At 40.6% G+C, this 72,089-nt stretch overlaps 3 protein-coding genes across 6 annotated transcripts in view; all 3 read right to left on the reverse strand.

Moving 5' to 3' along the window:
* Positions 1 to 3,312: 3,312 nt before the first annotated feature.
* ANKRD46 (ankyrin repeat domain 46) lies at positions 3,313 to 25,961 on the reverse strand. 3 transcript variants are annotated; one of them, XM_082499377.1, is made up of 4 exons: positions 25,913 to 25,961; positions 11,414 to 11,756; positions 9,948 to 10,106; positions 3,313 to 5,385 (listed from the first exon to the last, which is right to left on the reverse strand). In XM_082499377.1, the coding sequence occupies exons 2-4, from the start codon at positions 11,722 to 11,724 to the stop codon at positions 5,169 to 5,171; spliced, it is 687 nt and encodes a 228-aa protein (XP_082355503.1). In that variant the 5' UTR covers positions 11,725 to 11,756; positions 25,913 to 25,961; the 3' UTR covers positions 3,313 to 5,168. The 3 variants fall into 3 exon arrangements, with proteins under 3 accessions (XP_082355503.1, XP_082355505.1, XP_082355504.1); XM_082499379.1 differs by lacking the exon at positions 25,913 to 25,961 and adding an exon at positions 24,760 to 24,961; XM_082499378.1 differs by lacking the exon at positions 25,913 to 25,961 and adding an exon at positions 12,439 to 12,585.
* A 952-nt stretch (positions 25,962 to 26,913) lies between these two features.
* On the reverse strand, positions 26,914 to 58,484 carry SNX31 (sorting nexin 31; the record flags this gene model as incomplete). Its single annotated transcript, XM_082499247.1, has 13 exons — positions 26,914 to 27,070; positions 29,067 to 29,126; positions 30,166 to 30,243; positions 32,139 to 32,234; positions 32,726 to 32,929; positions 33,555 to 33,647; positions 34,221 to 34,290; positions 36,169 to 36,256; positions 37,901 to 37,991; positions 41,321 to 41,431; positions 50,268 to 50,332; positions 51,461 to 51,575; positions 58,257 to 58,484. The coding sequence occupies 13 exons, from the start codon at positions 58,482 to 58,484 to the stop codon at positions 26,975 to 26,977; spliced, it is 1,395 nt and encodes a 464-aa protein (XP_082355373.1). The 3' UTR covers positions 26,914 to 26,974.
* A 6,913-nt stretch (positions 58,485 to 65,397) lies between these two features.
* PABPC1 (poly(A) binding protein cytoplasmic 1) overlaps positions 65,398 to 72,089 on the reverse strand; it is a 19,074-nt gene continuing 12,382 nt past the window's right edge. For both annotated transcript variants that reach the window (XM_082498910.1, XM_082498909.1), the window contains exons 6-15: positions 70,859 to 70,996; positions 70,668 to 70,763; positions 69,940 to 70,212; positions 69,659 to 69,752; positions 69,360 to 69,470; positions 68,345 to 68,499; positions 67,814 to 67,898; positions 67,502 to 67,632; positions 67,097 to 67,192; positions 65,398 to 65,839 (exon numbers count right to left, since the gene is read on the reverse strand). In XM_082498910.1, coding sequence (XP_082355036.1) covers positions 67,100 to 67,192; positions 67,502 to 67,632; positions 67,814 to 67,898; positions 68,345 to 68,499; positions 69,360 to 69,470; positions 69,659 to 69,752; positions 69,940 to 70,212; positions 70,668 to 70,763; positions 70,859 to 70,996 — 1,176 coding nt within the window. In that variant the 3' untranslated portion in view covers positions 65,398 to 65,839; positions 67,097 to 67,099. The remainder of the gene's footprint in view (positions 65,840 to 67,096; positions 67,193 to 67,501; positions 67,633 to 67,813; positions 67,899 to 68,344; positions 68,500 to 69,359; positions 69,471 to 69,658; positions 69,753 to 69,939; positions 70,213 to 70,667; positions 70,764 to 70,858; positions 70,997 to 72,089) is intronic.

The raw sequence follows: 72,089 nt of genomic DNA on the forward strand, positions 1-72,089 counted from the left end.
ATAAACATAATTTAATACACCAGAAATATTTAATGTTTTACAAAGAGCTTCTGTTCACATTGGGCAAAACTTCTTTTGCTAACCTATGTGCAGATGGATTCTTGTATAAGAGGAACCAGTTCAGCTTCCACATGAGCAGCTGTTAATATAGGCACACATTCAAGCACGCAGTTGTCTGAAATAGCAGCACTCTAGACGTTGAAAGTCAAGAAGGGCCAGCTCAGGTTGCAGGCCACCCCTGTGAGATGGTGTAATCACAACCCAGTGAAATCCTTCTCCTGCTAGGAGGCTATTACTGGTCACTCCTCGCACTTCTTACAAGCATTGGGATTGGCCTTTAAGCAGTGATTCATGAAGGTATCACACTGCTCTGCCTCCCTCACTGCTGTCTTGGCTCACTGCATTCGTTTCCCTCCTATTTTCTGCTAACCATACACACCACACAACAAATTCTGTTCCAAATGCCTCCTTGCTTTTCCTTATCCAGAAGGTAGTTTAAAATCACAAGCGAAAATAATGTGTCACTAGAAGCCATGGTTGTGACTTGTTCACACCTTGACCTCAAAAGAAATTCTGATTTGTTGCTTTTTCGTTATGGCAATTTCCAGTAGATTTCCAATTCCCTTGGCAGTAATGAAGAACAGTAGTTTTGTCTCATCATAGTCATTAGGAAATATTGGTTGCTTAATGCTTAGTTACAACAATGATTTACAAACTAAATGTCTACAGCAGAGTCACATTTTTCTGGGTTCTGCACACAGACTGCTTCAGCTGCAACATCAGAGCGTTAGTTCTGCTTTCCATAAGAGCACAGACTACACCAGATCACCATCAGTTGGAGACTCCTAGTTTTCATCTCAGATTTCTCTGGCAGCATGACCCTGGGAACACTTCGCTTCCTGGCAAAAGAGCAAAGACCTACCAATTAGTTGCATTTGTTTCCTTATACTGTATATTTTAAAAGTGATCCTCCTTTGAAGCATTTGTAAGAGCAGTACAAAAGATGCCAGGCAACACAAAATTCAGCTGAAGTAATCAAATATGTTTAAGGTAAGAGGTGCATCATAGTACCCTGAAAGTGCAGGTACAGAATTATTTCTACTGTCACCAGAAATAAATTTCATAATATTAACAGAGATTTGAGATTTGTGGTTCAACAGTATTTCAGCATTTACAAAGTTTACAGAGAACTGCAGGTCATGAAACTGTGCAAATGACGTTTGAGTTCTAGAAAGCCCCAACACCAGGGATGAGAAATGTTGTAACAATTGGCAACAACAATTTCTGTAACATTTTGGATCACTTAGGAAATTTTCCACAGTGTAGCCCAAGTAACCGATCTACAAGGATTAATGTTGAAATGTAAGAAAAGAACACTGAACGAAGGAAAAGCATTCTGACCTAATTCTCACATAATTTAAGACTTATTTTAATTACCAAATCAAATATGAATGAAATGACAATTTAACAAAGAGCTGGCTTCAGAAATGGGAACAACTTCAGGAACAACTGGCTTCAGAAACAAGGTAATGTGTGTCAGCTGAGGAAGAAATCAGTTCTATTAAAAGTCAACTTCAGGTAACGTTTAAATATATACCAGACTTGAAAATTCTGGATATGACAACAGCCAATATTAACCTTTTTTTTTTTTTAGTTTGCAGGAGAGTTTTCACTTGCAATTTGTACTTTCTAGTACTACTTTAAAATGATGTTATTGAATTTCTGAATAAAGTACTTAATTTGCATTTCTCTAACACATTACCACCAAACATATCTTGATTAGAAAAGGAGCTACCTAGCCAACTGGTCCGTCTACAACACAATGGTGAGTTGATTATTTTTACTTACTTAAGTTATTAAAAACAGCCAGAGAGATTAGTTGACTCATGCTAACATCAAACTCCAGATCAGCTGCAGATCCAGAAACTGCCTAGATCTTCTGTCTCAATACTTTTACGTGAAACCATGTTCTTTCTCACATAGGAGCTTTCCATGATGATCCACCTCACAGTGCCAGATCAGATCCAGTAATGAAATACCTGTTGTATTGTGGCAACCAGAAACAATACCTACCCATGACAGTCGCACAACAGATCATCCCCTTCTACAAAGCAAACTACCAAAAAACAGAGTGAGAACAAACGCCCTTGAAGATAAAACGATATGGTACATGAACAAGTTACTATGAGGTGAGACAGGTGTGATCTTGCCATGGAACAAATGTGAGCAGAGGGACAGCCCGCTGCAGAGTAGCCTGTGCGCACCCATTTTACACTCCAGTTTACCTTGCACTATTTTGTCCACCGAGTCGTTTTACTACACCGGAAAAAATCACGTCATCCCTCCATGATTGTTTTCTCTCTCAATTCCTTATTCCATTTTAGCTCATTAGTCTGGGAACAGCTTGAGATAACAATCTGTCTTGGATTTGAAGAGTGTCTAGCAAAATAGAGTCCCTGGATCAAGGTATCTAGACACCCTTGCAATAATAAATAAATCTTATTGACCTACAGATAATCTAAACTGATCTATGTCATTATGCTGAAACAGTGAAACTCCCTATGACAACAGCTTCAAGAGGAAGTAGGTTAAAGTCCTCTTTCTGTTCCTGTAAGGCAGATTGTATTCCTTGAAATCTACCATACAGGAGGTAAACTCATTCGTTAGAATCAGCCTTTGAAAAGGAAGTCGTTAATGTTTATAGATATATCGAAAGACACAGCTGTTATTTTTCAATAACAGGTATATACAGAACAAAATCCTCTTTTAGTCAGACATTTATCACATCCTTATTTCAAAAGTAATAGTCATTACAAAGTAAAGTTCAAAGAGTGCTTTGGGTTTCAGAAGTGACATACGTTAATTTGGAATGCACACATGATTTTTCAAACCTTTTAAATGCGCAGTTCTGAAACTGCTTATGCATACAGCATAAGCAAAGTACAGCAAAGTAGGAAAGGCTACTTAAGGCTCATGCTTGGTTTTCTTGGTTATATTTTGTATCCCCTCACAGGTAATCTTAAAACTTGAGCGACCTCTAGATCACATGTTTGATACCTGAAATCTTAGATAACGGAGAGACAGACAGCAGCTTCAATTCACTGACAATACTGAAAATAAAACAGGCAAATCTAAAGAAATCATGCTCTAAACCCTCATATGCCAACAGCATGGTTTCCTTTTCTCAGGGAGGGAACCTTCCCACTTCTGAAATGCTCATTATCAATGCACAACAAACAAACTCAGTAAAATGGGGTAGCATCATTACAGCTGCACTAATGTAATAATAAACCAAAACATATTTACTACATATATTTATTTGTGGTATTCACCCATACTGAGAATACAATTACAAATTATGCAGACAATACACACTGAAAGACAACATGATTATTCAAGATACAGAGTATTATTAACAGAAATGTACTTATTTAGAGAAGTAAATGTAATTTAGGTATACTATGAGTTTGTATTTCTCTGTTCATGAACAGATGTACAATAATTGAAATATTCAGAAGAGGAGTATGCTCTGTTATTTTGTTTTGTTTTAGTTTTTTTTAAGAGGCTTTCCTTTCTGCAGCATTGTGGATGCTAGAAAAGTATCGTTTCATTAACCTCTAACTTAAGAAATGAGATCAGGAATTACTCAGATGCAATTCAGAATGGGGCCCAGCTCAGTGAAGCCCATGTCACACATCAAAACAAAGACAACAACCCTCTTCACTCAAATCCATAAACAAGAAAGAAAAATATACATGATAGCAGAACAGTATGTAGTTACTTCTATCAATACTTACTGTAATTTATAATTTTATAAATGTTTGACGTTATTTAACAACAATTTAGGAATGGCTAAGTTAAAAAAAAAAGACTCATTAGGTTTGCAGAATTCATTTTGTTTGTGATTTTCAAGGCAATGGCAACTAAGGGACTTAGATGTCTAATCAGCATAGAAGGAGAGAATCCACTTTCTTTGAAAACCTCCAACTTACTATGTAGTACCTTTCTAGCCTTCATTAAAGATTATTTTAACTGATTCATATACCTAGGTTATTTACAAACAAAGGATTTCACAGCTAAGTACTGAATGGGTCAAGGTTTCATTTAATTTGATTTCATTTCATTAACATTTTAAATACTTTTATTCTGCATACCCAGAAAATAATTCATAAGTCTCTAAGTGCTGTCTGAAAACAACTGAAATGGAAAACAATTCTAGAAAGGAATTCTATTCAATCAAGTCCTCTCCACAAACATGAAAACAATACAATTATATGGGTCAGTCTGGCCCTTGTGGGAGGAAGGAAAAGTTACCCTTCATGACATATTTCATAAAGACAATGGCCTTACAGAACAGTTATATACAGAGCAGAACACCTAAATCACTTTTTAACCACCCTTACAAAGAAAGGTTTGCTTAGTAACATTTCAACAAAAAGACAAAATTTTCAGCCTAAGGCTGAAACAAATTTACTTCCAAAGCACAACAAACAGCTTTGTTCTACAAAATTTACTTCAGGCAGGTATTAACACCACCAAATTCATCTCGGGAAGAAACACGACATTAACCTAATAAATAAAGGAGTGATCTGTACATTAAAGACACAGTAAAACTTGAACTACTTCTCATTCTTTTTATAAACTAGCAGATATGAAACTACGGGGAGGCACTAAAAGAACTATGAAGTTGCAGCTTATTACTTTCTATATATCAGAATGTGTTATTATATTATTCAGATTTCTTGAGTAGGACTTCTAAAATAATGTTTTTCTTTCAACTGAAGCACACACAGAAATGCAACAATAGATCTACCTCTCTTCATAGGGAAAATAAATCAAATTTGGTTCTGTACTAGGATATATTTTTCATGCCCAGGAATTTAATATTCATTATGAAAGGCCTTTTCTAATCATAGTATTTTATCAACAGAGAGGTTTATCTTCACATCTTGCTTGCAAGTCAAGATAAGTCAGAGGTAGCTTAGGAATGCTTTAGAATTTAGTGTTTTACTTGAAATGAATTAATCCCTCTTTCAAAGGGGTTAATAATAAGTACAAAAGGCAAACAGTATATACAGCTGCCACTGACTGCACCAAGAAAATAATTCCAAGAAGCTCAAAATAAAATTAAAACAGAGAAAAGCACAGTGCGCTTCTTTGCATTTGCTTCAGTGCACCAGTTCAGGCTGGTTTTCTACAAAAGGAAGCACCCCACTAACATAGTATGCTATTCCAAGTGACAGAAGAGCAATGACAATGATGAGGAGCAGCACCCTCCAGAAGCCCAGGTCTTCCACAAACTCTTGCCATGTTGTGCGGAAACTGGAAAGAACTCCTTCACCTTGCTGTAGGTTTGGATTAAGGAGGGAATGGCTTTCCATCGCACTACAAAGGATTAAAGTTAAAAATACATCAGAGCAAAAGAATGCACCTTTAAGTATGACAGTAATCCTACTAAGCGCAACTGAAACATTCTAAATTAAAAACTAAACCCACCTGCAGATTTATAGCATTGCCTTCACTAAATCAAGACAAAGCAAGTCAGGCAAAGACTCCTAACTCTAACCTTAAGTTAGTTGAAAAGATGTTTTATTAACCTGTGTAAAGAGAACAGTATTTGTATCTGTACAACTGCACTGAGTTTGCAGGCTTGCCACCTAGAAGCCTTGAAAAGTCAGTCCCCATAATTTCTACTAAATATGGCTTAGTAAAATTTAATGAAGCATAAGCTGAAACCTCAAGGGGCACAGCTCTTGTTAATAAAACAAAAAATATGATTTAAAAATAAACTCTGATGAATAATAAGGAAACTTTAACCGATATAATTTAGATTCTGAACTCTGGAGTGATCTTTACTACTCTCCTGCGTGTCTTTGTTAGAGAGGCCTCTTCCCTAGCAGAAAAATATCACAGAAAACAATAAATTTGGATAACAAGAAGTTCAGAAACTTTCTGATCTTCAAGACAAGTTAGCATTGCTGTGTTTTCTGCCATATGGTGTTCAGCAGCTGCTTTGATGTTTTAACGTTCCACTACCAATCCATTAGCCCCCCTTAAATTGTCAGACTGTAAGTTAGGGACTAGAACTCTCACTTTTAAATGAGAAACAAATATAAAGTCAGAATCATAGAGTCATCTTGTCAATGTATTGCCTTTAGAAAAAATATAAGTTGTTTCAAATACTGCATGGCTTCTTGCATCATTCTCCCAATTTTGCTGGTTTCAAAACTGGTTTATAACGGGAAACTTTCTCTGTTGCTGTATGAAAAAACTCATGAAGAATAGGAAAACTTTCTCATCACTTGATTTCACTTACATAACATTTTAGCCATCTGCACAGTCCTACTACTTCTCACTCGAGTGTAATTACATACACAGGTGTTTACAGGATCAGGCTCGGACAAGCATGAACCAGCTACATACACAATGATGTCAATAGCAGAAGGTAAGCAGAGAAAAAACAATTTCTTTCCTTCCTTCTAATTGCTTTCAGTTACCATATTCCTAGTTCTCTCTTATAGAAATAATAAAAGAAAACATTTCAGGGAAAAGCAATTTCCAAGTCAAAACTAATTGTAGAAATGATATTGTTCTTGGTGACAATAATAAATTGACAAATGATTATCAGAAAAAAAGTCTCATTTATGAATCCCTCTTTTAAGATTATACCACAGAAACCTTCACGCTATTCATATGGTATTTTTTTTCGGAAGTACAGCCATTGAAGAATAATTAGCCTAAACTCCCATAGCTTGCTGAAGTATTGCAGTGTCACATAGGGAAGATTTCAGAAATTGCCTATTAAACAGCTTGTCTTTTTTGTTTTTTAAATATTTATCTTGCTGTAAAGCTATTTTTGCTTGCCCATAGCTGCAGGATTTAGTCATCTTCCTTGCTTATTATGGTTTTCCAAGCAAAACAAAGGGTTTAATAAAAGACAGCCACTGGTGTAGAACAGAACTACTCACTAAGTACTAACTAGTTAATACATAACCACAGAGAGGTTAAATAGAGGTGCGATGCAATTTAAGTGAAAAGATCACACACTTGCTCATTAAATAGAAAAGGGTACTTAGAAAAGACTTTTGCTGTTTTATATTACAACCCAATTAAACTCAATGTTATCCAACATATTTTTTCTCATTACGAATTACATCTGCCTAGGAAATGGTAAGGCAGCAGTGCATCCTACAGAAGAGTTTGTGCCACATAGCCCAGACAGAGGTTCTCTTCTCTTTCCAACACAACGTGGAAGTTCACATTTGGATGCATATGTGGGCATAGCCACAGGTCACGCTGGGCTGTGTAGCTGGACAGAGTGTCTGCGCTGAAAGACGGATAGAGCGAGCTCTGCCTCCTGACAGCACAGTGCCACTCCTCACTTGTAGGAGTGCAAAGCAAGAGAAAATAAATTTGACTCGGGAACCTAGCTTTGGCCTCTGCTTCCAGAGCAGCAGCAACTGTATGTAACACGGAGCAGAAAACTTAAGTCAGAGACTGTTTGTAGAAAGAGTGATCATTATTTCTCCATAGGTTCATACATAATGTAAGAGAGTTGGGGGTGGGGGAAGAGGACAGAAGACATTCATCTAAGTGTCTGTAAAATGTGAAAATAATACTACGAGGAAGGAGTGAAACTGTGGAGGTCTGAAAAGCCAACTGTTACAGACATTATTTATTTACAAAGCAAACAGAATACAAGCTCACTTGCTTTTGCTGCTGTAGGCATCTGTTATTTATTATTTTAAAAATAATGTATTTCAGACATTTAAACACATTCACAAACAAGCTGGGTAACGCACTGTTTATGTCTCTGTGCCTCTCCCCAAGGAGAGTTGCTGACTTCCTTGCCAAAGCAAACAATATAACATTTATGAAGGTCAAATAACAGAAAGGAAGCTATGTTCATTAAAGGGACACTAACAAATCAAAAATCGGAATTTAAATGGGGCTGAGCTGTTGGTCCATATGTTTAAACAAAACCCACATAAATGCATTTCTGTGTGACAAGCAACTGTCAATAAAATTTAGTTAAGTCAGAAAGGTAATATGCACAAATTCTAGTAATTTATACCCATGTGATTTTGAGAATAATATTAAATTTTCTATTCCAGGGCTTAAAACAGTCTCTCTGATGAGTAGGGTCACCTAATGTATGAGACAGAACTTCCAATCTGCTCACTGGGAGTATCTTGCATGATTTCTGTAATTTTGCTGGTTTCATCTTTTCTGTTTACTCAACTTCAATAACAGTTCCATCCACGCAGTTTAATTTTCACTTAGAGTGAAGGCTGTGTACATTTTGACACAAACTCAACAACAGCTATGTGACAAAACTCAATGTTCCAGCAGTCATAGCTCATGATCATTATTAGACAATATAAAAAATTACAAATTTGAATAAATTCAGTATAAGAGCAAGTATTCCAAACAACATTGATGTCCTGTTTCCAATATAAATTAACAAAAGAAAACAAAACAGTACTGGAAAGGTCTCTTGCATTATTAATCTCAGTCCCATGTTCTGTCACATTTACTGGCAATTCAATGGTTTCTGCAAGAGAACTAGCCTCCTTTGAAACCTGCAAAGCTTCTTGCCTCATCTAAATCCTACAAGAAGGCTGTCTTCGAAGCTCATTGTAAAAAAAAACTCCCAATTCTCAATCAAAAAAGTATCTGTGGTTTATCTGTATCCTTTGGCTCTTGCACTATCATCAGCTTTTGTCTTAAACAGTTATTTCACATTGTTCAAAACCAGTATTTCTTGTCAGCAACCACACACCTCAGCCTTCACTGACAGGCTAAAATGAGCTCTAGTTGCCACCTTTTGCAAAAAGACACTTTGTTCCCTTGAGTGGCGACATAATGCTTCTCCACACTTCTTAAAAGATAAATTAAACTTCTTTGAATGTGGCTAAGCAGCATTATAAAATTTACTACACAGCAGAAGTTACCATAGCTTTTTACAACGGCACTGGCAGTTTCCTTTATGTAGTGGAAATAACTCGTTTTGCACGTTCTAGGACTTTTTCAGGGTAGCATAAACTCCTGGAACTGACTAATACATCAACTGTTTCCTCCTATACCCTTGTTTTCCACTGAGGAACTTCCATTTTACAGCATACAGCTTTATGTAAATGAAGTTGCATTTTGAGCTACTGAATCATAATTTATACCTATTAATTTCCTCTCCCTTGTCATCCCGGATTTTTGTCTATCCCATCCAAATTTTCCTCTGGTTTGCCTATATCTCACTTCTTAGTATAACTAACATGCTACTACTTTCTATGCCAGTATCGTTTATGAAAATTATAAGTAAGGACAGTTCCAGAACCAGACCTTTAGGAATTCATTAGTAACTTCTCGCTAATCCAATAATTCTCCTGAAATTGTCAGCAATTTTCCTGAAATCTTCTATTCTCCTTTAACTATCTCTTTGGCCACCACGAAATTCTTACTTTATTCTCCATGTTTTCCAGGACTGCTACCGACAGCAATTTCATATATGGCACCGTATCAAATCCTTTATTCAGGTTCAGATAGATGGAAAGTCTGCTGTCCCTTCTGTGCGTAGACAATCCATCTTATTGAAAGGACGTTAGATTAGCCTGTGATTCTGGCATTTTGCATTTCACCCTGTTTTCCCTTTGGCTTTGTGATAAGTGGTAGAATATTTATTTTTGGGAGTCTGTAATGGAAAATTAGTAATTATTTTTAAAAATTTCCACCATAAAATGAAAATCTCAATAAAAAAAGTTCTTTTTTTCTTACATTTGATCTGCTTAAAGAGATTTTTCCAAAATGTAAAATTCGATTTTGATTTGGTCTGACAATACCAGGCCAAATGTGATATTATCTGTCCTGAGAACAAACAATCAAGTCAATCGCAAAAATCTAAAAGTAATAAACATTATTTCTCCTAGTGATATTTTTTGTTTTGTAAATACCTTTCGCTTTCAGCAGTTTGCATCGTCTCCAGCTTTGAGTGAGCTCCTCTGTTAAATCCTTTCACCTCTTGCTCCTCTAAAGATTCCAGCAGTCTAATCACATCTTTATTCACACCCCTTCGTTTTGCAAGAACAAGCGGTGTTGCACCTTGGTGATTGCTGAAATTACCCAACAAAAGGACATGAGAAGAAAACAAACTTTTAATATGGAAATTTTGTAACAAGACACTCAGCATAACACATTACAATTTAGTAAGTCCTTAGAACTATTTTCTGTCATATCAGAAAGTAAGAAATTCTTGTCTATACAAGTTATAGCATAACTCACTATTAAAGAAAATCAGTGTATTTAGGTTTGAAATTGCACATCTCTCTTTCCTCTAAATAAAATCAAAATTCCTAGTATTCTAATCTAATTGGAATCTCTGGGTGTCATAACAAAAAATAAACGGTAAATTTATGGCAATGTTCAAGATTAAGCTTAATTTCAAGACAGAATTGTGCAATCTGGTTCCTCATAGTTCCTTTTTCCATGCGGGTATTAGGACGTCAGGCAAAAATGAAATAAAACACAGATGGTCCCTCTGCTAAGATTAAAATAATATTGAATAGGAGCAGAGCTGCCTTCAGACTGGGGATTTTCAACAGAGTCATTTGAAATGAGAGAAAAAAAAGAACAACGACTCACATCCCATAAAGAATCTGGTCTGCCTATAACTAGTTTTGCTGAGTTGAAAACATTAACGAGGGACAGGTGAAAAAGGGACAGATTTAAAAACTCTAAGGTTTTGAAGTTACTACTGTTTTTTGCATGTGTTGTGAATATGCAGAAAGTTCCACAAACAAAATAATTCAGTTACTGGAATGAAACAGCTAGTTATTTTTCAGCTTGAGAGCCTGCATCTGAGCACTGGCATCTGACAGCTGCTGGAAGCCAGAAGGAAAGAATATACAATATTTAAAAGAAGGGCTGAGTCACAGCCTTTGAGGGAGGGGGAAAACACTGAAAGGAAGCATTGTTACCAAAGGAGTATGGGAATGAACTGACACACGCATATACTGTATTTTCTTTGTCTTATACAGTACAACAATTAAAACAATAGAACTGTGGAGAAAATTCTTTTAAAGCAGTCAATGTGATTTTTTCTTTGGTGCCAACCACCCACACCTGGCTGTCTGGCCAAACCAGGAGAGCAATGTCATCAGTGAAGCAGAATTGGATACAGCAGCCCATACCAGCAGCTGCTATTTTTATTTGCTTTGCTTGTTGCACAGACTAGCAGAAGTGGCCTCCTATTGTTTTCCTGCCTTCTTATTTCATGTTTTTATTAAGTGATATCTTAAAAAAGGTGAATTGCACCAAATATAGCATTTCAGCAACAGCAGGTTTATATGCAAGGCTCCGGCAACAGAAGGCTAATATATTATAAAATATGTGCTGTAAAAAAAAAAAAAAAGTGACTTACCAAATATCAATTTTAAGTCCGTTAGAAACCAGGAACTGGATGGTATCCACATGCCCACAGAGATGAAGAGCTGTGTTACCTTGGTAATCAGTGGCTAGCAGGTCAGCACCAAATTTATGCAAGAGTTGACAGATGTCTACATTTCCTCTGGCTGCAGCAAGGTGAAGGCCAGTTCGGCCTCGGCTGTCACGAATATTTGGGTCGAAACCGCTCTCTAACAGTCGTTTGGAATAGTTAAAATCTCCATCAATGCAAGCCTGCAGCAGCGGCACATTTGTCTGGGAAGAGTCGTTTACAAAAACATAGGACATTGTTCTGATTCTCTCTGGAGTAGGTGACTAACCTGCAAGTAAAAGTGGGAAGAAATGATGGTGAAACCAGGCAAATAGACACAATACAAATATGCTGTAGACTGCTCAGGTTCCCAAACAAGAATGGAAACTAGCTTATGAACCAACTCTGAAATCTTCCTGTCCTATACATTAACTTTGTGTGCTGCATTCCCTTCTGGTAATATGGAAATAGATCCTTTTAGTCTTACACCTCTGGAAACAGCAGCAAATCTTTGTTATTACAGAAAAATGATAAGATCAATGCCACAAATGCAAGACAGGTGATTAGCTTTCACTGAGCAAGAGATCACATATAGTAGTATTAATATTAAAGGACAAAACACTGTGGATCAGAACTGAAAAGGAGGAGAACCACCTTTCATAATCGGGAAACTATAAACAATTCAGTTAACAGATATAGTGACACTAACTGCAATTCTTACTAGCTATAAGCAAAGCTACGCCAGTGGGATATCCACTGTCTGAATTTGAAGTTTGATGCACAAAGTACAACCAGTTGCTGAAAATCCTTGATTACTATAAATACTAATTCCTTTATTCTGCAAGAAATATATTTTTCAATACCTTTTGCAGAACATTATTTTTATTGTGCTACGGATACACAAACTACTGAAAAACAAGCATAGCAATACAGACCATAGAAAACTGTGTGTATTATGTGAAATTGCCAACCTGAAAGTGAAAACTGGAAGGTCCAAGGATGACAATGGTAACTGGTCCAAGGACGACAACCGTAAAATCAAGTATGGAGCTAATGTGGGTTCAGCTAGAACCCTAATACAGAGAAGCACAAATGTAGTTTCCCTGGCTTAATACTAAATAGTCCTTTCCTATATCAGGACCTAAAAGAGGAAGATAAATGTTGTTTCACCATGGATTTCTTGATACAGAACATTTAATGAACTATGATTTAAGTTTTGCAGAAGAATATTTTAAGGATGAGTCAAATAATGAGTGTATCATGACACTGTGTGCTTACGGGACTCAGAAAAGATGACTTAAAAACAATAAGGAAAAAAGACAATGGCCATGCAAGAGGATGGTAAAATGTGCATGAGGCAATGGTAAGAAGAAATGAAAACATCTAGGAGACTGGACAACAAAGCTTTGCACTGCCTCAGAAAGGAGGCAAAAAAGAAAAAAAAATCATATAAACAAGTAAAAATCCTTAGAAGAAATCTCAATACAGACATGACACAGTTCAAGTGACAGGAAGGAAAAGTGATTTTACTAGATAAGCTTTGAATGGAAACTAAACTGAAACTTCACTTGAAACAGTATATTTCACGTGCCCAGGGTTTGTATTTTGGGTTCATGATGTAGCAGTGTTCTGATTAACTATCTGAACCTGTTATTAAGACAGCTATACACAGATTTAAATTTTCTCATCTATATAAGGTATCCTTCCACACCAGTGCACTTATTCAGCCGAGAGAATGGAAACATGGCCAGGAGCCAAAGAATTCGATTTAAAACCTCTCCTTTTTTTGAGAGAGTTTATAATGTCTATATTTTATAGCTCTTCCCCCATGTTTTAGATCAAATTCAAGATCAAAGTACCTACAGAAATAATTTCAAAATGTTTACATACTGGTCTGATTAACAGCTGTAGCATTTGGAGCTGTTGAGTTTAATAAATCATATTCAAACTTCACTAGTTTGTATTTCCTATCTGGACAAATTCTGCTACATGTATCAACACTGCCTAGTTTCCCAGTGCAGGAATGCACAACTTTTTTCTCTCTTGGATGCAAAAGAGAAAGAGATAGGAATAACTTCTGTGTCCTGGTATCTGTACAAGGAATGATTGTAAGCAGAGTACATTCCCTGAGGCTGCAAGTATGTTTTTAAGCACATGATGGTGTACCACTGGCTCAAACAGCCTTTTCCACAATCATATCCAATAGCAAAAGGACAGTCCACTGATGTACCATAAAACACTTCATGCAAGGCCAGTGTCATTTAGGGCACTAACAACTTTCTTACAACCCTACACAAAAAGAAAGGACAATGTGCTTATGCGTATTTCCAACAAGTATGTTACAAAACCCCTGGATGTTGCAAAGCTAGGATTCCCAGCTGACTGCAATTTCAGTTTTCTTGCCCCTTTCCCACCCAAATCATAAATGATACTAGCATTCAACTCTGCTAGTCCAATCTTTGCTGAGAAAAATATCGGGACCAGTTTCTGTACGATGTGATTGTGACCTTTACGTTCTGCACGAAATCTTCCCTAAAGCAAGATCATAAATCATTTAAAAACCTCCAATTATCAGCCATAGTAACAGCACATCAACAGCACAAAACCCTACTTGTACGTGATAAAAAGATTGTGGTTCACTTGTAAAATAATATTTGAGAGTTTAAACCTCTTTAATAAAAGAAGGCCTAACAAAAATCAACAGCAGAATATCATACTGGAAGAGACATGCTATTTGCGAAACAGTATGGCATGCTCTGTTGAATGTAAGCTAATGTTTGTATTTTCATTCCAGACGTGTATATCTGGCAAGGCCTTACAGAATTCCACGTCACTTCACATACAACTCTGATGAAACATTAGCTAATAATACCAGAAAAAATCCCCGTCACCGCCTTATCTTCTCAGGAAAGGAAGCACAAAGATTAGCAGTTATCAGAAAGTGTAACTGGAAGTAATTCTGATTCAGAATTTATTATCACTGGAATCCTTTAGAATTGATCGCTGAAGTGTAAAAGACTAAGGTGAAACCTTACTATTTCACAGTAAGAAAGGAAAAAAACTCAACAAATCCTTTTTCCCAACGCTTGAAGATTGTGGACTAAGCAAATGCATTCACACACACAAAAAAATCTGGACCATCTGGTTTGATTTATCTTTGTGATTAAAAAGATTTTTTCTACAAACACAATTCTACTTCACATATGGCTACCTAACCTAGGCCAGATATGAGCTGCATACGTAGTTGAACTATACCCCATCTTTAAAATGCCAGTCCCCTAATGATATGTTCTTGCCTCAAATTCAACCCAATTTAGCATTATTTCCTGAGTAACAAAGCTCAGAATAAAAATTACAATAGTCAACTTAATTAGACATTTTTGAATAAAAACCCCTATGGTTACATTTCTGTCCACAGTATGTATCAAAAAGCTTACTGCTGTAATGAGTATCTAATGCAGTGGATTTAGAAACAAAATTCCAAAGCGTTAGCCATCCTCTTTAAATTGCTTCTGAAAGGTGAATCAGATAACAACTCTGAATCTGCCGAAAAGCTGGTACACCTACCATTAAGCACTAATGTCACAGGCACAAATTAGGACAAATGGACTTGCATTAGTAACAAGACACAAAAGTATTGCAAAATGAGAGTTCTGAATATCCCTATAAATTACTACTACTGGAGTTAAATAAATCTAATTTGGTTCAGTAAGTAAGTGCTTCTAAAAATGCAACACCATGTACTGAAAATGTATCTCTTAAATTATACTTTTGTTAAAAAAAAAGTTTTGCTGTTAATTACTTGGGACTTTGACAGAAAATTAGTTTTGTGAAAAAAGTAAATTCAAAGACATCCTCCCAAGCAAATATGATTCCCATTAGAAAGGCATAATGTAAGAATACATTTTCCCTAAATTTATACAACATAGATATAGCCTGAGCACAATGTACTTTTATTAATAATTTTAGAAATTATGGTGTAAGCCCCTTCTTTAATGACACATGTGGGCCAGTACAGGAAAAGAAAATCTAATTGAACTGTTCTGTTTTCAAAAGGAATGCTTATATTAAGTGATTCTGTAAGAAGAATTTACATTTATTTATTAGAAGACAGTTTTCTCTCACTGTACTGTGTACAATGGTAACTCAGTGTCACATGTTGATCTGTTGTATAACATCTTCACACCTGCAGAAGCCAGGAACGATCTTGAATAATTCAAACCATAGAGCTAGAGGCCAGTTCTGTCGCTTCTTAAATGAGACCTAAATTTGCACTAACCATGGACAGTTTTATTTTACAGGAAATATATGCTGCTGTCTCTGCCTTCTCAGAGACAAATACCAATAGATACCAATACCAAATAGCTCCAGAAAAAGGAGAGAACACCAAGACTGTGAGACAGAATCACTAACAGGACCCATCTCTCCACTACAAAAATATTTATGAACCTGACAAGCTGTAATTACTCACTCAGTCACTGCTACCTAGGATATACCAGTTCTGCAAAACTGCAGTATTTCCAAGAATGTTCAGAAAAACTGAAGCAATGGTCCCTATTTTAGAACAACACATCAGGACAATGGAACAATATCAGATTGCTCAGCACTTGAGATTTCTCAATACTAATACACACTTTGACATTTACGACCTAACCATCAGTAAGACTACCACTAGAGAAACTGCCACCACCCAGAAATGGAAACTAAAACAAAACCAAGAAAAAGTAACATCCCCCACCCTGCACCAGCAAAAGACACAACATGCATTACTTGCAAAATCTACATTTGCCAACTCCCTCATGGCAAACAGCTTCCTCTTTCAGCAATACACTTTGAGTGGCAGTGGCTTACGGAGCTCTTCCTCTTCAGACTTTAAATGAGTGGAAAACATTCCAGTACTCTGCTTAAACTGTAAGCCCATGATCTCTGAAGGTAAGATTTCCTGGTCAAATGGGAATGTTCCCTTAAAAACACTATGCTCTCTTTGGATATACAAGAAAAAAAATTTAAAAGGTGTAATTTAATAATTAAAAAAGGAAAACCAAACTACATTACCTCACTTGTGTATCCTCTGAACGCTATCAGATGTTGAAATGTAAACCCAGCAATATTACTCTCTTTCCCTTTCTAGGTAGGCTGAGGGAGAAATTCCTCGGTAAGTTTTCATGCACGCTTGTATATACGTGTGAGTTACTAAGAAGTCATTTAACTGAATAGATGTATTTAGTAAACAATTATACAATCAATTGTCGTTTCCGTTTAGGAAAGAACCCCACTATCTACATCAATTTCCAATGAGAGCTCTGTATCTTCTATTAAAAACCTTTATCTATTCAGTCCAACTGGAAGAGAGTTTTACTACTCCACTAACAAGAATCTGCTGCTAAAAGCACCATCTCAGATCCAGTACAGCATGATGTCTGTTTTACACACAGCCACATTTTGCAGCATTTTCCCACCCTAACTTTAGTTATTTTTTCAACAGTTCCTGGATTCAGGGTATCACAGCAGGTTCCTAAGACCTATCTCTCCTTTCATGTCTCTAGCCAGACACATGGGTAAGTGGTAATACCAGAACATCGTTTATGCCATTCGTTTTCAGTCATTCCCATTCCCTCCTGCAGACATGAGACATACAGGTATATTCTTTTGATGTCAGGACCATCCTGTAAGTAGAGACTTTGGTGCACTGCATACGCATAGTGCTTTGTACATACAGGCTACAAAGTGCTTTATGAAAAAAATTCAAAAAATTATTGCTGCTTTTTTGTGGATCAGCAGACCATGGCATTGAACAACAGGGAGCTTTGCTCATCATTGTACAGTATGTCAACATTACAAGATAAAAAATAAAAAATATATCAAATGCCAATACAGGGCTGCAGAATGCTTCCCCAGATAATACAGCACATCCATTGTGTATTTATGTACACAAAATAAGGTAATCATAGGAAAGAAATCATTATTTTAAAATACCTTTGTTGACAAGCAGACTCATGAACATTTTACCCTTACTAAACTTAACTGGTAATTCAGTTGCATTACATGTTTCAGTGCACTTAACTTCCATCAAATATACATTGAAGTATTTTTGAAACTTGCTCGTTTTTCATCTTCTGCAAAAGAACTATTTAGGGAGAAATCCGATTTACAGATTTCTTTAAATCATCCATAATTTTAATTCCCCACAGCTGGCTCGGGTAAATTAGTGAATAACTGCAGTATTTCACTGATCATTGTGGTAAATTTGAATACATCTGCTTTTATAGAAAGTTACCGAATCGCTTACATTGTTCATAATTATCAACTTCTTCACAAACCTTTATTCAAATTCCTTCTTTGTTTCTCCTAGTAACACGTTATGTTGGTCAAGAAACTATTAAAGGTCATCACAGACTGTTTTGTTGTTGGTTTATTTGTGTGTTTTTTAACAAACTAGAGAGAATTCCTTCCACTCCTAGTGAAGTGTTTGTGTTTACATTTGCTGCAGACCTTGAAACAGTCTTCTGGAAAAGGAGACAAAAGTACCTGAGGAACAAGGGTTGGTTGATAGCTGGCCGGCCGTCAGCTGCCACAGCAGGTACCACACTGGTGTCTGGAGGCACACTGCCACCGCGTGGAACAACAAACCCCTGTCCGGCTGAAGGAAAGGGGCGGTGTGGTGGGTAACCCTGGACTCACACATACCACTTTTTCTACATTTTCTGGTGTTTTCTGTTTTCCTGGGAAGGAAATGATGGAAGGCCTGAATATAAGATTTTATAAAACTTGGTAAAAAATAATTCTGAAATCCAAACTCCTATTCCCTTGTGGTATAAACAGCAATCTCGTTTAAGCTCTGATCCGGTATTAGTGAAATGAGGACTTTGGTATGTGGTTGGAGTTCTCAAGACAAAGGTATTTCCTTTAAAAAACTAAAAAAGTAATGTCTTTAAAACAGGCATTTATGCCTGTTTCTTAAAAAAACCCTGAAAACTAAAACAAAAAAAACCTCCACAACCACACCCAAAAAGCCCAGTCCTTACCTAGACAACCAAGAAGCCTGAGACGACAACTTTACTAAAATGGGAAAAACTTTCTGCATCCAGCAGGAATCATCAGAAGTCAGAGCCTAGTCAGCTTTATTCCAGTAATAAAGCAAACATAAAAGTAGCCACAGCAGATGACAGCAAAGGCCCATTTAAGCCTTGTATCATTTTTCAAATGGTGGCCAAAAGCAAAGGCCAGGAAAAAAAGTAGAATAGGGCAAGCATACGTAATACTGTTTTTTCCATTCAAAATCTCTCTCTGCTGGATGTGGTTCCTAGGTATTTAGCATCCCTCAGTGCCACCCCCCTGTGAATCTGCCCATTCTCCTATTCAACACACATACTTTTAATATTCACAACACACTCTGGCAAGTGCTTCAACTCAATTACCTGTGAAGAACCACATCTTTTGATTGTGCCGAACTGGGGCCTTGTCAGCTTCACTTGCAGACCCCTGGAAGAACGGACAGTCGACCCCTGCCCATTCTTTTCGTGCCACTCATGATTCTACAGGACTTCCTCATATCCTCCTCAGACATCCCTTTCCAGGATGAATTTTGGGTCCCAGCTTTCCTGGTCATTCCTCATATGGAAGGGGGTCTGTGTCTTTGACCATTCTTGTTTTGCTTCTCTGAATCTCACTCATTTTTACTACATGCTTTCTGAGCTGGGGGATGGAGCAGGGGAACACAGAGGGTGTTCGAGGTGAACCATGGATTAACACAGTGGCATGACAAGATTCTTTGGTTTGTTCTTTACTTGTTTCCCAGTAATATTTACTATCTGATTTACCTTTTTGACTGCTGCTGAACATTGTGGTTAGATTTTCATGGAACCATTTATCATAACTACAAAATGCTGCTCATTACAGAGAGCCCAGTATTTCATATCCGAATCACTCTACCTACAGTGAATTCATGTGCCTTTACATTATATTATTCACTTACTCAGTCTTACAGAGTCCTTCTACAGCTTTTCATTATTGACATTACCATTGGACTCGATGATCCTTATGGGTCCCTTCTAACTTGCGATATTCTATGATTCTCTGTCATTGGCAAACACTATCACCTTGTTGCTCACTGCCTTTTCCACGCTGTGCACAGAAATGCCAATAGTTCAGAATCCAGAACCGAACCCTGCAGTACTAAAATTATTTCACCGAAAAGACTGATCTTAAGTTCACAGAAACTGCTGTCCCTGATCAGATTGATACAGGTCCCCCAGCACTCTGCTTTCAACAGTGGCAACCAGAGATCCTTCTCCAGCAAAGCACACAAGCCTGGCTGCTTTCTGCAGCCCACTACCCAAACACACCCCAGCAGCCACTGCTGCTACATTGGGAGCCTCCCTGACCAAGCATTTTAGCAGCCCTTCAACAGACTTCCTGTCCATGAGTTTTTCTAATCCCTTCCTGAACCTGCCCACACTCTCTGCCTCCACAGCTCCCTCTGTCACCCCGCTGAAGTCCTTCCCTATATCCATCTGAAACCGCCCTTCCATGAGCCCCAGCAAGCAACCCCGGTTCTAGTGCTGCAAGATCGGACGAGGAACTCCCACCTTATCCACTGCCTTAATTTCATAAGTCTTGATCACGTCCCAGCCACTTCCTCTCTCATGTGAACAACCCTGGCTTTCCAGTCATGAAGAAGCTGATTCCCTGGTCCTTTCGGTTTGCCTTTTTCTAACCACTTGTATCCTTCTTCAGATGCAGAGACCAGAACCACACACGCTGCTCCAGATGTGGGTGCACCAAGCTGGGGCAGCAAAATGGTGCCCTCTGTCTTCTTCTCAGTAGACTCCCTGAGGACAGTCACCATTTTCCAGGCTTTCTGGCTGCCATGGCACACTGAACTGAGGTTTTCAGGGAACTGTCAATGGTGACTCCAAGAGCTTTTCCTTGAGTGGCAGCTGCCAGTTCGGAGTTCAGCACTATGTAAACATGGTTCTGATTATTCTACTCAAGACATCATCTTATCTTTGTGTACACTGAACTCATGTGCCACCCTTCTCCCCGCTTCCTTTTTTATTGCAATTTATTTTTGCCCTCTTTTTAATTTTTCAACTCAACTATTTCTACGTTTAAGAAATCTCTTTTATACTATAAGCACCCAGTCTCCTCAAAAGCCTCTGGTAGGGTAGGTTTTTTTTAATGCTTCCTGAAAATCCAAGTAGACTGTATAAATCACATCACCTGCATCTACAATCCTACTCAGTAAACTTTAGTAAAAGCTGATGAGCCTTAGATGTAGCAAACCTCTAAAAATTTATACAAACTCAGGCAGAAATAGTCCCTAACATACTAACACAGAGCAAGGACTGGCATATGCTTCTCTGCACAAAAACACGTTGAGGTACTACACCATCCATGGGAAACCCACACACCAGAAGCTTTCCCTGAAATTTCCCTTTCTCTGTCACCACCCATTATGCTGATGTGACACTGCAAGAGATCTTAAGCATGCTGGAAAATATAACCCCATCAATGAACTTTAAAAGATTTGTTCTTTTAAATTTATGTTACAAAATACAGCTGATGTAGCTGCATTACTTGGACACGAGAAATTTGCTAATTGACAAAACTGGTGTTTAAGCAGCTCTGTTCCACTTAGTCAACTGAAATTTTATCGATAGTGTAAAAGAAAGAAATGCCACTTGGAAAAGTGGTGTTGATACATGAATTAAAGACAGAATCTAAGTTCTGTAAGTATAGATATGGTTTCAGTGAGGTACTGCACAAGATAAAACTTTTTTCCACATATTTAGTAAGTATCATCTTTAAATAGTAAACTACAGCAAGTCTGAACTTTTCAGTATTTGTGCTCTTGACCTAGGTGACAGCAGAACCTCAGTAAACAGCAACAATGGAAATTTGGTGGAACAGGCCCAGGCACTCAAGACAGGCCCGTCAGCCTGTTATCTACACTAACAGCATGCTACATATGGTCTCTATAGAAAGCTGAATGCATCAGGGATAGTGTATTTCACATAATGTGTATAAACAAATGTCCTCTGAAATATTTTATGTGATTATTAACTGACTCATCTGGAAGTGGAGCATCCACAATTGAAATTATGTGGGAGGCAATCAATTGACAGACTGATGAAAAGAAAAGAGAAACAGCCCTCAAAATTCCAGCATACCCAAATCCCTAGAAGAGCCATCCAAGGAGTAGTTTACTCCTTGGGTGACCAGGTACCTCAGGTCCTGGGCTGCAGATGAGGACTTCAAGGCCACATGTATTTAGAAATTAGCTGTACAAGAATATGAGGTAGGATAATACAGTAAACTCAAAGCACCACTTGGAATCCCTTGCTCTTGCCGATGAGGCAACTCTAAATGAAGGATACCAAAACCTGCTGAGAGGAAACCTGTCATTAAGTACAGATCAGAACTGATTTTTATAGTCCCCTCTTGCAGAGGCAAACTAACATTCCTCTGGTAAGAAGACAGCAGAGGCACATACCGCACTCCAGCCTTTGACTCATCTCACCTTACTCTCTAATACCTTCTCTTCAACTCAAAAAGAGAGCAATTAGCCAGCGTCATTTTCTGACTGTCAACAATCCTACTATTCAGACTGAAACCATGATTATGTTGGTTTGGTTTGGTGTTTTGTTTTGTTTTGTTTTTTTTTTTTTCCAAAAAAAAATGCATTTAACAAGTTCTTGTTAATAATCTATTTTACAAACAAAAAAGAAAAACAGACCTAAAGTCTATGGATAACACTAAGTTTAGTTGTCCCCTGCTGCAGCAAACAAAAGCATTACTTTTACAAACTGGTCACATTCCATCTCAAAAGTTATCAGGTTTTTGCTCCTCCTTGACCTTTCCAAATGCTGCTCCTGAACATCAGTGCTTTCTGATGGTTAGAAATTTTCATATATTATTAATCTTAAAATCTATGTTAAATTATTCATTTATCAACATCATTCTTTAGCTCAATTTATTCAATTTATTCCCTTCACAGTGTTTACCTTGGTGGGTCAATAGAAAGCAAAAAAAGCCTTTATTCCACAAAACTAAAAAAGCCAAAAGCTTCTTTCGACACTCTTAATTTCCCTACCTTTCCTAGGAGCATCTTCCTGCATCTTTACCTTTTTACGTGAGATGATTAATGTTATATAAAGTATTATAGAATTTTGTTCATGGATAATAGTCACTTCTTTTTCTGGATCATCATAGGTTGGCATTCACTTTTTCACAATTACATATCTTGTAATGACCTAACACATATTTTGGTTTTGTGTTGCTATCAACTGGTAAAAATTTCTTCTGTAAATTGTGTGCTTACAAGCTTGCAACTGCAAAGTCTTGTTCTTTGCATTGTTATTGTACTTATTTCATTCTCTAGTTCTCAGGATCGTCCAATTCTTTCCATGTAGTATTGTAAACCCTCTTCTATGTTGCCAATGCCTCCCAACTCTTCATCACTACCAAATTAGAACAGTATTGTTACACCAAGATCTTTATTAAATATTTAATAAGATTGGTCTCAAGACGGATCTTCAAAGAACTCATTTTATAACCTTTTATACTCAGATTTGATGGGTTTTCTTTTCAATATTACTCACTATAGTCTGTCTCTAATTACTTCCCCAACCTTTTTACAAGCCTGGTGTTATCCCTATCTTTTCAGCACAATGACCATTTCCTTTGCAGCAGCTGATCAAAACCATTAGTGTTGCCTAGAAAACAAATAGAACTACTCTACTGCCCTTAAAAACAATACTTTATCAGAGTTTTGAGGACAGGTTAAAAAAAAAAAGGTCTTCTGGCAAAAACATGTATTGCCTTTTAGCTTTGCTTATCTTCACAGTTTTCTCCTAAAAAGTATGCTCCAAAGAAGCACACCAGAAGGGATGCTGATAGCCTGGGAGGTATACAGAGGAATTGTTCGAGCAGCCAGGGATCAGGTTAGACAAGGTAAAGCCCAGGTAGAACTAAATCTGGCCAGGGACATTAAGACAAACAAAAAATCCTTCTTTAACTATGTCAGCGAGAAAAGAAAGACTAGGGAAACTGTGGGCCCTCTCTGGAAGGAAACGCAAAAACTGGTTACCCAGGACAGAGACAGAGTTGAGGTACTCAATGACTTTTTTGCCTCAGTCTTCACTGGCAAGGACTGCAGCCGCACTGCCCATGATGCAGAATGCAAAGGCGAGGATTGGGAAAATGGAGAACCACCCACTGTAGGTGAAGATCAAGTGCAAGACTACCTGAGGAATCTGAAGGTGCACAAGTCCATGGGACCTAATGAGATACATCCGCAGGTCCTGAGGGAACTGGCAGATGAAGTCACTAAGCCACTAGCCATCATATTTGAGAAGTCGTGGCAGTCTGTCGAGGTTCCTGCTAACAGGAAAAAGGGAAACATAAACCCTATTTTCAAAAAGGGAAACAGGGAAGACCCGGGGAACTACAGGCCAGTCAGTCTCACCTCTGTGCCTGGCAATATCATGGAGCAGATCCTCCTGGAAACTCTGCTAAAGCACATAGAAAACAAGGAGGTGATTGGTGACAGCCAGCATAGCTTCACCAAGGGCAAGTCATGCCTGACAAATTTGGTGGCCTTCTACGAAGGGGTTACAGCGGCAGTGGACAAGGGAAGACCAACTGATGTCATCTACCTGGACTTGTGCAAAGCATTTGACACTGTCCCACATAATATCCTGGTCTCTAAATTGGAGAGACATGGATTTGACAAATGGACCACTCAGTGGATAAGGAAGTGGTTGGACGGTCGCACTCAAAGAGTTGCGGTCAACGGCTCGATGTCCAAGTGGAGAGCAGTGACGAGTGGCGTTCCTCAGGGGTTGGTACTGGGACCTCTACTGTTCAACATCTTTGTCAGCGACATGGACAGTGGGGTTGAGTGCACCCTCAGCAAGTTTGCTGATGATACCAAGCTGTTTGGTAAGGTAGACACACTGGACAGGAGGGATGCCATCCAGAGGGACCTGGACAGGCTGCAGAGGTGGGCCCAAGCCAACCTCATGCAGTTCAACAAGGCCAAGTGCAAGGTCTTACATCTAGGTCGGGGCAATCCCAAGCACAAATACAGGCTTGTTGGGGAATGGCTGGAGAGCAGCCCTGAGGAGAAGGACCTGGGTATGCAGATTGATGAGAAGCTCAACATGAGCCAGCAATGTGCGATCACAGCCCAGAACGCCAACCACATCCTGGGCTGCATCAAAAGAAGTGTGGCCAGCAGGTCAAAGGAGGTGATTCTGCCCCTCTACTCCACTCTCGTGAGATCCCACCTGGAGTCCTGCATTCAGCTCTGGAGTCCCCAACATAAGAAGGACATGGACCTGCTGGAGCATATCCAGAGGAAGGCGACGAGGATGATCCGAGGGCTGGAGCACCTCTCCTATGAGGAGAGGCTGAAAGAGTTGGGGCTGTTCAGCCTGGAGAAGACAAGGCTCCAGGGAGATCTTATTGCGGCCTTCCAGTACCTAAAGGGGGCCTACAGGAAAACCGGGGAAGGACTTTTTACTTGGGCATGTAGCGATAAGACGAGGGGGAATGGCTTTAAACTGGAAGAAGGCAGGTTCAGATTAAACATTAGGAAGAAGTTTTTCACTCTGAGGGTGGTAAGGCACTGGAACAGGTTGCCCAGAGAGGTTGTGGATGCCCCATCCCTGGAGGTGTTCAAGGCCAGGCTGGACCTGGCCTTGGGCAACCTGGCCTTGGGCAACCTGGTCTAGTGGGAGGTGTCCCTGCCTATGGCAGGGGGGTTGGAACTCGATGATCTTCAAGGTCCTTTCCAACCTAAACCATTCTATGATTCTACAACTAACCAGGAGGGCGGCCGCTCTCCTCTCTCTTTCCCCCCCTTCCCTCGACACAAGCTGGCACCGCACTCGCCGTTCTCCCATCAAACCTCTTCCCACCCAAAAAGCTCCGACTGCCCTCACCCCCGCTAGCTCTCGGGCCGGGCACTGCCCAGGCCTCATATCGCTTTTGTCGCTGCTTGCGGTGCTTGTCACCGCCGGGCCCTCCTTCCACCCGGTTCCTTACTGCGGCGCCCTCCGGCCCGGCTCCGGCCCGGCCCCGGCCCCGGCCCCACGCCCTCCGGCCCTGCTCCCAGCTGCGCCGCCGGCCCTCTGGGGGCGGCGCTGAGGCCGCTGCGGTCCGCTCGTCGCCGCCGCTCCAGCCAGTCTGTCCCGGCCTCGGTGCGGGCTGTGCCGGGCTGCTCCTCAGCGTGCAGGGCAGGGCCCGGGCCCGCCACACTCACCAGCGGGCGGGCAGCGCCCTGCCCTCCCCTCACAGACCGACCGACCGCGTCCCTGCCCCCACGGACAGATGGACCCCGCCCGCAGACGGACAGACCGACGGACGGAGACCGCCCCCACCCCCTTTTCCCCGCGGACAGACCGACGGACGGACACCGTCCCCCCCTCCCCTCGCTACCTGCCACTCGGCGGCGGCGGCTCGGCACGGAGAGGGCGTGCGGGGTCGGGCGGGCGGGGGAGGCCGAGGCGCGGCGGAGAGGCCGCGCGCGCCCCCTGCTGGGCGGAGGCCGCCGGGCCCCGGCGCTGCCGCTGTGGCCCAAGCGGAGGGAAGGCCGCCCGCCGCCTCAGGTGCTCCGCTACCGCCGCGGGGGGCCGGGCCGCTGTCCCTGCAAGCCCGGGGCCGGCCGGAAGTGGAGGCGCGGCACCGCCCGTCCAGCGCTCCAGCGGGCCGCAGGCCGGCGGGCAGGGCCGAAGGAGGCCGGGGCCGGGCCGGGGGAAGGGGGCCGGCGGCAGGGACGCTGCTCTTCACAGGGCTGCCGCCTCCCTGGATGCGGGTTGGGTGAGGCACGGCCAGGAGGATGGTTTACACTATCGTGGTTTAGGCTTCTCGCAGTGGCAGATAACTTAGCGCTGCGGTTAACAATGGGTCTGCCCTTATCCCACTGCATCAGGTACCTGCTTACCCCAGTGGCACCAGTATAAACCAGCTCCGTTCCTGATGCACACACAGTCACAGAGGTGTGACTGACAGCCCTCCCCACCGCTGGGCCAGGGAGCACGTTAATACTGTCATTCCCCAAAGCACAGCAGCTTTTGAGTAGGCACAGAGACTATCTCAGGAGGTCAATAAGGGCACCACAACACCCTGTTCTGTGTGGAAGGAAGGACTGGTCCAAATACACACCTTGTCCACAGAGCCTGCTTGGCCACCATGCTAATTACATCATAAACTGATATGTAAATACTTTTTCCTCCTCTAATATCATAGGGGAGGGTTAATTAGAAAAGGTGCTTTCTGCCCCAACAATTTCAGTCTGGGGGGGGGGAGCATGTATGTGAGATGTCTGCAGATTCTCAGCACCCATTCAAACTGGTTCACTATAGTTGTAAATGCTATAGAGAACACTGCCAAGGCAAGGAATTCCACTGAAGATTTTTTTTCCGCCTTCATAATTCAAGGTTTCAACAATGGGTTTATTATTGCTAGACAATTCATTTTGAAAGACAGAATCTCAAATTCTCACAGGTCTTCTTCTCTTATTTTCTCAAATACAGAGTCCTCTTCATTTGGCCTAACCAAAAATCTTTTCCTTGATATAAAACCCGAATGAACTACCTGCAGTGAAACAAAAACAGTTAGAAGAGTATACTCGTTGCAATAATTATAGATACAAACATAAGCTAGACAATCTGACATGATACTGTTCAGGTGCAATGGCTGATCTCTTTATGTTGGCATTTCAGGGCAGATTATTTTTTCTGCAGGAATAGGACACAAGAACAGTTATTTCTGCTGTTAAAGCTTATTGCAGTGTACTAGATTTGGAACTGCCATTCCATCTGCTGACACTGATGTCCCTGTGGCCACCATAATGCCAAATAACGTAAGTATGCGTACTTTAACTGCCTACTAAGCCTTCTGAATTAGGTTGACTACTGTTAATCACACATTCTTAACTTTAACCATAACACCTGCATAAATCATACTTTTCAACTCTACTTTTCCTAAATGGTACCATGTACTGTCTGAAACTTCCTACCACCACATCACCCGGCAGGTATAAGCAGGCAAACTATAAGCACCCAAGGTACATGCAAGCAAACAATACCATTATATTGGATGTGTCTGCACTTTTCTGTTGTACTAGGAAAATCTATGGCACAGATTTTTCTTCTGCCTCTTGCAACATGGTATTTTGATATACAGGTAAAGTAAACGTCCTAAAAACCCCTACTCAAGGTGCCCATCACAAAGCTAGGGGACTGGAAGGCCACAATAAGGTCTCCCTGGAGCCTTGTCTTCTCCAGGCTGAACAGCCCCAACTCTTTCAGCCTCTCCTCATAGGAGAGGTGCTCCAGCCCTCGGATCATCCTCGTGGCCCTCCTCTGGACACGCTCCAGCAGGTCCATGTCCTTCTTATGCTGGGGACTCCAGAGCTGGATGCAGTACTCCAGGTGGGGTCTCACAAGAGTGGAGTAGAGGGAGTGGAGTGTTGCCTTGTCCAAGGCCACTCTCCTTGCAAAAATTCAGAGAGACCATTCCACAGTCCATCAAAGAGGTATTTTAACATATGTTTAAGTCAGAACAATTGCCTCAAGCCCAGAGTATCACACAACTTAGCCCTTGCTAAAGTTGTACCACAATGAAGCCACTGAACCGCATCCTTCAGTCTTCATCACAGATATAAGTCTACTCAGAAAATGTTGTCTCCCTTATTATCATTTGCAAGTTATTTGCAAATACTGAAGGTGACACCTAACCTACAATCTTGCCTCCAGCAGTGACAAGTACAGAGAAAGAAAGGGGCAAGAAAACCCACCACAGAGGTTAATCAATTGGCATATTGAAGAGCAGTTAGTGATTGGTTTTATGTGGTTTCTGAAGATATAGCAACATTACTTTTTTTCTGAATTCAGATTAGATTTTGGTTTTCCCTTAGAAATATTTTCCTTTTAGCCAATCACACACTGTAATAGAGATATTTATTTTCATTTGCTTTACTCTATTCCCTTTCCATTTATTTATTATCTTATATTCAATAAATGACTTGGAAAAGCAACACCTTTTAGCCATTTAGGTATTCAGGAACTATTTATTGGCTATGAATACAGATTCCAGCAAATGAACTTGTTACATCTTTTATACAATATGAAAGTATATATAGAGATATGTAATGTGTCAACTTTTCCAAGTGGGTACAACTCCCAACTACAGGGGAAAATGAACGCATAAACAGTCCCAGTGTGGAATCCAAGTACAAGTCTGTAAACTACATCAGCAGCTGCATGTGGATATACGCACTTGATCTCTGTATGTATTCTGGCTTTCTGTAAACTTCAAATGTCTCATTCAGAAACACTTGCAAAAAGCAAATAAAATGAAGCCAGTTGTCATTAAACCCATCAAGCTAAAATAAAAATTCTATTCAGACATGTTTCTTGCCTTCTTCTTCCTTCCAAAATTCAAGTTTAGCTCCTTTTCCTACTCAAAGAAGTTCCCATTAAATTTATTGGGAATCTCCCTAACCAGAAAAACAGAGGTTGGGCTAAACACCACAGGCAAGCAAGACACACTGCATTTATGTTTTGGAGATGCTTTCTCAATCACTAACCTGCTTTTGTTGGACGCTGGATTTCCCGCTGTTTTTTGTGGATTCAGGCATCTTGATCTCCTAAACAGATTGAAAAATCTAAACTTACAATAAGCTTAAATGCTCCCCCAAATACTCCAACAAAATACACTGAGAAAAATCAGCATTCAGTTAAACCCAGCAGAAACAGTGTAGGAAATGAACCGGCATATTTACCCTTCTCATAATTCTGTTTTAGTTCAAGCCATCTGAGTACTGTCAACAGCTTAACAGTTAAGTAATGAATGCTCATCTTCGTAATTAAAGGTTTACTCTACTTCCATTACAAGCAAACTTAGAGTGAAAGACATCAAATCTTTTCTAAAATTAAAATTGGTCTTTTCTTCTGAATTGCTTATAGTTTAAAGCTATGAAATAACATGCTGTTCTTTGCTCACTGGAATCAGCCTGGGTCTAGAAGATCACATATGTTCTTTTCCTTTTTCCTCTTCAGAAGTTTTCAGTTAGCAGACATTCAGAGTCTTTAGATATCATAACGTTAAAACAAAGGCATTATTAATGCTTGAAGTTACTTTTAAAAATAACAAGTCCCTAAACATGTTTTCATCCTTAAAGGCCTACACAAAAGACATCAGAAGTATTTTAGCTACAAATCAGATTTTTATTTTATTAACACTTCTATTTAAAACCAAAAAGTTTCTGAGTGTGAACGTCACAGATCTCAAATTGGCCTAAATTGCATTGCAGCAGATGGAGCAAGCAAGTGAAGTGGTGAAAAAGTGAAAGCCAGAAACGGATACAACAGGGTATCTGCAGAACACAAAAATTACACCATAGATATCCTTTATCATATGCAACAAAAATTAAATTCAAGGAGAAAGAATGCCAAACAGATTATTAAAACTGTGATGATAAACCATCTTTAACATTCAGAACATTATTTCAGTAAAAATAAGCAAAGGTGTACTTTTTAGTCAATTAATTCTGTACTGAAATGTTTGAACATGCAAGATCCTTTTCCTCCGTGGGACTTCTCTCAGCACATTTGAAAGAATGATAGAGTAGCAGGCTTATTTCTCTTACATACAAATTCAGATACCAGTGTAACACAAGTGCTCACCATTTCTTGGCCCTTTTTGGCTGCCTTCATCATCTGTTCTGATATCATTTTCTTCAAGCAGCTACTGAGCAAAAAGGCCTAAAGAGGATAAACCAGAGAACATTCTGATTTCTTCTATTAAAAGCATACTTGACTTTTCCATTCCTCCTCCACCAGAAAATTACAGTCCCTAACTACTGAAGAACTGTTACTTCCTCGATGCAGTTAATTTTACCCCATGCTTGACATCCTTACAGTACACCAAACTAGCTGCAGTCACTTAAAGCCCAATCTCAGCACAACTAACCCTCACGGCACAGCTCAGAGTGGAGAATAAGAATTTTTATGACTGTTTTTTGTGAGGCAAGTTATTCTCTCTAGGTGTCTGTGGCTTCTACCTTAAAGGCTGCCAAATTACACCAAAGGGTAAGTAAGGTTAATCAAATGTGGCACTATCAGCATCAAAACCACTTCAACAAATGAAGCGAGCCGAGTTTGCAGGCACTCCAGCACTGCCACAAGGCAAAGCCCCGTTGGTTACATGAGATGGCTGCAATTGTTTGTAGACCAGCTCAGAGTCACATCTTGCACAGCTAATACGAACCGAGAAGTACACATTCATCCCACATATTAGGCATCTAGCAGAGGCACCTCAGAGAGGAGTGGAGTTGTCCTTAGGTGCTTATGCTGTCTGATGGGTGTGTACAACTCTGGGATGATGCAACCCAAGTTAAGGTCCGAATTGCACCCTGGAGACACACCTCACTGCTTACTCTCCAAAAAGCAGCATCTCGGGTAGGGTGTCAAGTACTGAGAGATGAATCAAAGACAAAATATCCTACAAGATCAGGGATGGAAGGCTGAGCCATCTCTGACTAAGTTCCAGGTCATCCAGTCTTTCCATTTTCTGCAGCAGGCTCTTGGACCAAACCTCCCTTTCTTCCACACAGCAGCACATTTCTGGCCTTTAGCTCTTCCTCACATTTCTGAGGACAGTAGGACACTGGTTTTCTAATCAACAGGTCACTACCATCAAACACAACCATAATGGATTTCACAGCAGAATTAATATTGAGATAATTCTAGGGTTTTTATTTGTTCTCCAACAGCAAAGAAACATGAAAGCTATGGCTCATGCTCTCATGAGCCTATGGCTCATGTTCTCATAAAACTTAAGCCTAGCAGGAAATTAACACTTACTAAGTAGTGTGTGAACTGCATCACCACCCCAGAATTTAGAAGTCATGTGTGAGAATTTAAGCATTTTGATTTTACTTGAAAAATCCTGTCCGCTGCTGGGTAGGTCTGAGGTAAGAGTTTACTTGAATAATAGGCTCCATACTTTTTATAGAAGCTCTGTACCTAAACTGAGACCGGTGCTGTCTTTCATACCACAGAACCTAGATTATTTGCTAGGCAGCATAACCACAGATGGATGACTTCAAAGAGAAAGCTATTCAGGAATTTAAGAGCTGCCTGAAAATAGTGGGAGAAATGACACCATACAAAATCTTACTTAAGAATTATTTATATGTTAAAAAAAAAAAAAACAAAAAAAACTTATGTCACATATTCACACCCTCCATTAACCTGTGTTAATATGGTATATATTTATATTTGAACAATAGGATTTATTGTGGAAAATGGGAGCCCTTGACCTTAGGTGGGTCTGACCAATTAACTATTTTGGATACTTACTGAGACCAGTAAATAAGTGACACCTCTCCACACTCCATCCCAGGCTTGCTGCCGAGTGCTAGACATTGCTCTTCAACGGGGAGGAAGGGGGGAGGCAGGGACAGGAAAGAAAAATCTTTTCCCCTTATGCTAGAAACTCAAATGCTTTTCCACAGATAACTCTGTCCCTAGGCTAACCTGCTTGAAAGCATAGCTACTGCACTCTGGTAAAGATGGACTAACTGCTTTTGAAGATCCCCTATGGCTGTGAGATTACATTTTACTCTGATCTTTTCCTTAAAGGACTGACAACTAACCTGTTTTGTGTATAAAATTATCCACTGCCATGTGCCTGAATCATTGTACTCAAATCTGAGCTCCAGAGTGTCGTCTTCACCATCCTTTGCAGCACCCTGAAAAAAAACAAACAACCAATGAACAGAAGAAATAGCTAAAAACAGTATTAAGGTGTTCAGCCTTAAATCAAAATGAGTCAATCAGCTTAATTTTATACAGTATATAAATAAAACAGGTGAAGATCTGTACCAGAACATTTCTCCTGGGGGAGGGAGCAAGTGGGAGGTAGGAAGGGGGAGTCTTCACAAGCATAAAGCTGGCTAAAGCAGTTCCTTTTCTCCCACACAAAACTCTACCTCCAACAGGAAAGGGGCAGGTAAAGCATGACATGGAATGCCAGGGAAGGGAGAAAACATAGCAGAGTAAGGCGAGATGCTTTACTGTTGCCAAGGGAATATGTTTCAGGATAGGTTTGGAGGGGAATATGGGCAAATGGGAAGGATTTAAAACAGACCACCCCCTTTCTGCCCAGATCTGCCCTTCCCTGGCACCCTTAGTTTACATGAAGATAAAGTGAATTCAGACACAAAGCCAGTGAAGTACTTACAAGAAAAGTAACCTGCCAACTTCTTAACCTGTTGATTTTAAAGCTGACCTCTTTGGTTTGTTTAGTAGGCAGTTTTATGCAGCAGTTAATCTCATTATTGCCGACATAGATGTTGGCTGAACAGCCTTCTTCTGGATAGTCACAAATGCAAGGATCGAGCTGTATGTATCCGTAGAACTGCATTTCTCGAATCATCTCCAGGAACTGTACCAAAAAGACAGAACTAAAGTGATTTGCTGTAAAGGCAAGTGAAATCTACTGATTTAGGTTAAAAAGGCTATAAGGCAAACCTCAAATCTTTCAGATTCCTAATACTTTGTCCTAGGAAGACACAGATTCACCACAATATGTCAATGATTGATTCAGAGAATAGCACTAAAGTCCAGACTTAGAAACTTTTTTTTTCCCCTCAGTGGATATGATGAGCTGGGTCTTTTGGAAGCTTATTAGATATGACAGAAAGAGATAAAACTAACCAGTAAGCAATACTGAGAACAGCAGTCCCAGAAGTCTGAATTTCCATCTGATTTTCTGAACTGGATGACAATACCTAGCACCTGAGTTCAGCAAATAGAGAAGACTAAGATTCACAGTCAAAAATTTCTTACTAGTCCTTGAGATCCAAGTCATTCCATTGGGATATTTTAAAATACTGGGAACCTCCTTTTCTATTTGGTGGCTTGGTATCTGACCAGATGCGAGGTGTGGGTCTCTAGCTCATACCACTCCCCAAAACCATGCTCTATTTTTAAAGTCACAGCCTTTAGCATCATTGCTTCAAAATCCACTCCTTTCATCTGTTTATATTGGTTTTAAAATACCATTTTACCTTTGCTTTGTTCGCATTTTTTTGTAGAAATTCAAGTTCCTGCATCTGCCCTTCTGTTGGTTTAACCCAATTCCTCTTAACTTCCTGGACTGCCTTAAAAGAATTTTTAAAAATAGCAAAAGAGTCAGCAAAAATGTATTTCCTTTCATACACAAACACTCAGAAACACACACACAGAAAGCTTGTTTGTTTTTTTTTTTGTTTGTGTTTTTTTTTCTTTTTTTTTTTTTTCTAATAAATGCTTTGGATTTTGGGACAAGTTCGCTGTTCTTTCCTCCTGAATTGATAGTTTCTGAAGCTAGTCCAACTCAACACACCTACAGTTCAGAAATCAACTGCTCTCATATCATGCCAGAATGCCTACCTATAAAGACAGACAGATACACACATACATGTGAAAATAGGAGTGGATGGATACCTAAATACATCCTTTTTGTACAATACTTTTCGCATGCACAAAACATTAATTACAACCTCTACTACATGAGCTTGAAGGAAAAAAAAAAAAAGAACACGATCAACAACAGCAATATCCAGAACTTAGAAAAGCGCAACAAAGCAGTGTTAAACAGGAATCATTTAACAAATGCTTCAAGAATTTGTATAAAAAATTAAATTAATGTGGGAAAGTTAACTTTTAAAATTCTAAAGATCTTTCAGTTTTACCTGCATATATAGCAAATTCAGTGAAGCTCTACAATCCATCAGCAGTGTATCAAGAGAAGGATCCATATACCTTTACCATGCCAAGGGAGAAAAGTAATAAAATATGAAGATAAGCTTCTAAATATGGCAGTTTGATTTTTCAGCTAAATACGATGGGAGCACAACCCAGAAAGATCCCATTACTTACCAGATTAAAAAAAAACAAAACAGAAAACCAACAAAAAACCCCTGACAAAACAGTTGTGCCCTCGAAGTGTGTACTATACTCATTGTAGCAGAATGGAAATAAACTGAAGTCAGGTTATCCAATCTCTCCACTTTGAGGTACCAAACAACAGTTACAATTTTGAACTAAAATTTTCTTCCTCCTTTTATCAGAGAACTTGGGGTTTGTCTACATAAAACTCGGTAAGACTCTCAAGAGCACCCACTGCTATGCTGCAGTGCTGACATACAACACCTAGTCTTGTGCTAGCTAGCTGCATACCAGCTACTGTAGAACTTCTGCAGGATCATATCAGTACAGCAGCAAAGCAAGTTAAATATTCAGTTATCCAAGTGCCATGCTGCAACAACTAGCTTGAGCCATCTTATTTAAAAGCAGCTTGGGTAAGTCTACATGCCAGTACAAAGCAGCGCAGGCTCCATAGTACAGATGTATTACTCATTGTACAGGTGATATGTCTCCTGAAGCAGAGGAACAACCCCAGGACTGCAGTTTTCTACCTCTGTGCTTTGAAGCAGTACTAGATGGAGAATTATCTACTCAGACAGTCACTTTGTCGTGGCTTAGAACCACACAGTGCTTTCATTAGCCTTCTAGGTTCTCCAGTTTATACAGGCACATATAGGGAAACAGAGAAAGCTTTGTAGAGGCCAGTGTCTAGCCCAGTAGGTTTCAACCAGACAAGTTACAAGCATCAAACGGCAGGTTTCTGTGTAGCTTCAAGCCAAGCAACCTTGCTTCCTGCCATCAAAAGGCATGGTCTGCTCTTTCTCTTCTGCTCCCAACCACAGTCCTTGCTCTAGCATTCACCTGATGCAGACAATGCAACTCACTAAGCATGAAAAAATCCATTCCCTTTTTTCTTTTTTTTTTTATAGGGAGAAGTAGACCAGACCACAACCACAGCAGTGAAGCCATAAGACTGGCTCAGCTATACTGCCTAACTGCACCCTCAGGGCACCATTTGACAAGCGGGACTTTGGCACCAGGCTCCCTGTCCTCAGGGTTTATCCTCACCCACAAGTCAGCACAACTGTTTACTGCACAGCAAACAAGACCAGGGGACTGACCCAGGCCAAAAATAGGCCAGCAAAACCAAATAAAAAGTAAACAGCCAGCAACTTATTTTTAGGCCAGGTTAGCTCACCTGTCCAGTTCACCATGTCTGCCCACACAGTTCTACCAGCAAAACTGAGGAGGAGCCCGAGGTGCAAGCAAATGAAAGGGGAAGAGTGCTCTAATGCTTAAGCCAGGCCACTTACCAAAAATGCTCAAGCTATGGCCTCAGGTATTTTGTGTATTACTATATAGAAATTAGCACTTTAGGCAAAAAATAATCCATCTCTACCCAAGAAGAGCTGCAGCTTGCAACTCAGTTCTCTTCTATATTGTTTGAATGTATATTCCCATTTATGGTCACTGTATTATGCAGGTATAAAGATTAGGAGGCAAGCAGCTAGAAAGCACCTCTCTATAGATTCTGAAAGAGGGAAGGAAAAAACAGCTAGCTGCAGTAAAGGACACTTCAGGAATACTACAGTGATAAAATTTAAAACACAGAGTCACAGAAACCAGTAAATTCCAATAACAAATTGGCATCAGAGAAAGCAGTCAAGCTGCTGAGTCTTGAAGACTTTATAACTAAGTTATTCAAGGGATTTCTTTCTCTGCTTGTAGCAGTTGTCATGCATCTTGGTAGTTTGTCTAAAGCTTCTTGCTCACCACTTTCTGATCCCAAGCTTACAGTGAAACTCTTTCATGCTCTGAAGACTCACATAAGGAAGTTCAAAGTCTGCCACTTTTTTCACCACTAGGAAAAGAAAAAAACAAGAGAGACATTTGGTGAAATCCAGTGAAGTAGCCCAGCTACTTTCATGTACCAGTCAGTGCTGGTTAGCAATGTCTTTTGGAGAAGAAAAAGAACTTAACAAATATAAATTCTGGAGTAAAGTAAGGTGACAGGTTAGTTATCTTCCTCGCTACTCTGACTCTAAACTTTGATAGCTCTATTACAGAGTATCTCTACTCCCTTAGACTATGCTCTTATAGAATATCCTTCTCTCAGAACACAGCTAAGCAGGAGAGATGTTTCTCCATTTAAGGGACATATGGCTGCAAGCTTCCAGGACTGGTGCTTTTCTTGAACAGAACACCAGACAAGAGCACTAACTAATGCACAGCAAGAAAAGCACATCACTATCCTGAGGTCACTATGTTCCTGTGCACTTGTTAAAAATTGTACGTCTAAAGGCTGACACCTGTAAACATTTCCTTCTAAGACAACGCCGCAATTCAGCAGAGCACTTAAACATGCAATTTTAAGCATGTGAGCATCTAAACATTTTTTGCAGTGGACTGTGGCTTACATTTGGACTTGATGTATTTGTGAAGAATACCAAAGATGCATAGAAACGTAATCAACTGAAAAACTTTTCTATTCTCCTGTGTACCTAATTCTATCCCTACACAAGGCAAAAATAAATCCATCTGCAACTGCAGTAGAAGAGTATATAAAACGTGTTATATCCGGATACATTTGAGACATGGTAACAGCCTGTCTACTCAGAGATACCTTTCACAGCCAGAGAGAAGAGGGCAGGGGAACAATAAAATAGACACAGATAGTAAAGTTCCCACCCCACTGAGTGAGCCTGAGTTTACTACGGGACCTTTGTCTTGCAAAGCTTCAGAAGAGCATTAACCAATGAAGACTGAAAAAAGCTGAATGACTTGTCAAGGCCACTCAGAGAGGCTGTAATGCCTAGCTTCACTCCAGTCAACAGCAAAGTCTGCGTTCACTCTCCTGACATGGCCCAAGCCTATCCCAGGCCCAGGCCTGGATCCAGCCTCATCCACACATGGGAAACAGGACCAACCAATGAGGACATAAAAGCCCCTTCACATTTTATGACCATGAAGAGACTCACAACCCTGACTTACAGCTTGCTCAGTACCATTGTGGTTAAACTTAAGTTTGTATCAGTTAAGAAAGGAAACATGTGATGATATAAAGGAAAGTAAGCCACAGATATTATTTATAAATATAACTAAAGAGTTTCCTGTCCCATTGTTAAACTCAGCACGTGATCTATAAATTAAGAACTGTTATATATAGGTATGACCATCTGATTAAATGCCTACTCAGAAGATACACCCAATAGTTCCCATGTGAAGTTGCTACGTATCTTGCAAACTGACAGGGACACGATATTTATATGTGAAAGTCTCACCCCTGCACCACACTATCTATTGCCATACTTTGTTCCCCACTACCACTCTTTCCAAGCCATGCGGGGAGAGGGCTTGAGGGGGTTTATCAGACAGGATGGGTCTCTCGGCCTGAGCCCGAGCAGGGTCATAAAAATCCTGTTCAGACTCCAGGTTCAGTCACTGCAGCAACAAGAAAAAAAAAAAAAAAACAAAAAAAAAAAAACAAGGGAGGACTAAAACTTACCAGAGAGCACTCCATCATCATGATCTCGAAAGAAAAATAAGCTAAAATATTTTATTAATTCTCTTGATAGCCCCATCTTGCATGATGCAACCTTTAAAAACGAAGAAGGCCAGAAGCTTCCATTAGCATGAATGAGGAAGAAATGTTTGGTACCTATTAATGTAACTTAATTGTTATTAAATTTTCCCTTATATCCCATTTAACAACAAATAAAACCATTCCCATATAGCAGCGTTTGAGTTTGTGAGGAGTTTCATGAATTTCAGAGGAACGTAAAAGTGTAATAAAATAGAAAATGTTTACTACTCTGCCATGCATTTAAGTATCCTCTAACGCAAGGCATCTGCCATGTTATTCCAGAACTTTACTACTAAACCCTCAAATCCTGTTGTAGTGAGCACTGCGTGTTCTGAGCTAACAACATTGCTTGTGAGTATCACAAATATGTATTTTTACAGAATTTGTGTATCTTCCAAGCTGATACAGTCCCCTTGTTTTTCTAGGAAATATCTAGAAGTCCTGCCACTTTACTGAAAGTAGTAGGCTTACTTGTAGGGTTCTACAATTCTGTGTGAAGGCTTCTGACAAGAGCAGACTTGAGCTCTGTTGAGCTTTCATTATTGAGAGTGCATAAGGAGGAAAAAATCCTATCCAGCTTGAAATTTGGATTGGTTTTAACTTGCTGTGGCCCCTCTACATCTTTTCTGAAAGAGGGCAGAAATAGCACCAACAGAAAACGCAGAAATTATTTGCAGGACCAGCTGCAAAATGGGATAGTTGGGACAGAAGGAAAAAAAAAAAAAAAAAAAATCAGGCAGATGTGAGCACAGAAACTGCTGAATCAGATTGGGGCAATTGTCTTGTTCTGGTTTAGGTCCTGAAAAAAACAAAGAATAAGTTAAGGCAGCCAAAACCTAACAGATGGCACATCAGAGCATTCCTAAATTCTGAAGTAACCATGATCTCCTGAGTTCGCTCAGGAAAGTGGTGTAGCAACCATAAGAAAACTCTCCACCCCAAGAACACTCCTATCATAGCTCAACTGACAGATTGTGCAACCTGATGGAGGAGTCATGCTTTGGTCAGAGAAGATGGACTTTCTTTGTCTGAGCATAAGGTGGAAGTACCAGTTTTCTGTCTTCTTCCAAGGTGTGCCAATTCAAAAACACCTCCAGCTCTGTGTCACAATGACAACGTTGTAAATTCACTCAACTCCACAGTTCAGAAGGGTTTTCTCCAGCTGTATCAGCTGGTTTAAAAAGCAGACATGTTTTTGTGCATAGAAAAAAAGTAGACATCAAGCTAAGTATAGGTTGGGAAGAATTGTTCCAAGTTAAAATTAAAGAACACATTCATGAAGTTTTCCTTATACTTGTTAATATCAGGGCTGTTACCGGAGAGGGCAGCAGAGCATAAAAATCACTTGTCTCACACTCGGTTCAGACACCAGGTATAATGGGAAGAAAGTTTTAGAAGTCCAAACATAAGAGACAAAAAAGTCAATATTAGCAGCACGATCTTTCATTCTGTCTGCTTCTGTGCGAAGAAGTCTCCACAAATTACTTTAAGAAATTAACCACAGAGCTTTAACAAGTTATCCCTTACTAGCATAATACTAAGCATAACAGATGGTATTTCCCAGGAACAACAAACATAGATCTGATTCAGTAGGATTTTGACTTATTTTATTTCTTGAATCAAAGCACAAGCTGGTATATGCTGCCTAAGCACCAGGATGTTAGGGAGTGATGGTTACAAAAATCTACCTCCACTGCAAAAGAACAGTGAATGTGGTAGCACAGTTACTGTGACAAAAGCTAAATAATTCCTAGAAGTCCTATCTCATCTTTAAGACCACAAGAGAAAAAATGGTGTCTGCAGCATTTCAGATGTCATTGTTTTTTTTAAAGTGCCACATAAACATTAAACATCTACAAACACAATAAACAAAGCATCATACAACCCCACTGTCTGGCTTGGAAATTACCTTGACCCACTGCAAAACTAACAAGTTTATCACACCCAAACTATTAGTATTTTTTAGAGGTATATTAGCAAATCCTTTCCTTACTCGAGATCCCTATGCAATTCTCATATCTAAAAATGTCTCCTTACTTCTTCCACCCTAGTAGCACCTACTTCCCTCTCCCCAAATCAAAATTCCTGTCTTCCTGCCACCCCCAACACTTTTCGCCTTCAGCATCTCCCACCCCACAAGTCTCCTGTTGCAGGGTCTAAGGCCAACTCTGACACTTACCTTCCCCTGGAAAAACCGGTCCCAGCATTGCCTCAGGTGGTGCAAACCCCATGGGAGAGCAAAGTCAGTAAGGGGTTACCCTGTGTTATCCAACTAATGGTAATTGTGCACAGATACTGTTCGTTCTGCAGTCAGACTAACACACATTAGCTTGGAGGACAGTGAATATGTGTTCAGCTCACTTGTATTTATGGCTAGCTGAGAACCACCTCAACAAATTCTGACTGCAAAGGCACAACAGAAATACAGTACATAATTTTCTGTATTATAAGAGGAAATTTCAGGTTCCCATGACAAAGAAGATTACCTATCTGGCACGTGTATGCTTTGTTATTGCTGTTAAAATTAGGAAATAGGAGCAACTGAGGAAGAGGCTTCAGCCTTGCTCATGCACACACATGTGCAAATACACAAAATACACAGACCCACCACTGCTCCTCCTCTTCTGGCATAAGGAGGGAACTTCAGCTGAAAGTTTCAAACACAAGCCAGCCAGTTGTGTAAACAACATTTGGTTGCTAGTGGTTTCAAAGCATAACTAGTAACTGTTTACTGCATGTATTACAACAGCTGTTACGGACATCCCAGAGCCACAGAGCTAGAACTGCACCAATACTGCAAAGGAAGTCCCACAGTTTCACAGCAGATATGAAGGGACTCAAAACAAGTAAAGGAGAAGCATGCAGAAAAACAACACATATCAGTTGCACACTAAGTTTTAACAGCAGTGTCCTAGCTAAGACATAAGCGAAGAAGAGACCACCATTTCTGACTAGTCTTCAAGCACTTTCACCCACACTATGCTAAACCAAAGCAGGGTGTTATTTAAGAATGTGTCCCTGTAAGGAATAGTATATATTTTCTAATTCTATCATAAATGACGGAAGCCTGAACTTGACAGCCAAATTCCATAAAAGCAGAGGGCACGTAACATTAAGAAGATATAATTTATGGACAGAAGTAAGAACCAAAACAGCTCATCTGCAAAACCAGCAATGTCCCCCACTCCCCTCACCCCAGTACAATAAATGCCTCAAAACCCACAGAAGATATTCTTATATGTCTTCAGATGGGGAGTTTTATCCTTTCCTGACTGAAATATCTTAATTTTTGCCCACTTCTCACAGATGGAAAATTTCAACACAATTCTAGAAACCCATTACCTCTAGTATTCTTTCTGCAGTGTCCGATGTCTGGATATCAAGTCTAATATTGCTGCCATCAGCGAGGTAAACATCCAAAAAGGCTCTCTGGGTTTGGATCTTAAATGTATCCTGTTAGGCAGAAACAGAACACTTTTATTGCTTTCCATATTGCTGAAGCCTTCTGAAGATGCTGGTGCTCCATTTCCCTATTTACTGAAGTAAAATAAACAATTGAGATTACTATTTATAAAGCAGTAAGTTACAAAAATCACTGTTAAAGCTTGCAGACAACAACAAAAAAACCCCAACATATGCAGAACAGCAAGTGGGAAGATACTGCAGAATTACAGGAGGGTTACTTCGATGTTAAAGTGTGCACGGGTTACCTAGTGCCTCGGTGTCTGTAGGAACAACACACTCACTGTCCTAGAAAGTAGAGACTCCAAGAGGAGGTGAATAAACAGCTGCATGTGAATACTCAAAGCCACAATCTTGCCAAAAGGAAAAAATGCATCCCTATACCTATAAATAGGAAAATCTCCAATGATAATAACAAGGCTATGGTATCTTAATATACCAGAGCCACTGCTACTAGAATACTGTGCAGTGACAGTGCCCAAGGTTCAAAACCACCGCAAACAGAAAGGGGATATTAAGAAGAAACCTGAAAGCATTTAAGTCATGAGAAAACAGGCTTCACGGTAAGTGACCCTAGAGAACTGTCTTATGTCTAGACATAATAAAGGGGTGATTTGCAATCTGGTAAACTGAAGTACTGAAGCCAGATCCATTGGCTGTCAGCTGATGATAGATGCGGTCAGACTAGAAGTAAAGCACATGTTTCTAACAGTGAGGTAACACATAGGAATGGGGTATTCTCCACTAGTTTTATATCAAGACTTTATATTTCCCTAAAGGACTTTCCCAAGCTCAAACTTAGAAAGCCCCATGCCTTGTTATGCATGGAAGTCAGTTACTTGTTTCAAGAGGATGGACACTAGTTTGAGAACTGTCTTGGGGATGCACCTGAATGAGGTGGCAGAAACTCATTGCTGCAGCTCCTCTTCCTGTCAACTGCCGTGTATCATAGGACAGCAGTGGTCCTTCTGACGTTTTATTAATTAAGGACAGGTACTTCCCTTGAGGGCCATAGTGATAGAAAATGCTGTAATTGTACATACTGCATGCAACATTAAATTCTAATTTCTTGTATCCACCTTTGCTAGACTGGTAGAAGATATGGGAGACTCCCTGGGAGCCCCTAGGTTTCAAGTACTTTCAGTATCTTGCTGCAGACCCTTCATGGTACCTGTAGATAGGCGCATCTCCTGACCCCTGCGATGTCAGCAAGAGCAGGGTAGCAGGGCTGACATTTATGCTGTGTGCTCCATTATCCCTCTTTGGGTACCCGGGAGAACATGCTATAATGTATGGCTCCATTTAACTAACTCATCTTAGATTGGTAACTTTTTTGGGTCAGAAAGACCACATATTCCAGTAAATCTGGCTTAATTAAGAGTTATTTCAAGGTAAGATCAAATGCAAACAGTGTTTTCTTCCACAACATCTAAAAATTAAGAACACATTGTTGAAAGTTTGCAGAATGATATGTGGGGAAAGTGGTCTTGAGGAAAACCAAACCAAACCAATCTTTCTTATTTAAGCAGATTTCCCACAGGTCTTTCTGACACCCAATATTTCACCTAGCTCCACGCCTAGACATCTGTTTGCACATATTAAAGAACAAGTGAACCTCTTCTCAAGGCACTAGCCAATGCCCTGTCTGAAGTCGTTCTGGGGAGCCACGCATTTAATCTTTATCCCCAAACTAATTTCCTTCTATCCAGGAGACAGGTCTAGTCATTCCTCTTAATTAAAATAAGCATTACTTTGCTTTTGTGGAGATACAAAAGCCCCTCTCTCTCTCATCAAGGACCATCTGTGCTTACCTGAGTAGTCTACTACTTTACTCAAACGGGAAGGAGCAGAGACTTCCTTACAAATACCTTTGGCACACATATTTTGGTATGAAACATTTCACGTGTGATAAAAGTGTATGTGAAACGTGGAACAAACATGGGATGCAAATATCAGAATGAGATAGAGGCAGGTAACTCATTACTGACTCTTGATGAAGAACAAGCAAGTAGCTATAGAACAAGCAGTGCTGAGGAGTGAAGGCGAGTGCAAAGGCTCACACACTGCAGTAACTGCTTCTGGGTGTGGGCTGCTAATGCTGAAGCTCCCACAGGGAAAGGACATGGAGGATCTTATGCATCTACTTCTGCCAGATCCTCACCGTTGCTCCTGCAGCTTTCACAGCCTGAGTACAGGCCACCTTGACCACTGTGGCAACCCAGGGTCAAAGACACAAAGGTCACTTCACCCTTTTGCCACTCAAAGGGAGTCCCACCTCGCAGCACCCTACCCTACTTGCCGCCTCACTACTTGGCAATCATGAGGAGCAGAAGAGAAGCATGATCCAAACTTTCAGCTACTTCCAAGCAGTTTGAATTCTTCAAGAACACCATGCAACATATTAGTAGGTGGATTAATTTGAGGATCTACAAAAAAGGATGTATTAGAGAAAAGAAAATCTCGGTCCCATCTAGAATGGTCACATTAAGTGTCACTGTTTAATACTTAAACTAGTGGTTTCCACAGTCATCTTTTAAGAACTGCTTTAATTTCTCTTATTTGACTCTACTGAACTACAGGCACAGCTTCATTTCATAGCCTTGGGGACAAATTCCCTTCTTTCTTATCTCCAGCTTTTGATTACTGCTCTTTTAATATGGCTATGACACAACAAACTAAAAAATAAGAATTATCTTAAACTGTTGAGTTTGGGGATCCCCCCCTCCCCCCCCTTTATCACATGCTTTTACCCCAGAAAGCAGAACTGTCCATGCCAGACACCCCACACATTGTTCAGTGTTATAAATATTTGTGTTAGCCTCTTATCAGTGAAGTATTGTTCTAACCAAAAAAAAAAAAAAGTACTTACATAAAAACAAAAGGAGGAAACAGTGCAGTCTAAGGCAGGAGAAGACAGTGTTAAGTGAAGAAATACAACTACAGACACGTCCCTAAAACAACACAAGAGAATCCAGCATAAATTTAATACAAAGGGAAGAGCGTTTATGAGTGCTAGTGATAATCCTTTTAGTGAGTGCACACGGCAATCCCAACCACTTCCAAAATGGACAGAAAAATACTTTTGAAAGAAATTTGCAGCAGCGAGTCAGAAAAGTTCAGATGTTCTCCTAAGTTGCTTTTTTAGTTTTGGAAAAAGTAGTAGAGTCATTGTCTCATCTACTTGAAATAGGCACCAACATCAACAAAACCCTGTATTTTGGCTACAGTACATGTTCAGTAGTACTTTTCATGTTTCAGGGAACATGCCATGTAACTAGAATTGGACATTTTCTTCTATCCCTTAATACTGCTCATTTGAATCTTCCCATAACACCATCACTGTTACCTGTGGTAAAATCTCCTGAAACTGCTGCCTGCTGCCTACTCCCTACTTGCCTGCCCCAGTAGCTTGAAGCACAGGAGAGTCATTAATAGAAGAATACAGAAAAATACAGAGCTTGTGAGGGATTTTCTTTGGATTTTGGTTTTGAAAAAAAAAAAAAAACAACCCAGTTTGACAACAACAAAAAGCCCCACCCAACAAAAGAAAAAACACAAACCCAACAAAACAACAAGCAAATAAATAAAATAAAAACACACAAATACCCACCATATAGTTCCCTCACAGGAAGAGATACCTGGATATCTTTTTTCTTTTTTTTCTCCCAGTTTTTCATTAGAAAACTTAATTTAAGCAATTTCATTTTAACAGAAGTCAACACCAATCTGAAGCCTCGGCAAACTCTCAATGGATTTGTTGCTCAGCTAAGAAACATAGGCCATAAAAGGAGAAAGGGCGAGAACGGAGGCCCTTATTATAACATAGTTGACAAGAACAGCAGGTCAGGGGACTGAATTGCGTCTCAACATTGAAACCAAAATAAAACAGACATCCTTGAATTAAAATTCTTCAGAACTTTCTATGCCAGAAACCTTCCCCCCTGGCCGGCACACAGTCTGAAAGTATGGGAACTCACCACATGAAATTCAGATTTCTGGCCAGCTGCACTTTTGAAATAGAAGTTCATAAATAAGAAACCTGACCTGGTTTGAGATGAAGGAAATAACGTTTTTAGAGCAGTGCTGAAATCATAGATACTCAGCCTGACTTCTGTTTGTCTACATATGCAAACACATTTGTGAGTTACTGTGAGTACAGGAGAACGTTACAAGCATGCATTCCTCCACTGTGTGCAGAAATGGTAAGTATGTTGTAAGTGCACAGAGGAGAAGAGGCTGCATGGTCAGAGACTGGCGCTCTATCAAAAAAAAAACACAGCCCCTAATCAGACCAACTTTGATTCCTGCTAACATCTGCAGATTTGTGGATTATGTTTTGCCTACGCTCTCAATAGCGCACACACCACAGCTGTCTTATGGTGTTCAATTCTTGGTCTCATGCTTTCCACCTCGAAGGAAAACCACCTTACATTGGAGTCCTTTGATGAAGGACCCCAGAACACTGTGTTTTGCCTGTTGGCATGCACTGGTTGGCTTTGTTTGCTCAAGTACACAGAAACTTTTAATCTGCCCTTTCTTCAACACCTGAATCCTGTTCCTCGTGCTAAAGGCTGTTGTTTACTAGTAACACAGACTAGAAAAGGACAGCCTCCTAGATCACTAACTACAAACCTCTGCTGCTGCAAGAAAATAGGTCTCAATTTTATTCATAAATGCATAATGACTAGCTGTCCTCACAGCTGCATCCTGAATACACCACATTACTCTATGGGTGCCCTGTACAGTGACAGACCATTATCTCAGATTACATTCAAGGATATAGATGAGTTGCATTAAAATGAGACTGATAGATATGTACATACCTGCTCGTATCCTCTTTTTCCTGATGAAAAAAGGAGAAGACGCAACACAGCCACAACTGTCTCATCTCGTTAATGACTTCTTGCAAGATCTGTGCCATTTGTCTTTAGGGGCTGGAGGGAGTGAGGCATACTCTGAAACTTGTCTCTCCAGCTTGGTCACTGGCCAAGTTTGCAGAGTTTGGAAGCGCGGAGGGGCAGGGAGATTATGGGTTAGGTTATTCAATTCTGCTAGTGTTGGTATATATTTCAGCAATGTCTGTTTTGAGCAAAGCACCCATTGTGCCAAGCTGCTTCCTTGTGTGTCAGGAGCCCTGCTGTCCCCTGACAACTTCTCCCATAAGATTAGTTTGCTGGGGAAACAGCCAGAGCATGCCTGCTATAAGGAGCAAACTGTAACAACCTATGCGACAGGTAAAGATGGTGCTGGGCAAAAACAGGGGCCTGGAAAGCAGTGTTAACCTGCATGGGCTTGTTCCCACTTGAAAAGTTTGCCCGGTTAGATATGATCAGGGGGATATAGCTGGTTGCTGTGATGCTGAGTGCAGATACAGATGAGTCATGTTCAATACTGTCGGGCAGCTGCAGTAAAGCCATGGTCCTTGCACAGCACTCCCACTCCAGGGAGTGCTAGTCTCGGCACACCCTTCACAACCCCATTCAGAAGGAAAACACAGGACAAGGACCAAAAAGGTCTTCAATTCAGTTTGGTTTTTTCTTTTCATCTTCTATTTTAGTCAGTGACATATACAAATATCTTCAGCTAGAAGCATAAATACTGCTGGTTTTAAGACAAGCCAAGAAAATGAAGCAAGCACTAGCAGGCTACCTGAGAAGACAGATCTATTCTCTCTCATAATGAAAGATAAAAGTGAAGGTGAAAAAAGTCAGCAGTAGAATTTTTAGGAAAAAACAAACAAACAAACAAACTAGCCTATCTCATTCACCTCTGGTTTCTTATCTTCTCATTTCATTAAAACCTAAGGTTTCTATTATAAAAGCTACACTGGTTTTACCTGCAGACAGATCTGTGCTCAATAAACAGCTGTGGTGGCAGAGAAGTGGCTAACTGCTTCCCACTCATCACCACCTGCAGTGCAGTCCCTCGACCACTTCTCCCATGTTTGCTGGCAGGTTGCTTGTGCAGTTGTGCACTAACTTGTTTCAGGTAGCAAAGACTGACTAATCAAAGCCAGTTCACGTCACTGACAGAAAAGGAGCATGCTATTTCATCATTTTAATGGTTTATTCTTGAATCATTCATTAATCATTCCTCTTGCAATGTAACAAACGAGCGAGTTTGGAGGAATGCCTGGTTTTAACACTAAGTAGCAGTAACGATGAAACCCTAATTATATTTTCACTCCTAAGCAACATGTAGGACACTAAGTGCTGCCTACACATCTTCAACAATGGAGAAGGAAAGAACAGTACAGAGGTGCTTTAAATGTGAACTTTACTCCACGTCTTTCAATGCTGTCACAGAAATTTTATCACTCCGCTGTAAAACATCTCACAAGTCACAGTATACTAATAAATACTGGAACATGCACAAAGCCAGTTTGTTCAGTGATATTCTTTAATAGCCAAAACAAATACTTAATTGGTGTAACTGATGGCTGAATGAAGACACTGTGCACAGCTAGTGACAGTGGATGCCCTCCTGTCTTTCACAAAGCTATTTGATCTTAGGAGTTTGTTCTTTACCATAATGAAAGAATACATAAAGCACTACTGCTCTTTGTATTATGAAGCAGTATTTTACGTAAGCACAACCATTATAAGTTGAAACTGTAAACAAGAAGAGCTGGAGAACTACTGTCTTCACCAAGCAGGAAGCCTAAACATCGTGTATGAAAATCCATCGCATTGTGGAATGGAAATTTGTGTTAATTTTATGTCTTGAGAACGTACTGACCTTGCACTAACATTTAAGGTATAATTCAGTGCCTATCTTGAACTCTACAAAATCATAGAATCATAGAATGGTTTAGGTTGGAAAGAACCTTGAAGATCATTGAGTTCCAACCCCCCTGCCATAGGCAAGGACACCTCCCACTAGACCAGGTTGCCCAAGGCCACATCCAGCCTGGCCTTGAACACCTCCAGGGATGGGGCTTCAACAACCTCTCTGGGCAACCTCTTCCAGTGCCTCACCACCCTTAAAGTGAAAAATTTCTTCCTAATGTTCAATCTAAACCTGCCCTCTTCCAGTTTAAAGCCATTCCCCCTCATCCTATCGCTACATGCCCTAGTCCTTCCCAGCTCTCCTGTAGGCCCCTTTTAGGTACTGGAAGGCCGCAATAAGATCTCCCCGGAGCCTTCTCTTCTCCAGGCTGAACAGCCCCAACTCTTTCAGTCTCTCCTCATAGGAGAGGTGCTCCAGCGCTCAGATCATCCTCATGGCTCTCCTCTGGACATGCTCCAGCAGGTCCATGTCCTTCTTATGCTGGGGACTCCAGAGCTGGATGCAGCACTCCAGGTGGGGTCTCACAAGAGTGAAAATAACTGATTGCTTTTTGCAGAACAGTCATCACATGCCTTAATAAGCACACATACATATGGAAATAACCCATAAATCAAATGAGCGTTAGACATGTACTTATTAAGACACCCCTCTTCACCAAAAGGGCCTGCAGTAAAGAGTGAGCTAAACTATACAACATCATTTCTGATGGAATGTTAAGAGAAATCCACAATACTGGCATGCCAAAAGACATCTTTAAACACTGCAGACATGCATTTTGAAGAGTTATTTCGTGCCAGAACTTTGTCTAAAGAAGTCAGTTGGTAGAGTTTAAGGGCAAATTGCAGGCATTCCTGATGGATTTAACTTTCTTTAGCAGACCTGTTATCAGTCTCATCAAGACTAATTAAGACTCAGCAGTAATTGCTGGGAGTTATCTGTAGGGCTGTAATAGGCATTGGATCAGAACTAAAGAAAGACTGCTTCTCACAAAATAAATCCCTAACCAGAAAGGGACTTTTCTTTTTCCACTGTCTTGAGCACTTCACTAGGTCTGAATTTAAGAAACTGTATCTTTTTATACTGCAAAGTATATAGGAAAAACCTTTCTGGAATTTGTTAGGAATACTTCTTCACACCATTTTCTATAGTTTTTCTGAACTCACCTTACATACCTTAATCACACATAGCAAGCGAAGAACTCGAGTCACAAAACTCTTACTTGGTCCTTCAAAACATCCCCTCTCTCCAGAGCAACTCATTGCAAGTGAGGTTACAGCAGCACCAGCAACATGTGAAGCACTTCCCAGAAAACTAAAGACGCACTCCCTCCCTGAAAATACTGTTGGAGTCATACTGCACCCACCTGCTCCAAAACACTACTATCCTCATAAGAACCACAGCAGCTGGAGAGGAATTAAGAGAAGAGGGCCATACAGCACCTTGCGGTAGTCAGACACAAGCAACAGCTATCCAGGCTCCAAGCCTGCCAAAGAATGATCATACATGTCATGGACCACATTAAAATGGATTTCAAAAGCCATCTAGGTTGCAACAACCCAAATAAATGCCTGATTCTGCCCATCACTACAGCTGCAAGATAAGAGAAAATGACATTTTCACAGCAGTCATCAATACACTTATCAGTCCAAAGCACTGACACTACTAAAAAGCATTGACAGTTGCAAAATCCAAGAATGTGTGTAATCCTTCTATTGAGCTTTCACAAAGACTCTTCTGGGAACTGTTTAGAGGCAAAAGATTCATCAGATATGCCACAGGATATAAAAACAAAGCAAACAGTTCTTTCCATGTGAGAAACAAGTTTGTACGTGGACAAAACAATAGCAATACTATTATTATTGCCACCCAGGCTTCACAGAGAGCATTCTCATCAGAACTCACTGCTTTACGGAACTGACCAATACGCTGAGAACACAAGGAAAGGAAGATAGCAAAGGAAGCCTTGAACTCAGGAGGTAGGATAATATTTCAACTCTTTCATATAACAAACTATTTGGCTGAAAAATTCCAAACTTACCTGCTGTAGCTTTCGGAAAAAACCTATGAAGACATCACTATTGGTAATATTTGAATCCAAAGTAACTGAAAAACAAGAGGAAAATGGGGAGGGAGGAAACTAAACTTAGCCAAAAGGTGAAAAACATGGCTAGTATCTAAAAACAAGGTATACAAGACATGACTGTTGGTTGAACGGTCAGTGCTACTTTACTCATCCTTTGGTTTCTGCACAGATACCTTTACTAGCCTATTAAATCACTGAAGCCATGAACACTGCAAAATACATGTAGTGTTGTTATTCTCCCAAAGCAACACTACAGCAAAGTTCTTGGCCATATAACTCCATGGTCACTTATGGCCAGTAACTCTAAAAGGAACTGTTGAATACTCAAGTGAAAAAGATAAAATAATCACTAAGTAAGATTTTAAAGACTAACCCTGAGTTTCTCTTTTGTAAGTCTTGGCACAAAGTAACTGAGGCCAAAGGCTACAAAACCTCTTTAACTTCATCCCCTCACAGCCCCTTCTTTTTGGGTAGTTGAATGGTTATTATTTTTTTTTTTTTTTATTTCTTGGATTATGTGAAACTCACAAGGCATATTCTAGGGATCCTGCAGACCTGGTTTATAACACAATACATTGCGCCTGAGATTTAATTTTTCTACAAACTCTTATCTTGTTATAATTCTCACAAGTCTGCCCAGAAATCCTTGAAGGGAAGAGGTTTATGTAGAGCCAAGTTCCAAATTACACTTCTACCAGTCCAAGTGCCTGTCTTTCCCGCCTCTCTCTTTTACCCACCAGCCATAAGTTCTCACACCCAACCCCATGACAGCTCTGGCAGTTGTGAAGCAGCAGGGATGGGTGGCTCAGCTCACTGATCTGCAAGAACAAAGAATGGCCAACTGTGGGCTGCCACCAGAAGGACAAGCTGGGTTAAGTTTAGTGTGAAACCAAACCCTCACATTTTGGGAAAGCTGCGCAAAGGCAGCTGCTTCAGAAATAAGAGGAGAAATATGATATGCTGCTGTTCTAGAGCCAGTGAATCAGCAGAGAGGACATGCCAGCAATGCTTAGCCCCAGTCTTTTCGGTACACCCTTACTCAGCTCAGTATATAAGGTAAAGCACCCTGCAGTCACAATTGTTGACACATCCACAAAGGTTTAAGCCCTATATATGAAAGCTGATCAGGTTGTTACAGTCAAGCTTACCATTCTGAAGGTACTGCTCCAGCTGAGACCGTCTCTCATCTGCCATTGACTTGGTCATTGACAGGTAAAACTTTGGAGGGAAAGCAGGCACAGCACTCCCAAAAAGCTGCCTCAGCTGCAAAACAGCCAAAGGAAAGCTCCACATCAGGGAAGAAGTGTTCAGAGTTTCCAAGAAACTTTCAATGCTTTCTTGTTTTGACAGCAAGACATGACGACCTGCAAAGTGCATAGGGATACCAACCCAGCATCTCCCTGATGGCCCTCAGGGCCCACAGCAACGGCAAAGCCTTTGCCCAGGCACCCACCAGAAGACAGTCCAAGTGAGCAGCCTCTTGATGGGTTCCTCATTTTTATAGTCTTACCACTTCTGAGCTCCTGTTCTGAGCCAGGAAAGTAGCACTGTATTAACCTTATCAGCTAGGTCTTATACACCTCATGGAGAAACAAAACATGGTTACGGGTGTCTTCTCTTCCCAATACATGCATATGAGATTTCTTTGATCTATACCTCCAGAACTACTCTTTAAGAGCTGGTGACTTCTGCCTTTGACTTGTGCTACCTCAGAGGCTTTTATTATTTTGTCTGTGAGAGGCAGTAACCTTTATCAGATCACCTAATATTGTCAAAGAAAAAAAAAAAAAAGAAACCAACAAAAACCGGAGAATCTTTCAGGAACACAAACTATCTGAAAGTTTGATTCTTCCTCCAGCTCTATCAGCTGGCTAATAAGAGCATAATATCCCTGTACAAACCCTACCTCATTTATAAACGAACCTGAAAGGACCAGAGAATCACAATTACATTATCTTATGTTATCGTAAGATAGTTCCAATACAGGTTTGGGCAGTGTTCTGTCACTTGGAAGTGTAAAAATTCTCTACTATAGGCAAATTATCTCAAGAGAAGGATGAGCTATGTTTACCTTCCCAATACGCACATTACTAAACACAGCAAAATACAGCAAGTTTGCCTGGAAACACTCCTTCACCTAAATCAAAAGAATATGTCATGTGATCAGTAAAATGAGACTCCTACAGTACGCTGAGACATTACTACTAATTAAATTTTAAGCACCAGTATTCAACTCGGCAATTAGTGTCACTAAATTCTGTGAAAGATGACATTTTCCCTCTGGCCCCAGCTGCCCAAGTCTTTCACATGACTCCAGCAGCTGAAGCTTGGAAAAAAAAATACATGTTACTACTGCAAGAATTAGCAATACCTTTTCCTCCCTGTTGGCTAAAAACAGGAGTAAGGCATGTTCTCACAGCTCTACTTTCCCTACGTTGGCAACACATTGCTATTTCTGAGTTCTTGATTATTAGATATGCGTGAATTGCTCCGAGATACACAGCATCAGAGTTAGATAACACCACATGCTTTGGTTTTATGTAAAGCTAACAGTAATAGCTAGTATAGAGTGCTTTTTATCTTCAAAGTCCTTCACATATGTGATCTTCCCCCAGAGACTGAAAAATATTATCTCTGCTCTACAGGCAGAGAAACTGAGGAGATACAGCAAAACATTTGCCAGGAGTCAGAAAGCCAGAGCCACCCTGACAACAAGGAGGTCCTCTCTCCTTTCTCTGTGTTCAGGCAATGCCTCACCTACACAAAGCTACGCTGTCTGTTATCATCAGTTTGCACCAGCAGAGACTCTGGCCTACTTAAAAAAAATAATTATTTCATCTCCGTACCGGTTGCTCGGTAGGCTTCTTGAAATGCAATTGTGTGTCCTCAGGATGTGGGCTACAGAGAAGAGAAACTTCTCCCAGCTGATTAGGCTTTTTCACGTCTCAAAGAATTAAAGAAAAACACCCATAAACTTAAAGTGTGTAGTTGTGTACAGTGCTGAAAGTCAACCAGCATGACATTTCATTCTAGCAGAATGGAACTAGCCAACATTTGTTTTCACAAACCCAACGGCCTAGGCTACGTTTTAAGTGCAAGTCAACAACACCACTGTACCTAGTGGTGCCAGATGCCAACTGCCTGCTGCCCTGCCAAGCCAACACCACCATAAGAGATGGGTCCCCTACCCAAAATCTGTTTCTGACCTTTTTTTTTTTTTGAGGCTCTGGATTTGTTTTTGCAACCTAAAGCTACTCCACAGAAGACATGTCTCAGTCTCAAACCAGGGTGCCCTGTGCACTGCCACTTTCTCTTGACTGGACCTACTTGACTAGACAGGTACTTTCAAGTCAACTGCTCCACAAGTTGACCAAGGGGAGGAATCCCATCCTGTGGCCTCTCTGCACGCCTGACCAAGCAGCTTCTTTGCTGAGACCACGTGCAGCTCCTGTCAACAACACACAGCAGCCTCTTGGGCCAGTCCTGCCTCACAGCCCACAACCCAGCACCAAGGCTGGACACAGCTCCACTTCTAGCTCCCTATCCCAGAGGCAGCTTCAAGAGGAAGTGGCAGGAAAGCTCACAGGAGACTGGATCATGAAAGCAAGCTTAAATCTGACTGTGCTGGAAGCCCAGACAGGATGTTCCAACCTGGTGGAAGAGGTACTTATTCTTCCTCCAAGATTTCCACCTAAAACAGAGAGAGCGGCTTTCCTAAATATGACAGTTTTAAGCTCCAAGAGCTAATCTCTCCAAAACAGGAAGTAAAGACACCTGCCATAGTTGGTGCTGTTTCTTTTTCATCTTTCTGCAGTAAATATTCCCCACCTTGGCAGAAGACATCATCAGTTTTGAAGTGCAGTTGACCAGAATCAATCATCTCCTACTTAGTCTAATCCCATAGGTCTGCTATTTGGTGTCAGGTCCTGCCTATGCTGTCTAGACAAGCTATTTCACCCAGGGCCACGCTCCATCATAGCTGTGCAGATACCAAAGTCAGACAGAGCACCAGAAACAAAATTGCTAACCTGAAAAAAAATAGAGCAGCATTATAACTATAAAGATATTATGTATGGATTATATACAGAATGAACAGGCCTCTGGGCATTTCCTTCTCAGTTACCTTATTAAATACCTAAAAGGAGATGCCATTCTAAGATTAAAAATGCTTAAACACGTTTCATGTAAAAATTAAAATATGCTTATGCAGAAACTATCCAAGCAAATCAAAGCTATGAGACTATTCTGGTACATGACTGGCTAAATAAAGTTTAAAAAAAACACCACATTTTCTATATTTAATTCACTTTTACCAATTGTTTTACTGTGATTAACAGATTTTTTTAGAACCATTTTCCCAAGAGCCATTCATACCAATCACAGATGCTGCTAACTGACTCAGTGGAACTGGCATCATGACCAGAATCCATCAGTGTTGCATTTCACTCTTAGCCCTACAGAGGGCACTTCCTATTTACTCCCTGCCTTGAAGTAAACCAGGGAATACTCCAACAACTGCAAGAAATAACCTGTTCCTTTCAGTCCTACAACACAACACAGGTTCATTATTATGATATCTGTTTAGAGAGGGACACGCTAAGCGGTTGCCAAACTGAAAAGCCAAATGTAAAAATCACAACATCACACAGGTGGAAACCAAGGACAGCCTGTGTCTTTATCAACTGTTCAATTTCAAGGAAATACAGTAACATTTTTAGTGCACAGACCGCTGTCCAGGTAATCAGTAGTCCCATTCTAGAAGTTCCCGTCAGTTGTACATTCTTGCAAGAGAGCCTTATTTCTCCATAAGCAGAATGGAGACTCACAGCTCTGGTCAGTGTGCAGTCCCCACAGAACTAAATCCAGAGGAGAACATGGTTACAGTACAGAGCACTGTACCAGCTGTTCTTGTATAAATCTAGGCCCAAAGCTTAGATACTTAAAATGCACATCCATCTGCCACTGACACTCCTGCTGAATCTGTTCACAGTCATTTGCAGAGAATGGCTACACAAGTCTTAGTTAAGCAAATCCAAACAATAAGGAATGCTGCCCAACGTGCATAGTGTTCATCCCAAACAAAGGGAGACTGGTCCTCCAGCTGTCCTTTCTACTGCTAATACTTAATACCTAAATACTGAAGACAAAGGAGGGAATGAAAACTGGGTTTCCCACAATTGAATGCTCTAGCTCCTAAAAGAAGAGGCAAAATAGGAGAAGGCAGAGCCACCTCTGGTCCCTCTTACAGCCAACACAAAGCCCCATCTCCCAGAGGGAGGTCAGAGTAAATCCTCGGACCAAGACAGGCACCTTCTGGCAATCCACAGCCAAGTACCTATCTCCACAAGAGGAGAAGGGCTAAAGCTCCACTGCTGTCCTCAGCATTTCTGCCAGCCCTGCCTAAACAACTCCTTCTAAGCAAGATCTCTTTTAGGATATCATTCTTGCTTGTTCACACCTCCCTCTATGCCATTTTCCTTGGGTACTCAGCTTCAGTTGTGAATGCCATTTGGAGGTAAGGCACCTAGAGGTAAGGAGATGTTGCTCAGTGTTACTATACTTGCACCTCCCCATTCAACAGTGTATCCAAAACCTATGCTCTGTTACACTACACTGCATACTACCAACTTCTGAACAGTTGCCCGCTTCAGAAGGTCCTTTTGTAGAGAACAACCACTCTGGGAGACAGCAAGGAACAGACTTTGGGAGTGTCAAACAACAGAAGCACTCTCAGAATATAAAGTGATGGAGAGCAGGAAAATGCACAGCAAGAGAAGAGGGGTAGGTAAGACACAGCATCACAAACAAAAATTATGTGTCCTGATTTTGTATCACAAGTTAGGAGAGGAGTTTGTAAAGGTGGAATAGCAGTGCTTTAGAAATCACTACCCTGAAGGAGATCAGAGGCACAACTAGTCCAGCATCACATCCAACAGAGGCCAGAGACAGATCCTCCGGAGCAGTGTTTAAGAAATACCATCAAGTATAATCGCACAGAAATCTGTCCATGGGGGAAGCTTATTTCTAATTCACATCCTTTATCCATCACAGAATTGTTGCATCTGTGGGGCTTCGTGGACACCACATGTGATCTAGTCAAGAGGGTGAAATTACTGTATCCTGGAGTTTAAGACTTCCTGTATGTGTGCATTTTTCTACCTTAACATAGTATTTCAAGCCAAATAAGCAGAATGGGATATAATAATTATAGATCAGCAAGCTCACATAAGTACAGGGAAGACAATTAAGGGACAGCAGCGCAGTTGCAAGCTTCAAGACTAAGTATGGCAGCTACCAACAGCAGGAATGAAGGAAGTTAAAAAAAAAAAAAAAAAAAAAAAAAATCAGCTAACAAGTTGTAAAGCCCAGCAAAAGGCAAACTGTCTGTTACAGACGATGCAGAGAAGGGAAAGATTTTGCTGAGAGCGTTAATGAAGTTAAAGCCTCTTGAGCAAGAAACAGTAAGTCTTAAAGAAAAAGCAAGCAAATACCTAAGCTGGTTTATGAGTTCGGATATGTCATCCAAAATGCTCCATGAATCAAAGCAAAATATTACTGTGAGAGCCCCCACAGGGAAAAGAATTGCAGAGCTGGGGCAGAAGAGCACACCTCAGCAAACATTGCCTCCTGTGGCAGCCCTGCTGCTGACTCAGCTGCTTTTTAGCTGTGCTACTCCAACTGCATGTGCAGTCATAGAGATGGGAAAGATTGACTGATTCCCCATCCAGGGTTACCTGGCTGAAAAACTGCTCCAAAGCGGTCTTACCACTGCAACTGAGAGGAGGCTACCAAAAGAAGAAGCACCTACCTAACCCACTGCCAGAAGAAGCATTCATCAAACAGGGCCTCAAATAGGGTTGTCAAGGTAAATGAAGGCTGCTCAGCAGGGATGACAGTGTGCACCCAGGCTGATGGAAGAGCTGGGAGAGATTTCACTTGGATCCATGGACTAGCAAAGGCCAGAAAGTTCAGGCTAGCAGAAAGAAAGCTAGTGGCTACTCAGCCTCCATGGAAAAATCTCAACGTCACATTATCTTCCTAAGAATACCAGAGGAAGGATAGAGGGTAAAAGGACAGAGGCAACTTGGACAAGAAACAAAACAAAAGCAGAGGCATAAACAGGCAGATTTACCCTGAAATAATCCACTTCAGTTAACTGGGACCATTCCCTGATGCCCACTATTTCTTGGAATACTCCAAGCCTGTGTTCCAGCTGTTTTGCAATTGCCTAGTAATTGCCTGCGTGGAAAGGGTCACTCCTGAGTTATACACCTAGGGAATATAGGCCAAAGGATCCAATGCTCTATTAACCCCTGGCTTGTCCAAAAAAAAAAAACAGACCCCACAACAAAAACCTGCAACTGACTGTGCAATTTGCCTGGACTGACCTCAGTACACTTTCTAAAGACCCCAATAAAGCAGTTGCACCTCTCTCCCAGAGGCCAAGGAAAAGAGGCACCTGGAGCCCACACCTGCTGCTGCTTGGCCAACATCTCCCATTAAACCAGTTTACCATGTCCTTCGACCACATCCCGTGGCTTCTTTTTTATTTATTTGCCTCTCAATTGCTGCTGGATTTCACCCTGCAAACATGGGTGCCCTACGAGCGGCAGCTCTGCCCCTCCGGCAGCACCGCAGCAGAGGGCACGGGCAGGGTGACAGGGCCAGGTGGGAGGGCAGGGCACGGGTTGGCACCAGGCGCGTCCCCCCCCCCCCCGTGCTGTCAGCACGAAGGAAGGCTTCAATAATGCAGATTTGGGTAGAAACAACTCTCTGCCCCCATCCCACGCTGGGCCTGTGCGGGCCAGGAGAGCCCCTCTTGCTCTGCAGCCCTCAGAGGGGCCCGGCCGCGGGGCCCGATGGCCGCCCGCACCCCGCCAGGCTGCCCCCACCGAGGCTTTTCGGGGTGTCCCCCCACCCCGCTACCCCCCGGCCGGTCCTCACCTGCGCGTCCCAGCGGCGGAGCTGGCTATACCGCGCCTTGCCCAGCAGGAAGCCCTCCAGGCACACCGAGTACAGCTGCAAGCACACCGCCGTCAGACCCGAGCCCGCGCCCGGCCCCACCGGCCCCCGCCACCCGCCACCCGCTCCCCGCCCCGCGCCCACCACGTAACTCCCCCCGCGCCTCTCCCGCCGCTCCTCGGCGGCGGTGATGCTGAAGTGCAGCTTCATGGCGAGGCCGTCCCGTCCCCTCACGGCGCGACGAAGCTGAGGGAGGCTCCGGCAGGCGCAGGGGGAGCGGGCGCGACGCCAGGGGGCGCTGCCGCGGGCGTCAAGACGGGACGGTCCCTCAGGCGCAGCCGCGGGGGCGGTGGCTTTTATTAGAAATTCCTCCAGAAAAGGGGCCTACCGGGGGAAATGGCCCTGCCTCAAGGGGCCTCATTAGGGCGAATTTAATGGTTAATAAGCGCCAAGCGGTGCCCCGCAGGGGAAGCGGCCTGGCTGAGGAGGGCGGCAGGGATGACCCGGGGCACTGAGGAGACGGTCCTGAGCAGGGAAGGAGGCACGAACAGCACGGGGGAGGGGACTAGTAAGTGGTAATTCACTGTTTTTCAAGGAACAGGAACTAGGGACTGCCTGATGAAATGGGTATGCAGCAGGTTTGTGAGAAAATAAAAGTCCTTTTTTCATACAGTGCCTCACTGGAGGTCAAATATACTTAAAATGGCAGGTTCGTCTCTGGCCTGGGAATTTTGTTTGTCACAAATTACCAGACAATAAAGCTGAGTTATGCTTGCCATATTTCATAGCTTCATTTAGTGTATTTCTGGTACCCCTGAGGGAAAGGCGCTGTGGGAGCTGGGCCTTCTCATGCGGATCACTGTGGAAGTCCCGGTAGTCTTACACAGGCAGTGCTGCTGGAGACGTGACATGAGTTCACCAGCGTGGAACTAATGCAGCTGAAATGCCTCCCCTGCACACTGGAGCCTGACATCAGCACAGTACTCTGACCTCACCGAAAGGCCCTTCGTCAGAAGAAGAAAATCACCTCGGGAAGGCTGTGATACGCTAACTGACCTGGGGAAAACCTCTTCCCAGTGGAATGAGGTTTGTACTTATTTTTCAAGAAACAGGATTAACTGTGGGCATTCTGGAGAAAATGGAGAAGAGTAAATAAAATAACATTGTGTAACATGTTCGATAACTTGATTTGTTTTTCTTCTTCATCCGTGCAGCCAAATAGAACCAGTCTAACAACTTTTGGAGCACCCATGCAACCGCCCTCTTACAGAGCCACCTTTGTAGCGCCGGTGTCATGGCTGCCCTGTTGTACCTGGGAGATGAGGCACCTGCACCTGAGGAGCTCTGGAAGAGCTTTCCTTCCCCTCCTGAGCAAGGCCTCTATGTGTATCATTGCTCACATCCCAAGCCACTTTGCAAATCCACATCTCCGCTTGTAACCTGGGAGGCAAGGTGGCTGTGTGATGAGTTGGATGGAAAAATGTGAGGTATAGGCAGACAGAGGAAAGATCTATGCTCTGGGCCATGGGCAGGAATTTTCCAGTTCTGCTGTCATTCTAGTTTGGTGGTCTCTTCTCATCTGTCTGAATCTCGTTCCCCTCTGGAAAACTACAGGAGGGGAAACTGAGCTGCCTTTGGTAGCAAATCTCTAACAGTGGCAAGAGACAGGATTAAGCAAGTTTCCACTTACAGATGTGACAATGCAATGTTTGAGGCCCACTTTTTGAACTGTAATCTCTGTTTTATGTCATCTGCTGACTTCAAGTTTAACCTAGACCACAGGCAACCCAACGTCCCAGTCACTGCAATGTGACACAAACAGATAGCCTATCCAGGGCATAATTTTTTTCTGAATGCTCAGATATCACATGGAACATTCTAAAGTGTGCTCAGAGCTATAAAAAAGTACATACCTCTGGACAGCTGTAGCCAGCTGGAACATGACTTGATTAGTGATGTTTCTTTAGCAGGTTACATGGGAAGTAGGAGAATATTTGGCATAGATAAACTGCAACTAGTACTTAATGTACAACAGGCCTGTTATGTTGGCCCAGCTTGTCATTTCCTTTCTTTCTTAATGACTACATTCAATCCCAATACAAGTGAGAAATCGAAGTTTCAAATTATTTTTTGAAAATATTTTGTCTTTGTTCTTGTTGTCCAAGTCCTTCAAAGGGAGCTCTAACTCCATGTGCACCTTGTGGTCTTAGTCTAGCTGAAAATGTTTGTTTCAAATTTGTATTCACTTCAAATGCCACGTCCCAAGGATTTGTAACCTGCCAACTCCATTTTCACATGGATACAGCTACTATCCATCACTATTGACCACATCCTAGAGAAGGTAAGCAGGACTAAAGGCTTTCCTTTGCAGAGGCAGTCTTACCACATGAACTCATAGTTGCCAAAGGAACAGCAGTTAGGCAGCTGGTGTGCTGAAATTTCTGCCTGCCTTGTTGAGGAATTATATCTTGGGGTTTTGTGTGCTCCTCCTGGCTCGTTAATTGAGGAAAAACCTGCAAAGAGGGCAGGTAGCGAGTAAGATGCTGACTTGTGGCTCAGAAGAGACAGGAACCCAAATGCAAATTGTTACCTGGTGAGAGTAAGGCATATGAGGATTTCCCAGGTTTCAAGTCTTCACATGAGAACAGGGAGGCCCCATACTTGCCTCCTTCGCTAGCAGTTGAGCTGCAGATCCTCTTTAAGTCAGCATGCTGCCTTTGCAACTCCATCAGGGAAGACCTGCAGCATTTCCCAGCCAGATCTTGTAGCCTTCCTATGGCTTTTCATTGCAAAGGTGGTGCAGGGCTCTTAGTATCACTTGCCATGATGTTAATGAGGCAGCTAATTGATATAACAGGACAGAGGATGTGGTATTTCTCTTTGTAAGGAAAGGACTGGTTGATCAAAGGGAAAATGGGAAGGAGGTATGGGAGACAGGGCAGTTTAATGCAAAGTGCCCACTTACATAATAAAAAGTAATCTGAGAGAACCGAGACATTTTTGAGAGTAGCTTCTGATTCCAGTAAATCCAAGCCTGTGCTGAATTTACTCAGGAGGCATTTCTAACCTCAAATCTCCTCTCAGGGACAACTCATGTACATGGGAAGCTATGAAAAGTTCACTAGTAGTTTAAGCTACTCCAGCAGGGAGTGAAAATGTTGCTTATGTTCAGTGAGCAACTCCAATGGAAAGATCAATCCCAGAAATAGAGCATCCCACTTAATCCCAAGTAGGATGGCCAGCACTGCCTTGCCACATACCTGAAACACAGAACTATGAAAACATAGTGAATTGTGGTCCCAAGGATGGGAGTGTGGCTCTCTAGGATGTCAGCTTGGACCACAACTCCTGGACCTATTGAGAATAAATACAAATCCTGGTTGGGTTTTTGGGAGGTTGTGTTTTTTTTTTTTTTTTTTTTTTTTTCAGTTATTCCTAGCAGAAATATGTCTATTAGATGCAGAATTCAGAAAACCTTTTTGCTGAGAATCCAAATCCAAAATGGTAAGTGGCTGTCTTTCAACATCCAGTTGACCATAGCAATCATTAACAATACTCCTGAGAAGGAAATGTATTTAGGTGGGAGGACTGAAGATACTATTTATTTACTCAAGGGTAGACATCTAATTAGTGTAAACTGGCAACTGTAATGATATTGCTTGACTCGGGAACATCTTGATTTCTACCACCTTGCCCCCTCCTCGCCCAGCACCCAGTGAAATCCAAATTTCCTGGGCTTCTGCAGAGCAGCAAAGAGAATGCATGCAATCCAGATTACCTCTGCACCAAATCTTTGATTTAGTTGCCCATCAAGCCACATTCAGCTTGGGCAAGCGGATGGTGAATATAGTACCATTCATTCCTTCAAATTGCCATTCATTTCAGGAGTGGGCTATTGGTTGCTGCTAAACTCTGAAGCATTTGCTGTGGTTCTAACAGAAGACAGGGAAGGACTGAAGGAATGAAATACCAGAGAATCCAGCAAAATCAGCTTAGCGCTGGGTGGCTGCAGGGCAGTTTAAGGATCAGCGTAAGCCTCTGAAACACACTAGAGGGAACATGTTGCAAGAGGAAGTGACTGCCAGTTAGGCTGCCTATTAATCCACGGGAACAATGCTCTACCTCTACTGAATAAATTGATTTTTCTGTGTGGTGCGTTGTTTTACAGCAGTACTCTAAAGATACATTGATAGAGACACTAACATACACATTGTTCACTATCTCTAAGATTAAAAAAAAATAAAATAATAGGAGACTGATTAAATAGGCTTTTGTGGTATACAGTGGGGAGTTACCGTGTAATTAAGAGTGGGAAGAAACAAACCCAACCAACCTATAGTTTTGTTTTCTTAAGCTGTCATGATCGCCTCAGCAGAATTGCTTCACTGTTTCCTTCCACCACAAGAACTACCTAGTATTTCAGGCTGGTACAGATGCCAGTGCTTGACACACCCACAAAAGCCTTGAACAAAGCTGGAGGAACTGTTTTCCTCCTTTTTCAGTTTCCCCATATGCAAGAGGTTAAATAACTTCCACAGTCTTAAACATAAAAATTAGTTTGGTTAACTCCAGCAGACTCCCCGACAACCCATTAACTCTTATCTGGGAAAAAAGCAGAAGTGAGGTGGGCTCTTACTTTCCTACTAGGGCCCCGAAACTCCTGCAAATGGTTAGGTCTTTATATCATCCTTTAGACCTTCCATTAAACCTTTAATACCATCCAATTCTTCAACATTTCTATTATGGTGCTAATTATTTGTAGCACTTTAAAACTGCCTTCAAAGCTTTAATGTTTTTATAGTTGACTTTACATAAAATTAAGGTTGTACATTCAACCTCTTATTGCGTACACATCTTGTCTGAATCACCTACTTTTTAGGATTTACCATCCAATTTCAAAAATTCTTACAGTTGTACACTTCAGCAGGATTGCAAATTAAAGCCTAACCCAGCCTGCCTCCAACAGGACTGATCATAGGAATTGTACAAGCTTAACCTAAGGATTTTAAATAGGATTCATTTATGCCAGACCAATTTCACTTCTCCGTGCTAGGCTTATTTCTCAAATTCACTTAACAGAAGGAAAAAAAAAAAAAAAATCAGTCTGAAGATCTTTGCACAAGAGGAAAAATAAGGCCACTCTTGAATTGTCTTTTGTGGGGCTTCAGAAAGTACACTGTAGGGATTTAAGGCTGCAACAATAGGTCCAGAGAACACTGGCATTCCTCCCATACAACATGGAGTCCAGAGAGCCTTCCAGAAAGTACTCACTAACAGTTCCACAGGAACTGTATTCTTTAAATACAGCAACTGGAGCCCAGTGGATTGCAGTGGTAAGGGTCATGCCTTCCCCATGACTAACAGATCTTCATTCCTTTCCTCCATCCCAGCCTGCCAGGTTTTTCTCTCTTCTCTGTAAAAGGAGGACATGCCATCTTCACTGCTTCCTTTCTCCCCCTGCATTATCAATTTTGATTAAGCAGCTTATACAGCCAATTATGGGCTAAACTGGCTAGAAAATGCCTCTCATACTCTGCAAGGCTGCAGAAAGTACTCCCTTAAAAGAAGCAGGGGAAAAAAAGCAAGGCAGCAACCGTAGGATAACCCATCTGTGGATGACCAACTTCAATGTATCTGCTAATTTACACAGTGAAAGTTTGTTTTACAGCAAAAGCTCTTGTTACTCTGTCTCTCTTGATTATGCGTTCAACAGTTTTCATCCAGCAAAACTCTCAACCTCAGTAAGGTCCTGTAGCAAATTGAACAGCTCAAGTGCTAGTATTGGCTCTTCTCACTTCTGCTGACATTAGTCATTTGCTTGGATGCTTTTTAGTGACCAACACACAAGCTGACTTAAAGGTCCTATCAACCCCCAGTGAAGACAAGATTTCTATGGTACTGTACACTAGATCAGATTTAGATCAAGCAGCAATTTCTTTTAAAAAGGCACCCTCTCCCTTTCAATTCTATTTTTTAAATGTCAGTCAAGTATAAGGATGAACCTGGAAGGTCACCTTCTGCATGAAAAGCAGATTCCTGGAGCCACTAAAATGGCTAGAATTATTTCACCATTCACAAATTGGATAAAAAAAACCCACAAAGTTTCACATAAGCTCACTGTAGGCAGAGCTCTGTGACACATTACAACTGGAAATCACTGAAACAATCTCGGTAATGAATATTAAATAGTAAGTATTCAATTTCAGATCACTTTCTTAGTTTTCAAATCTGCTGATTTAAAGCACCCTAGCTGTATTTTTTTCCAGTAATAATTCAATTATTTAGTTACCAAAGACCTAGTTGAGACTTTCAATGTTGCCTCTGACAAGAAAGAGTTGTTCAGCACGTTAAAAACCCCAAAATGTAGCAGTTAAAAATAAACCAACTGGTCTCATATTAAGAGAGGGCTAAAAAAAACATAGCTAACAGTAGCCATCCACTTGTTCCAGAACACAGCATTAGAGATATCTGACTCAGAGGATTACACAGTCCTGTCCACAGGATTTTTACTGTATAAAAAGCATGATCTTTTGGTTACTATGCATTCACCTGTTGTTTTTGGAATGCCTTGTGTTGATACATTGACAATAAGGGAATTTTGCAATGCTGTCTAGCGCAGCCAGTCCTTGCTCATTCACCTACATCCATACGACTGCCTCCACCTCAGGGTTCATTAGCCACCTAAAGACACAGCCAGAGACCTGTGTAGATTGTTCCTTCCACCAGCACCATGGTGCTGGTGGAAGCCAGCACACGAACACCATGTGCAGGTGGTCAAATGGGATCACATGCTGGTATGTTACACAATTCCAACACAGGCCTTTTATAGTAACATTTCTTACTGCTCATCTCAAAGTAGGGTATCTAAAGGTCTGTTTCTAATTAGACAATGACAAGAGCGCAGATGTCATGCTATTAAGGATTTAAAACCCAGATATGGATTTAACCACTCTTTTCACTTGTTTTAATGCCTAAGTTTATATTATCAGTAACAGGTGGCTTATAGGTACTCTAATTTTCTCTAGAAACTGCTAAAACACACTGCAGTGGGGATTTTAACCTGTTATTCTGAATGACAACCTCATCAGAAGTACACTGTACAAAATAAACTATCACAAGTAAATCAGTGTTTAAGGAATTTTTATTAAACCAAGAATTTTATAATCCAAATTACGTTTCTTTGCTCAGCTATCAATTCTCACTGTCAACTAAAACAGTGGTGATATTCTGAGCTTTTCCACAGTAAAGAATTACAAAATTAAAGAAAGGAATGCTTTAAATTTTTGTACTGTGCTGAAAATTCTTTTCCCCCGGGTTTATAAAACATTAATTTGTATTTTTTATTTTACTATTTTTTTTTAATTTTAAATCAATAAGTAATCTAGGACTAGCATTTGTTTTGCTAGCCCCGGCGTTGCTCTGTACATAAGCTTTGAAGTTTCCTTTCCTTTTTTTATTTATTTTATATTTTGCAATGTTTTTCTCAATATTTAATAGTTTTTCCATGTTTAGATTTTTTTTTTTCTTCGGTGAAGCGAAGTTCTAGATTGTAGTCCCGGATCTTTCTGCAAACAAAAACAATGTTGTTAGGTTTTAAAATTAAAGCAGCACCTTATGATTTCTGACATGTTTTCCGCAACTGTAAGCCCAACAGTACTTTGGGCTTTTACAGTATCAATGATACCAAAGTTCTTTATAAGCAATGTATCAGAGGTACCCTCCACTTTTTAGAGTCATGGAAGTAAAGCATCCCAAGTCTGTGATACCTGGTGAGTCAAAACTGAATCTAGAACTAAACAGTACTCTGAACAGCACAGCTTTGGACAATGGCTACACACGGTAATTTGTTACTGCAACTAACTTGACTGCATGTCACCTCCACTCTTAAGGCCAGCATACCAAGGCTCATTAAATAACTACACTATCATTATTTTCAATTTCCTTGACACATCATGGAGCATAGAGTGTAATGGTCTCAAAGTTTGGGCATCTTTAGGATAGACAACTTATTCAGCACTTGTTTATCTCTGGTGTGAAAGTGTCACTAGCAAAAAAAAAAAAAAAACACAGAAAAAGAAAGTGTGGAAGAAACAAGACTCAAATTCTGCCTCCAAAAGGAAAGTTGCAGGAATGAAAAGACCAAGTAGAAAAAAACTTTTAAGTGATCAAATGTTAAAGCAAGCATCTTCAATGGATAGCTGTAAATGTGGAAAGGCTAATGTGGACAGGCAAAACCTAACTGCACTTAACAGAGAATAGATTCCTATAACACCCTCAACTCCACAACATTTTCCCCTTTCAAAATAGTAAAGATACTACCTTTTGTCATGCAAAATTAAGATACTAACCCCACAGAAGGCAATAAATAAATAAATAAAAATCAGTATTTTAATTGACATTAAATTTAAATTCACCAAAATGTGAAGTCAAGACAATACATAGTTTAGTTTTTAATTACTGTGTAATTTTAGATTTTGGCAAGTATTTACGAATTATAGTGTAAATAAGCTATTTCATTTGTAAAGAAAAGTAGGGTTGGAGAACTGCCCATTTTTGCACACATGCCTAGAACTAATTTCAGCTAAACATGCTGTTAGAAACAGCTAAATACACAAGACAAAATGTCAGTAGCATTTGCTAACCAAGAGCCACAGAACTGGACAACAGGCTCAAGAACAAAATTTGTTTACAACTGTGACCACAGCTGCTACTTTCTTTGGCTGCAAATGATATAGAGCCCAGAAGCACGCTGCTTATAAGGCCACAGGCTAAGGATTACTGCCCCAGTCAACCTATAAAACTACAGTGCTCAGAAAACTTACGTATTAAACACTTGGAACCCCAGTGGGATTGTTAACTGCCTTTTGAGCAGCCTCTTTAGCTTGGTGGGCTTGTAGTACGGCTACAGCTTCATCAACCTGTGAAGTAAAAAAGAAAAGTTAATGAAGGGAAGCTCCTTCATTTCTGTAATTTCTGTATATTTAAGCTAATAAAACAGTTTAAATTATATATACAAACAATGCCTGCATTGTTAAAAAGGAAAGGGTAACATTACAGTCCCAGTTCATGCTGATGTAAGTCACTGTTACCCTCTGAAAGGGTATTCTAACATGTCACCCTGGGCCACTGTCGAACTGCTGCTACTCCACTGCACCACTGTAGACACCTGTTAAATCAGTGTAGAGTTAACTGCTGATAAAACTAGTGTAAGGCAAAAGTCCACCTACCTTCGAACGAAGAGACTCAGGAGACTCGAGCATGTGGAGGAGTTCAGAGTTATCAATCTCCAACAACATCCCAGTGATCTTACCCGCCAGAGTAGGGTGCATGCTTTGAATGAGGGGAAATAGACGTTCACCTGGAGAGAAAAAAGTTAATCAGAGTGACAAATGTCATCTGACAAACACAGCCCAGATTTAAGGGAAACAAATGCCTTGTTCTACTGCTAAAACCATCTATTCTGCATTTTAAGATTGATAAAAAGAGTACTTTTACCTTTCTCTATGCCTTGCAGCAGAAGGACAGTATCATGTACATACCTAACATCTGCTTTTGTTCTTGTGGAGGGGCAGAAGCCAACATGGAAGCAGTCAAGGGTTCCTGACCTTGCACATGGACAGCAGGCTGCAAATTAATTTAACACCATTTCAATATTAAATTCTAGTTCATAATTAGGTGCAGCTTCAAGTATCAAATGTCCCACAATTCAGCATAAACAATGCCTACACTGTCAGAAACATGGAAGAAATAACAATTAAGTCAATTTAATCAAATAGTGCTAGTTAGAGCTGAGTGATGCTGGAGATTAGTTAATCAACCACTCCATTGTGGAGCAAACACAAGGAGAATTCAGGCTAAGGTATCAAGCAACTGGAAAATATGAAGTAACACAGGATCACATCCTGTTCCAGGTGAACATGAAATATACTTAAAACCCCAAGGCTATAAATCTGCTGCCACAATGCAGAGCCTGAATTCTAGAATAATAAAGACTACTCTTAATCATGAGCACACCCTCCCCCTTCCTCTGCAAAAGACACCAGCATACACCAGTTCCTAAAATTACATACCTGCTGCATAGCAACTTGCGGCTGTGTATTAAGATGCTGCTGAGGATTACGAACACCTGCAGCATATTTGTATTGTGGTACTGTGCGTACAGCAGGAGTAGCTGCAGTAGCTGCTGCTGCAGGACGTGGCCCCATTGTTTGTGTTGATGTATTAGCTGAAAAGATAATTCTGTATGTCAATAATTCATTTTTTTATTTAGCCTACACTGTACAAGTTAAAAAAAAAACAAAACAAAACAAAACCCAAAACCAGCCTAAAATGAATACCTAATTTAGGTATTGTATTATATTATCATTTCACCTCAGTAGTATTGTAAACTGTCACATTACTGGTCATATCTGAAGGTTCAAAGCTCAAAGTTTACTGGATGTTACTTTCCAGTCACTTCACTAATGAATTGCTTTTCTTACATGCTATTGAAAAAAGATCTGTAATAACACATTCATTTTGATTGTGTATTAATTTAATTTCATTCTAAGCTCAAAGGACACTTGATTTCCTGAGAACATTACATCAGGAGTCATCCTAAGATACTTTCATGAAGTAAATAGCTAAAAAAATACTACTGCCTACTACATTCTGAGAGAATTAAGACTCCACTACAATCAATTCTGGTTCATTCAGCGATGTGCAGACTCTGCATACCTGACACTGGCTCACAGTATTCTATGACAAAATAATAAGAGCTAAAATTCCATCACCTCAGTATTTCTACATGCAACCTATTATTACAATTGCCACAAAGTTGTTTAGGAATGGCAGCAGCTGTCAAAGTATTATTAAAATGCACACTAAAAGAAGAAATGCTTCATGCTAAAGAAATGGGACCACAGTAGGAGTCTTTCCTGGGACAATATTTAAAGCAACTACTAGAAGGTGATACTAGCTTACTCATTTAGTAAGAGCCAGAAAAGGAGGGAATTGTTACCACATACAATACTGAACTTACGAATGCTTTTGAGAGATCAGCAAAATTACAAAAAGCCTAATCAAGTCTGCATAAATGAAACTCACCAACACGTTGTGTTGACATGACTCGTGGTACTTGTGAAGAAGCTGGTCTCATGGTACTAAATGGTGGTCTGGGTGCTGCTGGGCGGATAGCACCAGGCATGTTTTGGAATGCTATGTTTTAGAGAAAATATATTAAGTTACATGCTGGAACACTGAATGGTGAGAAGAGTTCAGAAGTAAAACCACTAACATGACAAAGAGAAGACTGATACTGTAATGCTGTGAAAATGTATTTAAAAGTGCAAAGGTAAATGCTATGGAGTTTATTGCAATCACTGGAAAGGAGCATAGTGACTTACGATGAGGTCTGGCACCCTGAGCAGTCCAGCGAGGACTAGGTCTAGCAAGTTGAGCGATTTGATTAGCAGGATAGTATGCAGCACGGTTCTGAGTCTGTCAAATATAAAAACATTGTGTAACTTTGTTATCTTTTGAAGAGCATGCTGAAGTCCATCACCCTTCTGCTCTGAAATCAGAATGCTGAAATTATGGACACATGCTAATAGTTACTATTTACTGTTAAATCTAAGCAGATTTTATATGCAGCACAAAACATTCAATTACTCATCTCTATACATACCTGTGGGATAGCTGCCATGAAGTAACCTGAAGGAGGTGCTGGCTGGTAAGGGTTGATTACAGGATTAGGTACTGCTCTTACACTTGCCATTCTCTGCATATACTGGTTGGTGAGATGAGCTTGGCGCTCTTCTTTACGCTGGGCTAGAGCTACATACAATGGTTTAGTAGCCACAATTCTACCATTCATTTCTGTGACAGCTTTGGTGGCTTCTTCTGGTGATGAAAAGCATACAAATCCAAATCCTTTACTGCGGCCACCTTCCATCATGACCTGTCAGTATAAAATTTAGTTTTAAAACAACAGAATGTTGTATCTACTCAACTTGCAAGAGTTTCTTTTTTCAGATTACTAGAAGCGAGACCACAGGTTTGTTTTACTGATTGATTTATAAAAAGGAATATAATTGCTTAATGAATAGCTGTTTACTGAATACAGATGAAAATCTCAGTGAAGTAATAGTGAGCACGTTATTGCACTGAGAAGATTTAATTTTTCCTCACATTAATATCAGTACTCAGTTTATTTAAAGACAGGATGATCATATGTGTTTACCCTAAAATGTACAATAATCCAGAAAGCAGATGTCCATGTATATGGTATATAGTAGCAGTGATAAGTGACTGGGTCACATCTGTTAGTCAATGAAATAAATCACTCTTCCTTGGTAAAGGATCACTGTTCATTTTCAGAGAAAGGACGAGCACAATTTATAAACTTTATTTTACCTTTGCACTAGTGATTGTACCAAATGGGGAGAATTCTTTTCGAAGACGCTCATCATCAATCCCATCATCAAGATTTTTCACGTAAAGGTTTACACCCTAAAAAAAAGGCAAGTTATTGTTGAAAGCAAATGGTCTGTGTAAATCTAAAAATATCACAGAAAAAAATTAGTCCTCTTGAATTAAAACTGAACCTGGTATCTGGTGATCCTGTCCTGCTTCATTTGTTCAAACTTGCGCTTCAGCTCCGTCTGTCTTTCCACCTTTTTCTGAGCCCGGCCAACATAGATTTGTTTCCCATTGAGCTCTTTCCCATTCATCTCATCTACAGCCTTCATTAACAAACAAGAGATTAGCACAACTTTGTATTACAGTGTTTCTCAGGCATATAAAAAAAAAAAAAGTAATTCAAATATAAAAAGTTACATAAAGATTCCAGAAAATATCTAATATATCACTAGCTGAAACAAAATACCTCAAGACTTCCCTGCTTAAAGTCAAATAGAAATTGCTTCCTGAGTGTGCTTCTGTCCAGTTACACAAAAAGTCGGAAGGGTTGAAAAAAACTTTTCTTATATGAAGTTGAACAAAAGTATTGAGCTCACACAATGAAGAACTATTTCTCCAACCTGATCATGCTGAGGTCAGAAAAAATAAAGCAAATTAAGTTGAAAAGCTCTAATTCACATACCCGCCTTCTGTTTTTAAAAGTAACATCTGAAACTGTAGCATCTACCAGCTTTTCTTCACTGTATGTTAAGCTACAGCTGGCATAGTTAGCTTTTTTTTTAATTTTTATTCTTTCATTAAGGAAATACTTAAAGAGTATAAAAATATGAGCTTTTTTCCTTTAAGCTGTTTTGAGTATTAAGATGTGAAAACTCTGGCACAGACTTATTCAATTTAAAACCAGAAGTCACAGAAGGGATTGTATACCTTCATAATTAAAATTCTAATATCTCAGTAGATAGTTGTTACTTAAAACACTGTACATGTCGTTCTGACTACTGTAAGAGAAACAATTCATCTATGAATGTATGCAAGACTGAACAATGTAGATGTAAGACAGATGGGATTTGTTCTAATCTTGTTTGTACACTTGCACTACTGACAAATCACAGAAACACCTTTTGAAAAGCAAACTTCATTTGTTACCATGATTTGTTCTGTGTTGAGTTCTTCTCCTGATGCTATGTCCCTACTGCCAGAGTCAACTGACACATCAAAGCAACCAGCTGACAAAGAATCAAGTTATACAGCATACCAGCATGTTACAGACATACACACAAATTAAAAGGACCCTTCTTCCCAAGCTACTCTTCAGAGTAAAAGCAATCATAGGGCTCTATGACTATTTTCTTACAGCTGTGCCAAACATGCTCCATAAAACTAACAGCTTTCCTCCTGACTTCGCAGCACTGAAGT

The sequence above is a fragment of the Vanellus vanellus genome, assembly GCF_965231255.1.
Source record: "Vanellus vanellus genome assembly, chromosome: 2".
NCBI lineage: Eukaryota > Metazoa > Chordata > Aves > Charadriiformes > Charadriidae > Vanellus > Vanellus vanellus.

What these genes read in the sequence shown, in the direction of transcription:
- ANKRD46 (XM_082499377.1), bottom strand. Translation starts at nt 11,724, where the DNA reads ATGTCCTATGTTTTTGTAAACGACTCTTCCCAGACAAATGTGCCGCTG. An exon ending in GGACTTAAAATTGATATTTG is followed by an intron (nt 10,107 to 11,413) that starts GTAAGTCACTTT and finishes GGGTAATTTCAG; the next exon opens with CAATCACCAAGGTGCAACAC. An exon ending in CAAACTGCTGAAAGCGAAAG is followed by an intron (nt 5,386 to 9,947) that starts GTATTTACAAAA and finishes AATCCTTTGTAG; the next exon opens with TGCGATGGAAAGCCATTCCC.